We start from the raw sequence: 67,365 nt of genomic DNA on the forward strand, positions 1-67,365 counted from the left end.
CAAGACAGAGGAAGAATGCTGGGGGTCTCAGGGCTGCCCCAGCATGGCCACGGCTCAGACACACCTCCTAAGGTTACTGGGAGGATTAAACAGGACAGGACCAGAAGGGGTCTCAGCATAGCAGCTGGCACACGGGAAGATCTCAGCTGCCATGATGATTATTGTTGCTATTATTAATCCAAACACCTGAAACTGCTCCCCAAACCCCTACCAATGGCCCCACCGAGGTCAGCAGGGGGTGCGCCTGTAATGACCATGAGAATGTCTGTCTCCCAAGGAGCTGGGGGACGTAGGTCCTAATGCTGGAGACACCTCACCACCTGTTTACTCACCAGGCTGGAAGCTTCCCGAGGGCAGGGGCTGGTGTCTCCCCAGTGCCCAGCACAGTAGCTGTGCCTCCTCCATCAGACTGGGGGCTTATTCTCTGTCCCTCCCCATCTAGTCCAGCTGGTGGCCTGGGAGAGACTCTGACCTGTCAGCCCACTCCAGCTGGAAGCCCCCAGTCTTGAGCCTGGAGCTGAGAGTGGGTACATTCTGAGGTCAGCCTGTGGCCTTTTTTCTCAGGCTTCCTGAAGGGTCTCAATCCCTGGTTCCCAGGACCCCTAGGCAGGGCCAGGCCTCCAAGAGGTAGCACCTGGCAACTGAAGACTCCAGGTGGAGCAGGCAGTCCTGCTGGCTGTGGGGTTTCAGTCCCAGCTCTGCTACTAACTGGCCTTGGTTCCCTTGGTCTGTCTCCACACCTGTACAATGGGGGTTAGGACCAGGTGATGTCTGTGCTCAGGAGTGTTGCTGGTCTAGATGGAGACTCTGTGCAAATGTGGGTGGATGCAACCTTGCAGTACAGAGCATGGAAAGCAGATGACCATTTTGCACTAAGGAAAAGGCACCCCATACTAGGGCAGACCCAGCCCATGCCAGAGCCCAGCTTGGTGACCAGAGCACAGGCAGGGTTTCAGTGTCCTCGCCCTCGGCTGGGCACCTTTGTGCAGGGCACATGATGCACAGCCTTGAACCGTGGCTGGGTGTGAGTTGCCAAACATGGTACTTTCTAGGTCAATTGGCCAAGAAAGGAAGGAAAATGAAAGCAGTAAAGAATGATGCTGTCTCAGGCTGCCCCCTGGTGGCCATATGCCACATGACACACATGGCTCAGGGAAAGCATCTCAGGTGAGCCTTACCCAGTGTCTCTGCCCTGGTCCTAGCAGGGGGGCCTCCTCCCTGCCTGCAGAGATCCTGAAGTCCAGGAGTCAGGGTACCAGCCTCTGAACCCTGAGAAAGGGATCCTGTCATGAAGCAGCCACTGTAGACCAGGCCTGGGTCAGGCATTTTAGAGATGAACTCAGTGTACCTGTTCACTCACCAGGCTGGAAGCCTCCCCAGGGCCGGGGCTGGTTTCACCCCAGTGTCACCAGTGCCTATCACAGTGTCTCCTCCAGCAGACTTGGAGGTCCCTGAGGACTCTGTCTCCCCCACCCCATCAGCCTGTGGGTTTACCCTTCTCCCTCTCCCTATCCCACCCAGTCCAGCTTGTTTCCTGGGGGAAGACAGGGGACTCTGACCAGTCACCCCACCCTAGCTAGAAGCCCCCAGGCCCAAGGCTGGAGCTGAGAGTGGACACATTCTGAGGTCAGCCTGTGGCCTTCTCTCTCAGGCTTCCCAGAAAGACCCCAAGCCCTGGTCCTTGGGCCCCTCAGGCCAGGCTGGGCCTCCAGAGAAACAGGGAACTGTATTGGGACCCTCATCTGGGCCTCGACAACCCCCCATCCCAAGAATAACTGGAAGGAAGGTCGGTTTGCAGATGAAGAAACAGAGGATGGGGCTTCCCAGTGCTCTCTGGATAAAGACTAGATCCCAGTGTGAGGCCCTGCAGCAGCCAGCTCCTGCCCACCCCCCTGCCCCCATCTCATCCTCTGTGCTCCAGCCACCCTGGCCCTCTCTCCTTCCTGGGAATCGAACACTTCATCCCTCCTCCACACCACTGCCTGTGGTGTTCTCTCTTCCAAGCCAGGTCCTACTCGTCTTTCAGCTGTGGACTCAATCACTGTCACCTCCCCTGGATGCTCCCTCCACCTGAGAGACCAGATCAAGCCCTTCTCTTCTACCCTCTCAAGAGCTCTCCCCTAGAACTTTCCAGGGCTGTGAGTCTCAATTTGCCTGGGTCATTACTGGGTTAATGCCAACCTCCCCAACCAGTCTGTTCTCCCTCCCCCAGTGAATGGTGACCTGTCTCGATCATGTCGAAATTTCAGCACCACTCAGAGCTGGGCATATAGTAGGTGCTCAATAAGTATTTGCTGCGTGAATGAGAGGTTGAATCAGTCCTGATTGTAACCACTTTCAAGATGTGTGGTCTTGGTCAAGTCTCACTTTCTTGCCTTCAGTTAACAAATATTTATTGAGCATCTACTATGTATTATTCTGGGCACAGGAGTTAAACCTAGATCTGTCTGGTTTCCAATTCTGAGCTCTGCCTGCTTTTCCTGAGAAAACAAATATTGAGGAGATATTTGAGGCTGGGAGGTGGGCAACTCCAGTCTGACGTCTCGTCCTCTCCTCCTGGACCCCTGGATGTTATAGATGCCAGTCCCCCATGGGCTCCTCAGCATCCCTGCCTCCAAGTCTTTGTGTACACGGGGCCCTCTTCCATCTCCTGCCGCCGGCATCCCACTTAACCTTCAAAATTCCACTGCAGGGTCACTGTCGCCTTGAAGCCACCCTCGTGACCCTTAGCAGAAGCAACCCTCCTCTTCCCACACTTGGCTGGCATGGGGGTGCACTGCTGTCCACCCTGACCCGAGTCACTTATGCGCGTGGCTCCCCGTGCACCACACCGTCCCCCCTCCCGGGGCTGCCTGGGCAGGGACTGAGTCTGATTCGTCACTGTGATGGCTCCCGTTGATTAATCTCCCTCCGATCAAACCCTGCAGCATCTGCTCTCCACATTCCAGCACCCAGCCCGGGGCCAGGCACTCAGGACTAATGGATGTCCCCTGTTGAATAGGAGTAAGTGGGGCAGGCCACAGGAGAGGGGGCTCTGGCTGGGTCCCCCAAATCATGATGGGAGAGTAAGATTCACGGTGTGAAGGGCATGGCCTGGGCACTCTCCCCTGGTCCCCTCACCCGCCAGGAGTCCCCCGCTTCCCTCCCCCCGTGGATGGCTGGTGGGAGCGTAGTGGAAGGTCGCTGGGCAGATGGGCTGCGGGCTGAGCTGGGAAAGGACGGCCTGCCCCCACGGGGGAAGGATAACCACACATCTTGCAGCTGGCTGGGAATCGTCCAGTTCAGCAGAATTCCAAGGGCTGGGAAGGTGAATGTGGGCGTGCAAGCCGAGCTGCCCACCTCACATGGCCCAGTCTCAGGCTGGGGCCAGGGCTGGGCTGACAGGCAGGAGGCCTGGGTCCTAGTCTTCTCTCTGCCGCCAGTTTACTGTGTGACCTTGGGCAAGCCCCTGCCCCTCTCTGAGCGCCCATCTGTACAATGAAAGGATTGAGTCAGGGTGGAACTGACCAGCACGGGTGCTAGAGGCTGAGATAGCCAGACCCCCACCCCAGACATGTCCCTGAGTTGGTGAGCAAGGGACCCTGGGAGGGGCCACTGCCCAGACTCACCCACCCATCTGTGTCTTGGGCGGAAGGGGCCACAGTGGGCTCCCCAGGCATTCTCTCCCCTGTGAGCTGCACATCCTCTCTGCCGGGGTCCCCCTCCCCGTCCCCTCCTTCCCCAGAGCCGCCAGGCTGCCAGCTGGGAGCATCTGCAGCTGTGACCGAACGTCCTGCGTCATGGTGAGTCAGAGCCCTCCCTCCAAGCCAGATCCAGTCACTCCACGACAGGAAGAAGAGAAAGGACACCTCTGCCGCCCCAGCCCTGGGCCACATAGCACAGGACCCCAGAGCCTGGCTGCAGGCCGGCCAGCCTTTCCTTCTCCACACAAGGGCAGGCACACAGCTGGCACGGAGCAAGGCATTCGTCCCTTCAGAGCTATCCTCCCCCAAACCAGGCTTGGGGGGTGGGGGAGGCTCGTCTGATGGAGGCAGAGCACGGAGGGCTCTGAGCACCCAGGTCTGAGTACAGCACTGGACTCGAGGATCGGCACATCTGTCTTATTCACACCAGCACATCCACCGAATGGAGTTTCTTCAGGATTCTCGTGGGGGTAGGGACACTTGGTGAAGTAATAGTGTGCCACACCTGTGTTCACCATCACCGTTAATTAGTTTTAGCTCTAAGAACCTACTATGTGTCAGTCGTTTTGCACAATTATCTCATCGATTCTTACAGCAATCCCATGAGGTAAAATTTTTACCCCCAGTTAACAGACAAAGAAAATATCTGAGGCTCAGAGAAGTGAAGCAACTTGCCCAAGGTCACACAGCTTGTGTGAGCTGAAGCCACATTCACACCAGTTCTGCCGACACCCATGTCCAGGGTCACTCCCCATCAGGACTTTACTCTGAAGAGGGCACCAGGCCTGGGGAAAGAGAAAAAAACGGCAGCACCCGCCCCACTGCTCACCCCACCACCACCCAGCAGTCCCACAGGACCCAGATCCTGCACTGCTAGACGCCTCCGCCTCCACACGCACCCCTGCCTCAAACCTTGTTCATCCTTCAGAGTCCTGCTGGGCCATCACCAGGTTTTGGAAGAGAACCAGTGAACTTGGCTTCTTCCCTTGTAAAAGGGAAACAGTGACACCTGCCCTGCCTGGTGCACAGGTAGGTGTAAAGACGGAGTGAGACAGAAGGATGTGAAAGTGAGCGCTCAGATGCTGAAGAGCTGCGTTCTGGGGCGGGGTGGGGGTGGGGTGTCTGTGTGTAAATCTGAGTGTGTGTGGCTGTTAGTGTGTGGATGTGCACGTGCGAGTGCGTACTGCACACGTGTGTGTTCGTGGGTAGGTATGTGAGAGAGCGAGTGTGAGTGATCAGAGGGGCCACTGTGGCCCCATCGGACGGCAGGCGCAGGGCTGAGGCAGCCCTGGCCGGCCCTCTCACCCGCCTGACCCCGTAGAGTGAAGTTTAACTCTCATCCGTCAGTGAGGCCACTGGTACACCATCCCCACACTCTGTATCCCCAGCCTGGGCCGCCGTCCCCCCAGTGAGAAGCTGATGGTCAAAAGTCGCTGTCCCTCACAGCTAAGGGACCTCAGGCGAGGCATCCGACCTCCGTGAGCCTGTTTCTTCCCCTGCAAAATGGGTACAATGGAACTGTTGTTACTGCGCTCAGCCAGGTTGTGCCCCAAATGCCGGAATCTCCCCGCCCCCACCGCCCTCTTCCCTGACCTTCAGCCCCTGTCGCCTAGTGGCGCGGGAGGCGGGAGGGCCAGAAGTTCCCCCTCTGGCTCCCCTTCCCTTCCCCCGCCCCCCCGCCGGGCTCCTGCTTACCCCACCGCCACCCCGCGGCCGGGCTGCTGCAACAGGTCTGCAGGCGGCGGGCGCGCTGGGGGCGGAGCGGCCTCGCGGGCTCCGCGCTCGGGGCTCGGGGCTCGGGGCGAGCGCTCCCCGGGTCCGCCCCGCCCGCCGTGCTGCCCGCGTCTGGCAGGGGCGGGCGCGGCTCGCGAGGCGGCGACGCGAGGCGAGCCTGGCGCTGCGGCGGCGGCGGCGGCGTTGGCGGGGACGACCCGGCGGGAGCGGCGGCTGAGCAGAGCGGAGTCCCGGCCCCTTCTTCGCTCGTCCGCGCTTCCGCTGCGCCAGCGCCGCGCGTGAGCCCCGAGCCCGAGGAGACATGAGCGCCCGGCGGCCCGGCGCACCCAAGGCGCAGCGGCCCGGCCCCGCGGCCCCGTGATGGGCTCCTGCGTGTCGCGAGGTGAGGGGGCCGCGGACCGTAAGGGAAGGAGGTCGGGCGCCCGGGGCCCCGCGCCGGGGGCGCGCGCACGTCCCCTCGGCCGCTCCAAAGAACCTCGGTGGGGGTAGGGGGGACGACCCACCCTTCCCGGCCGGCCGCACCCCACCCCCGCCGAGCACCAGGGGACACGGTGCCCCGAGGGGGACAGGGCGTGGGGTGGGGGAGCAGCGCGGAGAGAGAGCGTGGGGAGGTCACCGCATCCCCAGCCCCGCTTGGAACCACACCCCACCAGGCGGCAGAAGCAGGGTCGCTTCCTTTCCAGCAGCCAGCCACACACCCCCTGCTGTGTGCCTCGGAAGGGACGGAGGCTTCTACTTGCTCCTGGCTTCTCTGGGGGCACTGCGGGGCACCAGGAGAGCAAGCAGACCCTCCTTCCCGCACCCCCCCAGACACAGGCCTTAGTGGTTCAGTGTCCCCACTCTGTCTCCTCACCCCATGCCCCTGTTTTCGGAGACCTCGAACCCCACTGGCAGCGAGGGGTTAATGGAGAGGAACAGGTTATAAAGGAGGTTCCCCTTCCCCCACCCTCATCCCTAACTCCTCAGCCCCACCCCCATCCTCGGTCAGGGGACAGGAAGGGGCAGAGACAGCTGATGTTCCCAGTAACCCCTGGGCCTTTGACTGGGCACTCTCCCCCCTCCTGTGCCTGAGCTCCACGGCTCTCCCCACGGTGGTCCCCAGGGAACTGGAGTGAGCTCCTCTAGGGGGGAGGTTTGGGGGTGGCAGGGACTTCTACACACAGCAGGGGCCATGGGCAGATGGCTCTTTGGAACCCCCCCCCCGCCATCGGTTTTCTGACAGGCTGCTGAGCAGCATTGAGGAAGAGGCTGGCTGGGTCATTCTCCCACCCTGGTAACTTCACCCCACAGTGGGACCAGTTTGGGGGGGTGACTGAGGCCTTGGCTCCAGCTCTGCAGGCTGAAGCCAAAGCCACTGACCCCAACCATGGCCTTGGGGGGCTGCCACCTCACGCATCACCCCCAGTAGCTTACTCAGGTGTGGAGGGATGAACAGGCCTTGGGGAGGGGCTGGGCAGGCTCTGGAGGGGACCTTGTCCTGGGAGATGTTGGGGAAGGAGCGCAACCCCTCCCCCCATCCTCGGGCCTCTATGGGGCTCTGCCCACAAGTCCATGTGGGACATTCAGGTAAGTGGCTCAGGATGTCTCAGGAGTGTGTCAGGGCTGGGATCATGGGTGGGGCTTAGGCTGTGTGAGGTTCATTCACTTATTTGTTCATTAAGCTGGTGTTAGCATGACACCTACTGTGTGCCAGGCACTGTGTACACGCTGGGCACCCGGAGGCGGTGAGCCCAGCACAGCATGTGCTCTGAGGCCTACAGGCTGGCCAGAGGGGAAGGTAGTATTAAGAGTGAAGAGTATTTAGTGTTCTTTAGAACCCACAGGCTCTCAGTGTGTCTCCAGAAACCTCGAAGCCTCTGGGCAGGCTCCAGGTGTTGGGGATCTGGTGTTTCCTTGTTGACTGTGTCCCTCCCCCATCACTTGGCCATCCTGTGCCAGGTGCTGGAGGCCCAGCCCCAGGTGGACTTGCCTGTGACCTGCAGACCAAGGTCAGGCTGCCAGGTGGTGCCAGGATTGGGGCTGGGGCCCAGGTCCTCTGGCTGCTACCCCATACCTGGTGCTGGAACCCTCTGCCCTGCCTGTCTGAGGTCACACTGGCCTGAGATGGGTCTTCTCCACCCTTCCTTCAGTGGCTTGGGCTCCTCGTTGTATATTCTGACCTTGTCCCCGTCCTGAGGGGTCGGCCTACTTCCAGTCTCAACATGCACGCAGGCGAGTTGGATGCTCGTAAAGAAGGTGTGAGACCACTTCAGCAGAGGACAGCCAGCGTCCCAGTACTCTGGGTTCTGGGTGGCCAAACCACTAAGTGGAGGCCACCCACCCCTCTAGTCATCACTAATGCTCCCAGAGTGCTTACGGCTTACCAAGTACTGCATTCAAGGTGCAACTAGCTAATTTGGGGTCTATACTATCACAGTCCCCATTTTTACAAACAGGGAAACTGAGCAGAGCCCGACGCTGCATAGCTAAGAAAGAGCAGGGCTTCCCTGGGGGTCCAGTGGTGTTAAGAATCCACCTTCCAATGCAGGGGATACGGGTTCGATCCCTGGTCGGGGAAGTAAGATCCCACGTGCAGCGGGGCAACTAAGCCCTCGCGCCACAGCTAGAGAGAAGCCCGCGTGCCGCAGTGAAAGATCCCAGATCCCGCGTGCCGCAACTAAGACCCGATGCAGCCAAAAATAAATAAATAAATATTTTGAAAGAACAAAGGAAGGGAGGGAGGGAGGGAGAGAGAGAGAAAGAAAGAAAGACTAGAAGCAGGACTTGAACCCAGTCATGCCGACCCTGGAGCCTGGGCCCTTGTCCTCTGCACCACACAGCCAGCCCTCGGACCCAGGGCCGGGCCGTCCTACTCCTCTCCAGCTGCCAGCTGGAGCCCCCACGAGCCTCTGAGTCTCCACACCTGCACCAGTTGCTAACAACCGCCCTGTTACTCGAAGCACTTCCCTGTGTCAAGTGCTCAACCTGCAGCCAGGCCAGGAATTGCTGACCTCCTGCTGATGCCCATACCAAGTCCAGAGCCCATGTGCAACTGGGGCCACCCCAGCCAAACCCCAGGTGCAAGCCACACCTGGGAGAGCCACCCCATCCCAGCACTGGGCAGCAGTTAGCTTCTGTGAGCCAGGCCTGGGAGGGTAAGGGTGCGGACTCTGGGACTTCCTTGGTGGCGCAGTGGTTAAGAATCCGCCTGCCAATGCAGGGGACACGGGTTCGAGCCCTGGTCCGGGAAGATCCCACAAGCAACGGAGCAACTAAGCCTGTGCACCACAACTGAATCCTGCACGCCTAGAGCCCACGTACCGCAATGAAGAGTAGTCCCCGCTTGCTGCAATTAGAGAAAGCCTGCATGCAGCAACAAAGACCCAACGCAGCCAAAAGTAAATTAATTAATTTTTTTAAAAAAAGAGTGCGGACTCTGGAGCCAGCCAGCCTGGGTTTGCATCCCTGCTCCGCCATTCACTAGCTTTGTGACCTCAGCAAGTTACTTAACCTCATATATGTATCTCAGTGTTCTCGTCTGTAAAATGGGAATAATACTGGTATTGACATCTTAGGGTTACTGGGAGGGGATTAAATGACTTAATTCACGTAAAGCACTCAGACCAGTACCTGGCATGTAGTAAATACTGTAAGTGTTAGCTGTCACTTTAATTTTTATTATTGCCCTTCTGTGTAGACAGCTAATCCAAACCCTCTTGGCCGGGAAAGGGCAAGCTACAGAGGCTTTGAGCGCAGTCCTGCCTCATGGGAAAAGAAACAAGCATTTGAGGTGCTGAGAACATGGGGGAAAGTGATTGGGACCAGATTAAGGCAACAAACGCTGTTTCTAGAGGCTATTTTGTGTTCATTATCTATTTTTAAGCTACCATTTGTTGGGTGCTTATCCTGAGCTTCCTGAGGCATCACTCACCTGGCCTTGTTACTCCTTATTCAACCCTGGGTAGGGGGGGTGGATATAGGGCTCAGAGATGGGAAGGGTCTTACCTGAGGTCACACAGCCAGAACACAGAGAGGCAGGATTTGAATCCAGGACTGTGTGATCCCAGAGCCTGAGCATGGAACACCTGCCCTTTGCTTTCTCATGTCCGCACATGGAGGGAGGTACCGAGCGTGTGGTCAATGCTCAAGAAATTCAGCCCTCTGGAATAACTCCAGCGTTAGCATTCGGTTTGGGCTTTGCTACCACCGATGGTGACAATCTGTACAGAGCAATCTCTGTCTACCCCCCTCTGTCCAGCTCCTGGTCTCTCAGTGCCCATCCCATGCCCCTGGCTCCAGAGCCTCTCTGCCTGCCCCTTTCCGCCCCAGCCCACTTCTCCAGGCCAACCCATCAGCCTCTTGCCCCCCTACCCCCGGGGTCTAGTGCATCAGGCACTGGTGGGTGATGAGAGCAGAAACTGGAGACCAAGGAGTTTCTTCTGGAAGGCCAGGCATCTGATTATGTCTGGGAGAAGGCACAAGCTCTAAAGGAGCCGACCAGAACCACCCCCAGTACTCAGGCCCACTGACTGTGACCCCTCCATTCCCAGCCCCTTAAGGCCCGTCTCGCCTTGGCCCTAGCAGAGCCCGTGAGCAGAGTCCCCCTGGACATGGTGGAGAGACTGAGGAAGGGGTAGATGGGGCCTTGCCCCCCGCTTTAAAAAAAAATTTTTATTGGAGTATAGTCGCTTTACACTGTTGTGTTAGTTTCTGCTGTACAGCAAAGTGAATTAGGTATACGTATACGTATATCCCCTCTTTTTTGGATTTCCTTCCCATTTAGGTCACCACAGAGCATTGAGTAGAGTTCCCTGTCTGTACAGTATGTTCTCATTAGTTATCTATTTTATACAGAGCAACAATAGTGTATATATGTCAATCCCAATCTCCCAATTCATCCCCTGCCCCCACCAGCCTGGCCATTTAGGAGCTCACAGTCTGAGGAGGGAGACACAACCTTGCCCTTGGAGTTGTCTAGTGGGGGAGGCAGGACACACAGGTGGAAAAACAGCCTGAGGAACCTCTCAGGAGATCAGCGCTGGTCAGTGGGTGGAGCACAAGCTTTGGCGTTTCAGACTGGCCTAGGTTTGAACCTCATTTCTGCCACTTACTAGTAGGTGACCTTGCAGAGGTGATTTAACCTCCCTGAGCCTCCGTTTCCCCATATGTAAAATGGGCATAACAGTACCTACTTTGCTGGGTTGTTATTAAGATCGAATCAGAGATAATGGATCGAAAGGCCTAGGATAGTACCTGACACATAGTAGGTGTTCAATAAACAGTGCAAGCAAATCACTGTATGCCACACTTTGCCCATTAGGGCTGCTGGTAAGGTAATAGCCTAATACATCTGAGGGCAATCTAGGCAGGCTGCCTGGTGGAGGTGAGGCTAGATCAGGGTGTTCAAAGAAGTTGGGCCATAGGATGGCAGAGGAAGTAAAAAGGAGCTAGGATGTGTGGAAAGTCCTGAAGAGAACACGGAAAGGGACCCCTTTGGGCAGCTCTGAGTTGTACCAACTCACTTATGGAGCTACTGCCGTGGACCTGGTGACCTGTAAATCAGTGTCCTGGGGGGCGGGGGGCACTTTGTCTCCTAAAGGCCAGGCCACTGCCAAGTTCAGAGGGACAGACTGCGGCCGTGGCAGTGACTCACAAGGACTCACCCTTGGTGGTCTCCCTCTGCAGAGTCCCCCAGGGCAAGCTCCAGCCCTGGGGAAGGACCAGAGGAGTGGTGCCTGAGATCTGTCCCAGGGTCCAGAAAGAGGTTGTGAGGTCTGGGAGGAGAGGGGGACAGAGCCGCTGTCGTTTAGGGAGTGCTTGCCGTGGCAGGTGCTTCATCCTCACAGCCACCCGCCAGTATTCTCATTTCACAGATGAGAACCCTGAGGCTCCCAGGGGCCGCGTCACAGGCCCACAGCCCTGGAGCTGACAGCGAAAAGCCGGGATTTAAACCCAGGGCAGGCACTGTGCAAGGAAGGCCTTGCCCGCTGTGCTCTCTTCGGTGCAAGGCAGGAACCTGGCATGTCACAGCTGAGCAGCACACACCTAGGGCGCGGATGGCTGGAGGACTGCATCGTGCACTCGGCCGCAGGGGTCCCAGGAAGCTTAGGGGGGAGGCCCGTGACTGTCCAGGGAGGGTCATCGCGAGAGGCCATCACAAGGGGCTTCGGCTGCCGCTCCGTTTACTGTGTGCTTTTAAGAGGAAGTCTACCCTTTCTGGGCTGCTGAGAAGGAGCAGGGTTAAGCCTGGAACCACTATGTCCTCCTGGGGTGTGGAGCCCTGGGAGACACTTTGGGGCAGGTGGCAGCCACGGTGACAAATGGGCTGGGACATAGGCACGAAGGAACAGCTCGAGGGGCTGGACGACCGGAAAGGAGGTGAGAAGAATCTGGGTGGTAATGTTGCAGATGCACCCAAGGAACGAGCAGGAGAAAACGTGTGGGAGCGTTGCAGCCAGAGGGGTTTAGGTGAAACATCAGGAGGCGCTGCTTGGGTGGCTGGACTCTAGCAGATTGAGGAGCTGGCACGGGAAGGCAGGAAGCATCCTTGGTACGCAGAGAAGCTCCGGTTGAAGGCAGAGGGATGGAGGGGACATCTAGATGACACCCCTCTCCTTGAAGGATCAGGGTGGCCCCGTCCAGGCTGCCGTGGCAACCAGAGGCAGAGGCTCGTCACTTCTGTGGCCAGGGCAGGTGGGGGAGGGGGGCAGTCTGAGAAGGAGCCTCAGACCTTGAGTTCGGGGGAGTAGGGTGTGGACTGGGAAAGGGGGCTGGGTATCCCCACAGCTCCCTTGGGAGAGGAAGGGGCCCACAGGAGCAGAGGCTAGGGGTCTCCTCAGGCTATCCCCCAGCCCCCGCCCCACATGAAATGCTGTGTTTTTCCAGTTGCCGGTGGTGACGTGGCTCCCGTCCCAGCTGGGCGAAAAGCAGCCTGTGATTTCACCCTGGGCTGGTTCATTACCTGACGTCTCCATAGCAACCAGCCTGTGACATCACGGGGCCAAAGTCCTCAGGGGAGAAGGCAGCTTTGGCAGAGGCGCCTGCACCCCAGCTGAGGTGGGGGGCAGGAAAGCTGGGGAGGGGGCTGGGAGCCAGGAGCCCACGTCCGCCACCACGTCGACAGATAACTTTGTTCAAGTCACGTCCCTCCGGGCTGTCGACATCACCTGCCAGGCTCCCCTTGCTCCCTGGCCTGTGGTTGCAGAGTTTTAAAACAGCTTCGGGCGATGGGCAGGGGCCTGGAGATATTCCCTCACCCTTCAGAGTTCCCAGGAGTGGTCTGTAGCCAGCATCACCGTGTCTGCACCTTGGAGGCCCCAGCTTGTGCATGCTGGCACCTTAAGAGTGCGACTTTCAAACTTTTTTGACTGGACCCATAAGAATAAATTATTTTGCATCGTAATCCAGTACACACACATGTGCACACATATGTGTCTGTGCAATTTAAATAGGGGCTTCGTGCAATAAGACTTAGCCTGTTTCTGCAGTGGGTTCTGATATTTTCTATTCTACTCAATTCTACTTCATTCTTTTAAAATATGACCTAGTAAATTGCTTGCTTGACCCACTAAAGGATGCGCCCCTGGTTTGAACACCACCTTTGAAGGACCTGGAACGTTGCCTTTGTACACATGGAAACTCTGATGCCCAGAGGGGGGCAGGACTCTGTCAGGGTCACACAGCCAGGACTGGGTGTGAAGAGCAAGATGTACTGGACACTATGGGGTGCACGGCTTAGCCCCCATGACCTCACACTGCCCTCGCTGCTCTTAGCACCCGGGCCACTGAGCTGTGGATTCACGGGTGGGGGCTTAAACTGGCTCCACTTCCCTTTTCTCTGGTCCCCACTCCAGACAGTCTCACTTGAACCTCCCTGACCTGCCCGCCCGTAACAGCCTTCGGGCAGATTCCAGAACTCTCTAGCCTCTTCTGGACACTAAGTCCAGTCCACCCAGTTTGGATGACAACTTTCATCTCGCATCCCATCTGACCCTTTCCTTCTCCCCTTCGGCCATGGCTGGCTGCTCTTTACTCTGCAGGCCTCCCTCTCCTCTCTGGGTCCCTTTCTTCTCTGACATGGTGGGGTCTGGCATGAGGAACTTGAGAAAAAATGGCCAAGACATTTGTATTTATCTGGAGCTCTAGTGGTCTCCCTTGGCTACCACTGGCTCAGTGATGAAGCCTCTGTGTTGTAGGCATGCAAATATTCATTCCTTCGTTCTTACAACAAATGTTTAATGAGCACCTACTATGTGCCAGGCCCTAGGCAGGTGCTGGGACTAAAGTAGCAAATAACACCAGGTCCCAGCCCTCACAGAGCTCATGTTCCAGTGAGAAACCATGAACAAGGAGACAGACACACACATTGTGGAGTGATGGGTGTAGAACAGGGTGAGGGGATAGAAAGAGTCGGGTGTCATATTAAATAAGATGGTTGGGGGAGGCCTCACTGAGGTTGTAACATTTGAGCAGAGACCTGAACGGAGGGAGGGAATGAACCTGTAGGTGGCAGGAGAGTCCCAGATAGAGAAAAGGAACGAACAGCCAGTGCAAAGGCCCTGAGGCAGGAGCGTGTTGGAGTGAGGGAGGAGGAGAGGAGGGACATGAGGTGGGAGGGGGACCAGGGTCTCTCGGGTTAGCACGTGTGAATTCTCCGGGGAGCCATGGCGGTGGTGGGGAGGGACTTCCCACTATAGAGCCCATGTCGTGGGAGATCTGACCTGGTCTGACCTCTTACATTCCCTGCCCAATTCCCTTTTCCCCCTAAAGTGATCCACCCTGCAGCCTCTTGGGGCTGGGGTCCTCTTGCCTGCAAGCAGCCCTCTTAGGGGACTGCTCAAGAATGGAGCAAAAATGGAGCCTTGGGTGGAGCAAGGCTCAAACCTGGGCCCCTTCCTCAGTGTTTACTTGAACCTCGACAACACAATGTTCCCCTTTGCAGGCTTCCCAGATTTCTGCAGGTGAGTCTCTGGGAGCCCCTCATTTAGCCCGTGGGGAGAAACAGGTAGAGTCAGAGGGGGTAGACGGCGGGGGTAGCAGAGCTGGTTTCAGTCCCTTTGAAGAAAGCGTCTGCTCCCCCCATCCCGCCTCCACCCCCTGACAGTGGCTTTCTTCAAAAGTGGGGCTCTCAAAGCCTCTTGGTTCTCAATTTGGATCCTGGTAGACAATTCCTGAGGAACAGGAGCAGTCTCCCTCAGCTGCCCATTTTACAGATGTGGAAATAGAGGCTTGGAGAGGCAAAGTCACTTGTTCAAGGTCCCACGGTAATAAAGGGCAGACCCAGGATTTGAACCGGGCAATTTGGCACCAAAGCCTCACCAAGCTGTCTTAGGAGCAGTTCCTCAGGAGCAGACCCTGAAACGGAGATGTGGGTACAGCTGGAATGTGAAGGAAATCTTACAGAGGAAACCAGTACAGGAGTGGAGAGAGTGAGGCAGAGGAGATGCAGCCAGGAAAGGGTGTCTTTCGTCCTGCGGGGGGTGGGTGTTTCTGCCTAATCCCACAGGGAACTCTGGGGTGAAAGTGAAGCTCAGTGTTTTCCCACCCAAAACAGAGGAGCTGGGGTCCTGCCCCTCCAGTCACGGGCTAAGGGCCGCTCGCTCCGGTGGGAACAGCATCACTTCTCAGTTTCAGCCCAGGTGCCCACGGGCAGCCCGCCTAGAAAGAACCTCAGGTGCTGCCTGTTGGAAGCAGAGTACGTGGGGAGGGGACTGTGGGTGCACAAAAACAGGAGAAACAGATCCCCCGGGATCTGGGGGATTGGGTGCAGCAGCCACACCATCCCCCGCCACCCAGTTCTTCCCTCCCTGCTAACCTCCAAAGTCCCCGAGTCTCCAGTTCAGCCCACTCTCCTCCATCCACCAGTGGCGCCCCCAGCCCCGCCTCTGGGGTTGCCTGACGTCTCTCATCTCCAGCCTCAGACCCTCCCTGGCCTCAGCGTCCTCCAGGAAGCCCTGTGGGCTTCCATGCCATCAGCTCCTCCGCCTCTGCCCGCGCTGGCCCAAGTCAGAAAGGGGTGGTGGGAGCCAGCGCCCAGGGCTGGACAGGCTGCAGGCTGGGACCAATGTCCCGCAGAGGGCCCCCCTCCCTGTGGCAGCCCAGACGCTGCTGCTCATTGCAGACTCCTTCCAGACCCCGTGGCTTCGTGCAAGCCCCGCCCACGCCGCTCCGCCCCCCACCGTCTTCCCGCACCACCATCCCCAGGCCCTCGTAGACCGCCTACCTCCTGGCCAGCTCCCTGCCCGCAGCTCTCCTGCGCAGCCCCCAATCCCCACCCCGAACTCATCAAAACTCTTTTTGTGCTTTGGAAGAGAGTGAACCTTTGCGTCAGACCCACAGGATTCAGGTCCTGACTGCCGGCGACTGACTGTGTGCCTGGGGCTAGTGGCTTCCCGATCTGTGCCTCAGTTTCCTCACCTGCCAGGTTGAGCCACAGATTCCTTCCTCTCTAGGTCAAGGTGAGGACTCTGCCATCACCCTGAGAAAGGAGAATGTAGAAAGCAGAGCAGTCCTCTGGTGCTGCTGTTGCCCTGGCTCAGCCTTGTGTCTGAATGAGGGGCTCCGTGGAGGAGGTGTTTCCTGCATCACACTGTGGGCTCCCCGAGGGCTGGGATGGAGTTAATCCTACCTCGTCCCCAGGTGCTTGCAAGTCTAGACGTCCAGGAGATGGATGCTCAGTGGGTGAAGGAATGAATGGCTGCACGGATGGATGGATGGATGGATGAATGGATGAATGAACGAACAAATGATCACCCCCCAGATCTGCACATAACTGGGATTTTCCTGATACTCAGGCCTCAGCTCTGAGAAGCCCTCTCCAGCCCCTCCTACTTACGCTGTCATTTTTTTCTTAATAGCTATTATTGTTTCCTAATGCGTCTCACTCGTTTGTGAGTTTTCGGTTAATAGTCTGTCTCCCTCACTAGAACGTCAGCTCCGTGAGGGCAGAAACCACCTCTGTCTTCTTCACCGTTGTGTCCCCAGTACTGAGAACAGCGCGAGGCGCATAGTAGGTGCTCAGCTAATACTTTTCAGTGAACGGAAGAGTAACTAAATGCGCTAATCAAATGAATGATAAGTGTGTTCTCTGCCATCCTGGGGGTGGGGTGGGGTGGAGGAGTCCTCTTCAATTTGGCCCAAGGATCCGGTCCAGCAATTCCAGTTGCTCAGGTCAAGGTGTTCATTCCCTCAGCAACGACTGTGAACCTACAGTGTGGTAGGCCCTGGGGATGCATCAGGGGCAGGCTGATCCCTGCCCCTCCCCCACATAAATAATTTTTGCCAGACATCCTGTGCTAAATGCTGTAATAAAGGTGGAAGTCATCCCTGCGGATGTTTGCAGAGCACCTACTAAGTGCAGGCGGGGCTTCTACGCTCTGAACGCAGAGCACTGAGCAGGGCCGCCGTGGTCTCCATGCTCATGGTGCTTACAGTTGTTGTGGGGAGAGGGGTTGGACTCTTAAATAAACAGAAATATCAGAGGGTGGTGACTGTGAGGGGAGTGACTGGTGGCCGGCATGGGGACAGGGAGGGCCACATTGAACAGCGTGGCCAGGGAAGGTCTCTCCTGAGCTGAGTCCTGGATGATGAGGTTCAGGAAGATCTGGGGCAAGAGTGTTCCAGGCGCAGGGGAGGGGACAGCAAGGACAAAGAACAAGCTTGGCCTTTTGAGGAGCAGCAAGGAGGCCAGCGTGGCCGAAACCGCGAGCGAGGGGGCAGGCAGAGGACTGAGATCAGGGGTGGGCGAGCTGACGTGTAGGGCCCTGAAGGCCGAGGTGAGGGGCTGGCTCTTCTAAAGTCTGACGCAAGGAAGCCAGGGCAGGTGAAGACGATCTGACCTAGAATGCGATGTCCCCGTGCTGCTGGGTGGAGAGTGGATGGCAGGGCCAGGAGGGGAAGCAGGTGACTGTTGGTGAGAGAAGGTGATGGGTCCCACCAGGGGAACAGTGGTGGGTATGGAGAGGGATAAATCTGGAATGGAGCTCTGAGAGAGAACCAGTGGGCCTTGCTGGTTGATTGGATGGGGTTGGTGGGGAGAGGTGGGGAAAGCAGGACTCCGAGAAAGCTCCTGGATTTTTTGTTGGTACAGCTGGGTGGCCATTGCATCCTTTTCTGAAATTGGGGAAGTAAAGGAAGATGGACTCAGGTTTGCAAGTTCCGTTTTGCCCGGGGTTTGCTTGAGGTGCTTATTGGGCGTAGGGAAATGGAAACTCATTCAGGAGCTCAAGCAAAGAGTCGGGGCTGGAGGTGTAAATGTGGGTGTCAGCCACATATGGGTGAGATCTTCTGGGAGAGAGAGAAGGGAGGCAAGGGGCCCGGGACGGAGCGGTGGGGCAGGCTCAGGGCATGAGCAGTGAAGAGGATGAAGAAGAGCGCCGTGGAGGTGGGAGGGTAGCCAGGAGAAGGGTGTGGCCGGAGAGGGAAGGAGGGATGGGCGACACCCTTGTGCCTCCCGGGTGGCCACCGAAGATGGGGCTGAAGAAGCCACCGCTGAGCTTGGCCCCCCCCCGTGCAGGACTCTGGCCACTTGCCAAGGGCTGTCTCATGAAAGGCTGGTTGGAACAGGCGGAGGAGAAAATGGGAAAAGATGGGAAGTAGCAGCCAGACACAAGTCTGGCCACGAAGGGCGCAGAGGAGTGAGCAAGGAGTAGAGAGAGGCAAGCAGGGGCTGGGAGAAGGTCTTTAAAGGGTGGAAGAGGGGGTGCTGAGGGCTGGCCCAGAGGTGAGGGGACTCTGTGAGGCAGAAGAGAGGAGAGGGCATGCTGGCAAGAGCCCCTGGGCCGAGAGGCCTTGCAGCCCGTGCCACGCTGATGGGCTGACTTGGTGGGGAGGGAACACGGGCAACACAAGAAAGAGCGCAGAAGCCCGCCCTGGATGGAGGGCAGAGACTGAGCCCAGACCCCGGGGTGGAGGGACTGGTCTTGGACCGAGGGGGGACAGTTATCCCTTTGTCACAAGAGGGAAAGCAGACGATGTGGCATATGCGGGCAGGGCAATGATTTGAGGTGGAGAGAGTGGGGTGATGCCTTCTGAAGGCTCCTGGGTTGCATTGAGGGCGGGAGAGAAACCAGCAGCAAGGTCCGGGCAGAGGCAGGGGTGTCAGTGTTGGGAGTTCAAGAAGGAAAGAGGATGAGGTAGTCAACCTCGCGGGACGCAAACTAGCAGGAATCAGAGAAACATAGAAGGATCCTTGGGTAGCGTCCTGTGTGAGGCCGGCGGGCACCGATTTAACGTGACGCCCGTGACTTTCCCGAGTGACGTGCAGCTCGAAGGGTCCAGGCAGAGGGTTAGACTAAACAGGGTTAAGAGAGTCAAGGGTATCTGCAAAGGAGAGCTTGTAGGATACGCCAGGAAGTCTTAGCTGGGCCAGGAGGGAAGTGAGGACACGAGGAGTTAGTGGAAGGTAGAATACATGGATCGGACGTCTCCGTGAGGTCAAAAAATTGCTGGAGTGTGGGTACTAGAATTAGTGCAGATGGAGTAACGAGCATATGGGCAAGTAAACCCCACTGAGGGGATCTGGCTGGACTCCTCACCTGCTGTGAGCTTGAGTCTGTTTTCTACGAAATGATGTAATAATAAAGTAACGCCCGTCTCTCAGGACTGGCTTGAACAAGCTTCTTGAGCAAGAGAGCGCTGGGCTTTTCTGAGTTCCTTCTGTCTTTCTTTTTTCCAGATTTGCTCACAAGTGCCCACAAGGACTGCCCCATGCCCCAGGGCACGGCCCCCCTGAACCCAGACTTGCCCTCCAGCCGCCCACCCACCGTGGCTCCAGACCATGTCACTGGCAAGGTAACTGGTCACGCTTCATTCCCACCTTCACCCCCCACGTAGGCCCTGGCTCCTGGGCTGTGCCCTACAGCTCCCCACAGGGAGCAGAAACCTTTTCCGCCTCCTCTGTCCCTGCTGAACTTGGCTGCTTCCTGTGGGATCAGGACCCCTCAGGCTTGGTATCCAGCTGGATGAAGGTCTGAATTGGGCTGGGCATCCAGGGACTGAACCAGACCTATTTAGAAAAGAGAGTCCCACGCCGAAGGGCTTCCCACCCAAATTAACTCAGCCTTGCAGATTAGATGGTCTGTTACCAGCCCACGGACTCCTTAGCAGCCCGCACTGCCAGCTGGAGAGTAAAGGAATGGAATTCTCAGTCCAGATAGATCAGGACCATCTTGCTAGGGCCTCAAATCCTGTGCCTCATTTCCACCTTTGCCCCAGAGGTTGGGGGCTTGAACCTACCAGTTGATATAATTACCTTTTTTTTTTTTGAACACATACCACATGCTAAGCGGCGTGCTAGGCACTTTGCCTACGTTATGTCATTTACGCTTCGGCACAACCTGTGAGATAAATGGCATTGTTACCATTTTACAGAGGACGAAGCTGATGTTCTGAGATGTTAAGTCACTAGTCCAAGGATACCCAGGTAGAAGCGGCAGAGTCAAAGGCCAACCCAGGTCTGATCTCTCCCCTAACCCAGTGCATCTCCTGGCAGAGCCATCATTGCACCCCCCGCTCCTCTCTCTGCATGCCAGGGGACACCAGGGCATGACCCATGAATAGGCAGACCCCGACCTCAGGGACGACCAGGAGGCTGACCCACACCACCAGCCAGGGCTCCAGGATTCGCACCATCTGCTGGCCCAGTGGGCCAGACCCTGCCTGTTCCTCTTTCTCCTCTTGTTTTAGGACAAACAGATGGATTTCTGTTGGGATCCTTGGCAGGTCAGTGCACTTGCCCCTCCCCCAGTCTAGCCAGACCCAGCTGACGCCAGTGCCCCTCCCTCTGCTGGGCCCAGCCTGGCCTCACAGGGCTGCCAGCCCTGGGGGTGGGGGGCCTGATGGAAACAGGGCTGGGGATGGTCCTGTGGGGGTGTGGCAAGATGGCCAGAGGACGTGGGGAGGGTGCGTAATGGGGATGGGAGGGGTGGGGGGAAATCATCTTGCAGCTCTGCCCCACCCTGCTCACCCCCTCCCCCGTTTCTCCAGAGGTGCTTCCAGACCACCAACGGCTACCTGTCCGACTCCAGATCCTGCTCCAGCAACTACAACGTGGCAGCCCTGGCCACCTCGTCCCTTGTGGGTAAGCTCCAGCTGCCCTCTCCCGTCTGGAAGTTCGCACAGCAACCCCCAGGCACTGGCGGTGGGAAGGTCAAAGCTGAATTGCATCTGGAAGGACTGCGGCCCTGCTGGATTTCAGCATTTTCTAAATGCCAGGTTCCAGGGCTGGGCTCTGCAGGACTTAGGGCTCCTGCCCGCCCCCGACCCCTCCAGGGGTTAAATTGTTGGGTTATCCACAAGGTCTGAGGGGGTGGCCCCAGTTTTCCAGATGTCTGCCAGCTGTGGTCTCCCTGCTTCTCTGCAGCACATGAAACCTGCCCTCGTGCCAGCTTGGGTCAGATTCCCTAGAAACAGAGCCCAAGAGGGGAATCGTCATGCTAGCGATTTCCTGAGAGGTTATTCTCCAAGGAAACCTGTAGGGAGCAAAGGCAGCAGGACAGGGCAGGGGAGGGAGCTCAGCAGAGGTGTAGTTGCAGAAGTCTTGTCTTTCTCAGCCTGATCCCATGGGGAGCACAGGAGCATGACTTGCACCACAGAATTCATGGCACTTTGAGGCGAGGTGGCTGGGTTTTTTTTTTTTTTTTTTTATAAATGTATTTATTTGTTTGTTTGTTTGTTTTGGCTGCGTTGGGTCTTCACTGCTGTGCACGGGCTTTCTCTAGTTGCGTGAGTGGGGGCTACTCTTCTTTGTGGAGCACGGGCTCTAGGGCACGGGCTTCAGTAGTTGCAGCATGTGGGCTCAGTAGTTGTGGCTCGCAGGCTCTAGAGCGCAGGCTCAGTAGTTGTGGCGCACGGGCTTAGTTGCTCCGCGGCATGTGGGATCTTCCTGGACCAGGGCTCGAACCCACGTCCCCTGCGTTGGCAGGCGGATTCTTAACCACTGCGTCACCAGGGAAGTCCCAAAGTGGCTGGTTTTATATTACTCCTCCATCGGTCCATCACTGGCTGCCACCTTCCAAGCACCTCTGGGTGAGGCAGCTCCCATCAGCTAAGGGCAAGGCTCCCAAGAAGGGCACAGGTGTGAGCTGGCAGCGGCAGGGGGTGGGCATGCCGGACCAGCACGGCATCTGCCCCACGTTGACCACAGCCAGCCAGCCTCTGCTCGCAGCTTTGCTCCTTGATCCTCAGGTTCCCATTTCTTTACATCCCTCACAGCTCCCCAGAAGGCCCTTGCTGACCCCGCACATTTGCCCCTGTCGTTTCCTCCACCTGAAACCCCTTCCCTCCACCTCACCTGCCCCTCGGGGGCCACTGAACCACCGCCTCCAGAAACCTCTGGTTGCCAGCGCTCCCCAACCTGTGTCAGAGGTCTCCCTCTTCTTTCCACCTCCATCTTTCCCATTTTCCCGGAGGTTTTTTTTTTTTTTTCCGGTACGAGGGACTCTCACCGCTGTGGCTTCTCCTGTTGCGGAGCACAGGCTCCGGACGCGCAGGCTCAGCAGCCATGGCTCACGGGCCCAGCAGCTCCACGGCACGTGGGATCTTCCCGGACCGGGGCACGAACCCGCGTCCCCCACATCGGCAGGCGGACTCTCAACCACTGCGCCACCAGGGAAGCCCTTCCCAGAGTTTTATGTCTCAGTTTCCTTCGTGGATGCCTTTCTTTCTCAAAGATTACTTCTCCCCACATCATGGCTTCTGGGACCAGTGACTCCCACATCTGTGTTCTCAGCCTGGGTTAAAGGAGATGCCGAATCATTGTTGACAGCCTTCTTTCTATCTATCATCTTCCACATCCGACCGGTCTACTCACAAGAACCCCTCCAGGCCCTCCTCCCCATCTGCCCAGCCCTGTCCTGTCTCTTGCTGGATCCCTTCAATGGCCCATAATGTCCCCCTGTCTCCACCCTTGGCCCCTAATCCTCTAATGAGGATGTTCTTCCTAAACAACAGATCTGGCTTGTCACTCTCTTGCTCATTACCCTGCTGTGGCTCCCCATTGCTCTAAGGAGAACAGTGGCGCCCTCAGTCTGGCTCGCTTAGCCCCCAGTCTGGCCCCTGTTGGGCTTACCACCCTCTCCTGCCTCCCTACTCCTGGTGTGGCCCCATGTCTTGTCCCCAGTAGTCCTGGAACCATGCCAGACTCTTCTATGCCTTCATCCTCTTCCCACCTCTGGAATAGCCTCCAGTCTTGCCTCTGCTTATCCAACTCAAGCTGCCTTCAAAGCTGGACTCCAGTCTACCTCCTCCAGGAAGCCTTCCCTGCCTGCTACAGGTCTCACCCTCAGCAGAGCGGGCAGTGTCCTAGGCACAGGGGCTGCTCTCTCGGAACTTGTTCACTAATGGATACAGGGAGGGCTGGGTGGATCTTGAATGGATCCTTGAGTGAATCTCCTTGAGCAGAAGGGTCTAAACTTGGTCACAAAGGGAATGAAGGGTGTGACAGGTCTGGAGAAGAAGCACCAGGTGGGCAGGAGCATTGATTGGGAGCAGGGCATGGCGGGGGGCATGGGGCCTGCAGGTGGGTGGGGAGCATCTACGTGAGAGGGCCCCAGGCTGTGGGAGGGCGTGGGGCAGGCGGGCAGCGGGCGCGAGGCATTGTCCTGGCGGGAGGAACTGGACAGGTACAGGCACTGTGGGTGGGGGGCTTTGCGGACGCAGGGCGCCGGGAGAGGACGGGGCGCTGAATGGATGTGCGGTACAGGCCGTTGGATTGCCCTGAGGTACTGAGGGGCCTGGGGTATTGGGGGTGGGGCGCTGGGCTGGGCCTTGGGTCAGAGCCATCACTCAGCTGCTCTCAATTGCCCCCAGGAGTGGTGCAGAGCATCAAGGACCACATCACAAAGCCCACGGCCATGGCGCGTGGTCGCGTGGCCCACCTCATCGAGTGGAAGGGCTGGAGTGCCCAGCGCTCAGGCTGGGAGCTGTCCGCAGCCGAGGACGAGCATTACTGCTGCCTCCCAGATGAGCTTCGTGAGGCCCGCTTTGCCGCAGGTCCGAGGCGGGAGGGGGAGCTTGGGGACGGGGACTGGCCGGGGCTGTAGTCCTTAGGGGACCCAGGGTCACCACCTGGGCGTTGTCTGGGCAGGCAAGAATAATGCCATGGGGTGGACGGGGCATTGGTGGGCACGTGCTGATCAGCATGCCCGGGCATGGGTGGGCAGCCCCAAGAGGCAGTGTCTGGTGCCAGCCTGACCTGGCACCGGACGCCCCCCACACCCTCTGCCCGTGCCCTGCTGAGCCGGGTCCGTTCCCCACAGGGGTTGCCGAGCAGTTTGCCATCACGGAGGCCACACTGAGTGCCTGGTCCTCGCTGGACGACGAGGAGCTGCACCCAGAGAACAGCCCCCGGGACGTCATCCAGCTACAGGGTACAGCCCGGCGGGCGCCAGGGCGGGCTGGGTGCGGCAGAGCTGGGGCTGCGTGCCTGCTCGGCCCGGTGACCTCCGACAAGCCCCTCTGTCCCTCAGCCTTAGTTTTTCTTCATCTGAAAAATGGGGCTGGTGATCCTCGCCCCGCGCAATGCCCAAGGAGTGCCGCGAGCACAAAGGAGAGAAAGATAGATGACAGACAGACAGATAGACAACGTGAATTAAGTGCTCACTGTGCTAAGCGCTTTACACGTGTTATTTCACTTTATTCTTACGACAGCTCTAGGAAGTAGGTGCTGTTATCTCCATTTTACAAATGAGGGAAACCCAGGCATCAAGAATCTCACCTCAGATTACACAGCTACAGGCGTCAGAGCCAGGACCTGAGCCTTAACACCAAGCACAATCAACCACCTTTCTAGGACCCCAGGGTACTCCCGAGGGCTTCAGGGAGCCTGGGTCCTGGGTGGCGCCTGCCTACCCACTCTGTCATTTGCTCCTCCCTGTGACAGTGGCGGGGGGTGGGGGAAGGGAGTGGAGGCCTGGGAAGAGCGCTGGCTGTCCCACTTCTCAGAGCACAGAGGGATTTGAGGGCTCTGGCTCCAGAGCCTGCTCTTATCTATTCTGCTCACTGCCACCACCACCCTGTCACCACCCCCCCCAGGGAGAAACTGGGGCTCAGAGAGGTTCAGTGACATGACCAAGGTCACACAGCTTGGCAGTGACAAAGCCAGATTTGGAGGCAGGTCTTCTGCCCCTCTCCCTGCCTCACACTCCCAGGGAGGGTGCGGAGCCGGGTCTTCTGAACTCCATTCCTCACCCCCACACCCCTGCTGCTTTTCCAGACCTGGAGAGCATCTACCTTCAGGACAGTCTTCTGAGCGTCCCCTCGCAGGATGACAGTCTTCTGGCCTTCTCCTCCCCCGATGGATGGCCCTCACCTGACGAGCCCCCCACCATAGCCTCTGGCCCGCAGCCCCCCAGCCCCGAACAGCAGCACTGGCAGCGGCTACTGGGGGCCCCGGGGCCCGAGGGTGGGGCCCACCTGCAGGGCTCCCTCCCATCGGTGGACAGTGGCCCCCTCTCGGAGGAGGAGGATGAGGTGTTCTATAACTGAGGCGGGAGCCGGAGCCTGCTCACACCGTGACCTTGCCTGGTGGGCAGCCCGGGTGTATCAGGACACCAGGGTCTGGCTGGGCATCTCTTGACCCCTCAGGGCAGGCACAGGGTGGGTGCGCCAGGGATGGGGGCCCGCATTCCTTGGGGACCATTCCGTGCCTCTGCGGACCTGCCCCCCGCAGTGGGAGCCGTAATCCCCTTCTCCCTCTTTACTTGGCTCAGGCGGGCACCTTCCCCGCAGTCTCTGCCATCAGCAAGCTCGAGGACTCTCAGCAGACACCAGGCAGGCCGCCCAGAGGGGCCGACAGCCAGGCTCCCAGGCAGACAACCACGGAAGGGCCTGGGAGACCCACCCCGACCCCAGGGCTCGGTTCCTCGCCCCTGCCCTCTGTGCTTCTTCACCCCCCCATCAGAGGCGGGGTAGCCTCTCGGGGTACCTAACATCTGCCCCTTAGTGCTCTTCACGAGGATTCTGTCTCTGGAGGATCTGTCTGTCCCTCACTCTCTGGATCTGCTCCCTGGCGCCCTGCTCCCCCTCCTTGCTCTCTCCTCCCATCTCCCTGAAGGTTCTCTGAAGACATTAAAATGGTGGGTTCACCCTGGAGGAACTTGGCCTGGTCTCTGCTGGGGACGGCGTGTCCTCAGGCCCTGGCGGGGGGAGCTCCAGAAGGACTTTGGAGAGGGCCCCTACCCCCAAAACACACAGACAGCTGGTCAACCTGCTGCCAGCAGCCAGGCGGGTCCCCGTAGAGGATGCTTAAGGCTCTGTGGACTCTCCAAGGAACCACACGTGGGGACCCCGCTTTGTCAACCCTGGCTCAGCCAAGGAGGAGGCTGAGGCTGCTGGAGTGAGGGAAACTGGGCCACAGGCTCGTGCTTACACATGAGGACAAGCATCATAAGACCTGGTGGGAACCTGCTTTCATAACTCCCTGCCAGGAAGGGCGGACAGGAGGCGTGGGAACCCAGGCCCCAGGCCTGCAATGCCCACGTGACCACCAGGGGGCCCCCAAGAGCTCACTCAGGGCCGGCGAACGGGGCCTTGCTAAGGTGGCAAGTTAACGCCCTGGATGCTGAGAGGAGGGACGGACGGCTCTGGCAATCAGCTTTATTTTTTCTCAGGAGCCTCCGGTTGGGAGTCATACAACCCTCAGAGGGCATCTCTGCGTGCCCTTGGCGACAGAATATACCAATGTCCTCTTTCGTGAATTTGATTCTTTCATGGAGCACCCACCGTATGCTGGTTTTCTGCTGTCTTGCATTCTGAGTTCTGTCCCGAGGGGGATTTGTCCTTCAAGGCAGGTAGCACTTGTTTCGTGGAGAATGGGACGTGGGGCCATTCTATGGGGCCTCTTCAGTGCTAATAGCTGAGCTGCCTACTTTGCCGAGGAGGTGAGCTGGGCTGGAGGGGAGGGGTGCATTATGATGGCGGGGCGGGGGAGAGAGGCAGGACCTCTGCCCCACCTCCTTCACCAGGGCAGCTGAGGGGCCCTGTTCCATCTTGCCAGAGGCTGGCTCACTTTGGGGCCGGAGGGTTTGTCAGGTTGGAAATTGCTTTCTTCAACTAGAACAGAGAACAGAGTGGGGAGGATGTAGAGGAGATTGCAAGGGGGGGGGGGGGCGCCAGTATAGTTTGACTCCCCTGAGGGTTGATTCTGGAGTGAATTTTACAGCCAGTGCCTCCCTATTGCATAGATCAGATCATCGAGGCCCAGAAAATGGCAGGGCTGGCCACAAAATAAGGTAGAGGTAGCTGGACCAAGTGGCTAGCTGCTCTGGGCCAGGAATTGAGGCTCATCAGAATCCCATGAGGCGCACCCCCCCCCAATTTTTTTTTTTTTTTTTTGGCCTTGCTGTGCGGCATGTGGGATCTTAGTTCCCCGACCAGGGATCGAACCCACGCCCCCTGCAGTGGAAGAGCAGAATCCTAACCTCGGGACCACCAGGGAAGTCCCAAGGCCCCTCCAAATTTGATGGCAGAATGTTGGTGCCCCCAACCTCCCCAGCCTGTTCGAGCGTGGCTCCTCCCCTTTGCTCCACCCTCGGGACCATGGTACCTCCACCCAAGACACGAAGCCCACAGCTCTGCCCTGAGACGTCACGAAGAGGGACTGAAGGTTCAACAGCTTGAAGAGGTTGTGTGCCTGCAGGGGGGTGGTTAGCAAACACTGGAGGATAGGTGGCACCCACCCCAACCCTCTGGCTTCAGTTTCTTCCTAGCTTGGGAGCTTTGAGCAGAGGTGAAGGCTCGGGCCAGGCTCTGTCCCAGTGGTGCCCACCCCACCTTGTTTCTGAGCCTGGGAGGGCTGGACAGCTGTGATGGTGGGTGGGAGACCAAGACCTGGGCCTGCAATGTCCAGTGTGACCACCAGGGGTCCCCAGAGTCCACACAAGGGACTAGTGGAAAGGACCCGTTTTTCAGCATCATCTGGCGTCATCCACTGGCACAGAGGGGTTTGGGCCACCCTTAGGTCCCCAACCTGCTTCTGTCCCTCCATGACCCATGTGCCAGGCTCTGTGCTTGCAGGGGGGAGGGGATCAGCATTCAGAGTGATTAAGTACTTTGCCCAAGATCACACAGGCAGAATGTGGTGGACCTGAAATTGAAACCCATGTGTGCCTTGATGAAAAGACATATTTTTAACCACTGTTTCTCTCCATCCAGAATCTTCTGTTTCCCAAGCTCTCCCTCTTCCCTAGTCTCTACATCATCCCAACAGCCCTGGAACTGAGAGGGCGGGAACTGCATGCCCATTCCACAGGTGAGGAAGCAGGCACAGGAGCAACAGAGAGACTCATAGCATGTCCAGGAAGCTGGAGCCAAGTTTCCCTCTCAGGCTCTTCCCCTGTATTCCAGGGCCCCTGTCTGCCCACGGCCCAAATTTTCCCCATTACCTGGTGCAGGGAAGTCTCTGGGGACAGCTTCAGGGTCACTGGCTCCACGGGGCAGCCCCCAGCCAAGATGTCCTGCAGACACTGCTGGGGATGGGGGAAGGGTTATGGGGGCCTGGGACAGCTCGCCCTTCCCCAGGCAGCCCCTCTCAAACCACAGGCTATCAGCTGGCCTCTCCCCTCACAACCCTGCTGACTCCCCATCCTCTACTGACACCTCATATGAGCACTCACCTGGTGTCCTGGAACCCAAGAGGATGGCTCAGCCTGGAGGGCCTGCACCAGGTGTGCCCTTTGCACGGTGCCCACCAGTATCTGAGACTCTGGACAAGGGGAGAGGGAGAGGAAAAAAGCCACGTTATGAAAAAGGAACTTACGTTTACTGGACAGCTACGATGTGCCAAGAACTGTGCTGGGTGTTCTCATGACTCTCGGGAACGTACAGCATCTATGGGTCAGGAACTATTATCACCCATTTTACGGAAGAGGAAACCGAGGCTCAGAGGCACAGAGAGGTTAGTTGTCTTGCCCAACGTCACTCAGCTTCTGACGTGGAGGAGTGGTAGCTGAGGGTGGCCAGGTAAGGCTGCCAGGGGGCCGGGAGGTAAAACCTGCCCACCCCAAGATGCCCCACCTGGCAGGGCCTCAAGGCAGGAGCAGGTCTGGGACATCTGCATGAAAATGTCTGTGCATCAGGGCTGGGCTTTGTCCCTCATTTCCCATAGGAAGTTTCACTGGCTCAGCCCAGTGAAGGCATGAACCCGGAAGGCCACCATGTTCTGAGGTCCTCCTGTGTGCTGGAGGCTTGGCAAGCCTCACTCCAGGGTATCACTGGAGTCTGCAGGTATTTAGTTTTGAGGGACAGGCTGACATTTTTGCTTTTTGTCCAGTAAAATAGAAACTTTACAAGTGGACATGCAAATGCTCCCTGTTTAAAAACAAAAACAATCAAAGCTATTTCTTGGTTGAGCAGCAGGGTCCCACAGGCTTGGCCTGTGTTGGTTGGGAACTCTTTGCTTCCTGTGGCTCTAAGGGTAGAAGTGGAGTTTGTCTTGTTCTAGCAGAGGTGGTGAAGTTTCTTGAGGGTTCATCCACGTGCAGATATTTTCAAATGTGATGTTTGGCGTGTTCAATGGGATAATGTTATAGGTGTCCCAGTTTGGGTGGGGAGAAGGGCCTGGCGTTTGGGATGAGAACCTCTGACAACTCTGTCCTCCCTATTTTCCAGATGTGGCAACTGCAGTTCATAGAGCTTAAGGGATTTATCTACAGTTCTGCTGCTCATAAATAGCTTTATGCCTCTTGGGGTAGGTATGGGGATGACCCATACGGTTGTGCGGGTTGCTCACTGCACAAGATACCTGCCCAAAGGACAAGTGGGGATCAAAATCCAGCTGTGCTATGCTTGCCAAGTGTGCATTTTGTTTCATTTGCACAAAGGGGACATATGGGCTGACAGTGGCCCTGAGTGGGGCATGGCTGTCCCCTCCCTACGCCCCAGCTTATCTTTCCCACTCATACTGTTCTTGTCCTAGAGAGAAATGATGCTCTCTAGCTAGATCCTCTCCCAAGATTCAGCTTATGTGTGTCTTTTAACAAGGGCCCCCACTCATTTTTCTCTAAAAGGATGCCTTTCTCATGGCAACAGGGTTGAGGGAGATGACTCAGTTGGGGAATGCCTGGAGGGGAGACTGAGGGAAGGAGCCTTCTGGGAGGCCCTAGTAGTGCTCCCATCATCCTACCCCGGCTCCCCGAGTAGGATGGCTATTACCTCCATTTTACCAATGAGGAAACTGAGGCTCAGAGAGGTGAAGTGACTTGCCCAAGGTCACACAGTTGCAGAGCCTGGTTTTGGATCCAGGTGCCTGATAAGTACAATGCCCTGCTTTACCCATTCCCGGGCCTGACCCTCCCAGGTCCAAGAGGAAGGTAGAGAGAATGCGCCCCTCCCCATCTGTGCTCCCCCTTCCTGTTGGGCACCTGTGCTCTCCACCAGGGGGTACTCGGCAGTGTCTGTGGAGGTCACGACCTTGACCACCTCCTCCTGCGGTGTGTCCTTGGCCAGCGTGGTGACGGTACAGTTCATGAAGTGCTCCACAGTTACATGGCGAGAGCTGGGGCAGAGGGGTGCTCCCATCAGGTCCTGGGGTGGCGGGTTATCCAGACCCCTGGACAAGCTGGGGGGACCCAGGAGGAGCTTTGCTGCTTCTCCAGCGTGGGCAGGGTCTAAGAGAGTCCTGGGATGAACAGCTCCTAGCACCCCAAGGTGGGGAGGGAGGAACCTGGGGACCAGCTGGCCTGTGGCCTGGCTCTGGATTCCCAGCCCTCTGGACCCCTGTCTCCCCTCTAGACCAGCTCTACTTTGCTCTGTTTTATTCAGAAGCCATCCCTGGAGAATTTCATTTGAAGAAAAGTTTCATGGCATAAAGGGAAAAAAGAGCTTTAAAGTTTGAAAATCACGGGAGTAACCACCCCCATTTAACAGATGGGGAAACTGAGTCTGGAGAAGGGGGCAACTTGCACATGTTTGGAGCTGGGCCTTGGACCCAGGACTCTCAGAGTCTCTTAGTCCTCCTTCTCTGGGGACAGAGGCTGCTCGGCCCTGTCTGGTTGAGTAAGGACCTCGAAGCTCATTTCCATTGCAGTATTCCAGTCCCACCTCCAGCTCCCAACGCCCCAGTGAGGACAGCAGAGCAGGAGCAGGGGGAGGGGTGGGACCTCCCAGACCTGGTGCTGACTCTCTGTGTGACCTGGAGCAAGACATGGCACCTCTCTGAGCCCCACTTTCTGACAAATGGGCGATATCTGTCCTCTTGTTGTGGAGACCGACTGATGACCAGTAAGACGCTGAGGCCCAGGACTCCCCCCGAGGTCACACGGGGAGCTGGAGAGAATGGAGACTAGGGAGCAGCCATGTGTCGGCCCCTCTCACACTCACCCAAGTCCAAGGTCAGCCCACCCAGACACCATCACCTCAGTCAGCCAGCCCGAGCAGACACCGCTCACCTGATATTTCGGCACCGGATCCACGGAAGGTATGGCAGCTTCTTGACGATGATGGTGCCGTCATAGAAGGAGGGCTGGCAGCTCTGGGCGACGGCGTTGGCTGCCAGCACTGCCATCAGCACAGGTAGCGCGTGCACGATCTGGCCGGTCAGCTCGAAGGCCAGCAATGCTGTGGAGATGGTGTGGGTCACAGCCCCTGAGAAAGCCGCAGCCCCTGCAGGGGGCAGAGCCAGGGAGCGGGGCTCAGGCCAGGCAACAGCTTCATGCAGAGGGCAAGGCTGCTGTGACTATGGCCATGGGCTGGGGTGGGAAGTGTCCAGAGGCCACACATTGGCCACTGTTGGAAGTGCCCTATGCCTGGGCTTGGTGAGGGAAAGATCAGTAGGGAAGAGGGGGCATCAGGGACAAGACAGGAGCTAGAAGAGTAATGGAGGCTAAGGGGAGGGGCTCAGGGAAGGGTGGGGCTCATTGGGAGGCTAATGACCTCCCCACGCCCCGCAGAACTGCTGGCTGATTCTCCGGGTCCAGCCCAGACCCACGATGTTTGCCCATCCGGTGGGAACCCGGTTGACTCACCTGCCAGGGCATACCCCCCGGGCATGATGGGGTTGGTGACACCTCCAGCCACGATGCCCTCTGGGAAGGCAACAGAGAGGGCCTCCCCTATGAGGCGCCCGATGGCAGCTCCTGGTCACAGATTTAGGGTGAGGACAGGGAGCCAGGCTGATCCGGTCCCCACAGCCCTCCATCCCTGGGGATCAACCTCAGTACCATCCTGGGGAGGTGGGTGGACCAGGAGCCATGTCCCCATAACCCTGCGTCTCTCAGACCCTCAACACCCCAGACTCACCGTAGATGAATATGGGCATGAAGTACCCAGCAGGCATGGGGATTGTGGTGGCCAGAATCATCATCCAGAACTGTGGGTGGTGGGAGCCGAGGGGGCAGAGGTTAGAGGCAGCTGGACAAGAGTAGCCAAGGGAGGGACAAGACAGGGGACAGGGGGCTTTCCCAGGGAGAAGGAGGACGCCCAGGAACACGCCCATCGCCAGGATCTGGGGTGAGGGAAGGTGTGCCCAGGGGAAGGATCCCCACCCTGGCAAAGTGCCTACTGTGTGCCTGGCCCTGTGCCAGGGACTCTCCTTTCTTCCCTCTCAACCTTCCTTGATGTAGGCACAGTAACTCGCCCATTTTAAAGATGAGGAAACCGAGGCTCAGAGAGCTGAAGCAACTTGCCCAGGGCCACACAGCGGGCAGAGGTCAGGTCAGGGAGTCTGCGTGAAGGCCTAGGCCCTGCGCTACGTACATGCTATGGGAGGTACCCCATCCCGCCCAAGGCTGGCCTCAGCTCTGCGCACATCCCTGGCGACCCCGGGAGCCCACCTTCATAACCAGGAAGAAGGCGAGGGTCCCAAAGATGGTGAACTGCGGGTGGTACCATTCGAACCATAGGTTCTGTGGGTCGGGCTCCGAGGGCCAGGGTGGGGACGAGTTCCGGGTCATCAGCGCCCAGGAGATATTGTCGAACAGTGAGTCCAGATGCTCCCTCATGGACAGCTGGAGAAGGGGGCAGCTCGGAGCTCTGCGTGAGGGCCGGGCGGCAGTCCCTGCCACCCCCCCCACTGCCTGACCCTGCCTCAGATCCTCCTCGCCACTTCCTGTTGCGGGGAGACCTTGGGAAGGGCTCTGGCCCTCCTGGAGCTGCACAGCCATCCCCTTATAGGTGTTGTGGGGATTAAGGGAGATGACGGGCACGAGTTGGACAACGACTGGGCGTTCCCCCCTCTGGCCACCCCAGCTCAGCACCCCTTACCTGAGAAGCCATGAAGCGGCCCACGCCAGGGGGATAGGTGATGGAGGCGAGAACCAAGGCGGCCAGAGCCGAATACAGAGGCTTGCTGTGGGGTGGGGGTGGAGGGCCAGCTCCAGTGCCAGCCGTCCTCTGCCCCTCCCCCCACCCCGTGGAGCAGCCCCGCCCCCCTGGGGGCTGACGCCGAGGCAGGAACGGGAGGAAGAGGCACAGGAGCAGGGGACTTGTGGGGGTCAGCCCCACACCGCTCGGGTAAGCAGGGCTCGGGGCTGATAGGAGAGCTTGGGACAAGGCAGGCTGCCCGCCAGGCAGGTGGGACCAGGGCAGGACCGGCCAAGGTGGGGGAGGGCTGATTCTGAAATGCCAACGCCAGGGGCAGACAAGGTTGGAAAGGAGAGGGGGCTCAGTAAGGGGCCGGGGGCTCCACGGGGAAGGAGGGGTTCAGTGAGGGGGAGGGAGGTTAGTGACGGAGGGAGGGTTCAAATATTGGGGTTGGGAGCCTAGTAAGTGGGGCAGCAGTTACTATGGGGACCTGGACAGGGGTGTTGGTGAGGGGGTGGGGATCTCTATACAAGGCTCAGGAGAGTCTAGGGGCATCACCCTGAGGGGTCCCTGGCCCCCATTCAGAGCCCACCTGGTGGCCAGCAGTTTGGAGAGGACCCAGTTGGTCTTGACAAAGGCGAGGAACGTCCGCTGACAGAAGAGGTAAGCACAGCTCAGGATGCCACAGATGGCCCTGCAGGGAGGGGAGGGGAGTCCAGAGCCCCTCGCCGGAACCGAGGACAGCAGTTCAGGCTGGGGGAGGCCCCCAGTTGGGCTCTTGAGGAGCCAGAGGCATCCACTCACCCCAGCGCCACAAAAAAGAAGATCTCTGGCAGGTCAAAGGGGACATCTACCCGGAAATTGGTCTTGTAGAGGGAGGTGATGGTCTCTGGGAAAGGAGGGGAGTGGAGATCAGGGACCACAATCCTACCGCAGCCAAACCGAAGGCTCAGAATTAACAGGCAGGAATGGAGGTGCTGCCACGTCCTGCCCCCAAATACCCTTTCCCTGGCCCTGCCTCCCCGGCCAGACTCATCCTCTTCTACCCTCGGAGCATCCATCCTTCATGCTCAATACAGGTCAGTTCGTTTCCACACTTCCAGAAGGAGGGGAGTGGAGAGGAGGAAGAGAAGACAGAGGAGAAAAGGGAGGAGGGAGAGGAGGGGGAGGAGGAGGGAAAAGGGAAGAGAGAGGCGAGAAGGGAGGGGAGGAGGGAGGAGGGAGGGAAGGCGGGGCAGGGGGCAGGGTCTAGGGCGGGGCTCACCCTGCTCGCTGTTGAAGACAGCCAGGAGGCGGAACATGAAGGCCCCACAGGTGGCAGCGAAGAAGCCCCTCCAGTAATCCCAGACCGAGAAGTGGGAGGACATGACCTCGATGCTGAACAGGACGCCTGGGGGCAACACTGAGCTTCGACAGACACCACCACGCCCATCCCAGCGCCCCGACCGCTCCCGTCCTGCGCTCCCACAGCCCGAACAGACAGGGCCACCCCTTCTCTTTGGTCCTGAGCTGAGGGGAGGGGAGGGCAGGGCGGGAGCCCCCTGCCCAGGGGACAGGCTTGTAGGCGCTCCTCTCGGCCATCTCAAACCTTACAACAGCCTTTGGGGTGGGGACGATTACAATCCCCATTTTACAGATGAGGAAATGAGGCTGAGAACTGAACTCACCGGCCCAGGGTCACACAAGGCGAGCTGAGTTGCAAACCCAAGTCTGTCTAAGGTGACCGTGAAGCATCTCGACGCCCACCCCCACCTCCACCCTGCGGCGGCTCTGCCCTCCCGGTAAGACTGAAGTAACAACCAAGACCGGATTAGCCGCCATCCTCCCTGCAGGTTCCTCCGCTGGGCGGAGGAGCGAGCTGGTCAGTCCGCCAGGGGAGGGACGGGGGGGTCGGGGGTGGGAGCCCGGGGTGCAGGGGGAGGGCCTCACCGCTGAAGGGCGCTGCGAACACTGTGGCCACGCCCACCGCCGCTGCCGCCACCAGCATTTCGTTTTGCTTGCTCTTGTTCTGCGGGGATCCGGAGTCCCGCGCTGAGAGGCAGCTCCCGCCCTCCCCCCACCGTCTCACTCCTCCAAGGAGGGGGGGCCCATGAGCCCCTTACCTCAGACTCCCCAATGGCCTTGGTGCGCATGCGGCCCAGGTAGGCAGCGATCATCACAGACAGGTGCACGAAGGGGCCCTGCCAGAGGAGGTGTGCGCACAGGGCACAGGGTCCGCCCCTTGGGGGGAGCCGGGGCCCTTGCTCCTCCCCTTCCTCTCCCTCAGGACCCAGGGTTGGGGGGGGGGTAGAGGGAGCCTCATCCAGAGACAGCCCGGCTGCCCCACCCATTCCCTATGCCTCCATCTCCCCAGTTTCCTTTGTCACACTCTGGGGACCTGGCCTGTCTCCTCCCCGAGACTGAGCCCCGCGAAGGCAGGCCCTGGCCTGAGTTCCCCCTGACCTAGCTTCGGTGGGGATGGAGAAAAGGCAGAGGGCGCAGGAGGGCAGGGTGGGGCGGGGTGGGGTGCTCTCATGCCGTCCATACCACTTTGCCCAGAAAGATGGTGCTGCCCGTGGCCAGGGTGCAGGTGAGGCCCACCACCTTGGCCCCGAAGTTCTTGATATCCAGGTAGTCCTCCAAGACCACGCCCGACAGAATGGTCTTCAGCTCCGGAATTCCAGAACCTTGGCAGGGGATGGATGGACGGGGTGGGGGTGGGGAGCAAGAGGAGGGACAATCTCTAGATAAACCCTTATCACTTTACCCTGCACAGGGTTTCACATCATGATCTTGTCAGGTCTCCTAAACCCTGTGAGTTAGAATTCCTACACTCATTTTGCAGATGAGGAAGCTGAGGGTCAGAGAGGGGATGTGAATTGCCTACTACGTTCTTCTAGCTGGTCCTGCCAGTCAGCTATTGCAGGATGCGGGGGAACCTAGGAGAGAATCTCAGGCCACCCAGATGCGTCCCTGCAGCTCCCCTGTGCTGCTGGCCTGGAGCTGAAAGCAGAGCTGAGAGGCCTGGAAGAGATGCTCCCTTCCGTGAGCCCCTCCCTGGGGAACCATGGTGCCGGCCCAGAGGAGGCCTCAGAAAGGGAGCAGAGCCGACAGTGACCCGAATCAAGCAAGATCTGTCCTTCTGGGGCTTCCCTGGTGGCGCAGTGGTTAAGAATCCGCCTGCCAATGCAAGGGACACGGGTTCGAGCCCTGGCCCAGGAAGATCCCACATGCTGCGGAGCAACTGAGCCCGTGGGCCACAACTATTGAGCCTGCGCTCTAGAGCCCGCGAGCCACGACTACTGAGCCCACGCGCCACAACTACTGAAGCCCGCGCGCCTAGAGCCCGTGCTCCGCAACAAGAGAAGCCACCGCAATGAGAAGCCCAAGCACCGCAACAAAGAGTAGCCCCCGCTCGCCGCAACTAGAGAAAGCCCGCGCACAGCAACGAAGACCCAACACAGCCCAAAATAAATAAATTTACATATATAAAAAAAAGATCTGTCCTTCTCACTGTGTGACTTCAGGCAACTTAAACAACTCTTCTGAGCCTGGCTTCTCTGGCTGTGAAATGGGGTTACTGTTTCCTGCCTCCCCCCATCAGGAGCCCCGAGGGACAGTGGGCACTGAGAGGCAAGGCAAACAGGCGAATGGCGTGGCAATGGGCTTACCTCCCGAGAAGGGCGTGATGCTCTGGGAAAAGCCTGAGGAGAAGGAGACCAGGGCCACAGGGTACACGGTCCAGGAGAGATACCGGAGTAGGTGGCTGTCCCCAATCTCCCGGTACAGCCACTTGTGTGCTGGGGACAGCTGGGAGTCAGGGAGCCATCCACAGGCTCTGCAGCCCTCAGGCACCCACTTGCTGGCCAGGAAATGGAGGCTCAGAGAGGGGTGGCCCAGGACCACCCAGTAAGTGGCAGAGGAGGCAAGAGTAGGACCCTGGATCATATCCTAGTGTTGGCACTCCCTAGCTGAGTGACTCTTTGCAAGCCATTCAACATCTCTGAGCCTCTGTTTCCCCATCTGTCAAATGGGCTCTCAGATGAGGTCTGGTGCATGGCAGGTCCTCGTAATGCCACCTGAGCAAGTCTCCCAGAGAAGGTGTGTTAGACACTTCCTGCCCCATGCTCCCTCTTCCAGGGAGACCTCAGGGTGGAGAGAGGCTGCCGAAGCTTGGGGAGAGAATGTTCTATGCCTGGTGGTCTAGACAAGTGTTCTCCCCCACAGTCACTGAGCTGAGAGCAAGGAGGGAGGAGAAGGAGCAGGGGCGGCAGGAAGCGGTGGGCATAGAGCTCAGAGGACGAAGGAATATTTGGTCTTTCACTCATTGTGCAGATGAGGAGACTGAGGCCCAGAGAGGGGCAGGAGCCTGCCCAGGGTCACACAGCAAGTCAAGAGCAAAGCCAGGACCAGACCCAGGCCTCCTCCCCCACCCCCGCTGCACCTGGCGGCCCATCTGGCATCCCAAAAGCGTGCTCGAAAGCCCCGGGTCCAGAGCAGGCGTGCATGCCGGGGAGGGGTTACCTCGGACCACACGCCCGACAGTGAAGCTCATGGTGTAGCTGATCAGGGCCATGAGAACCCCGAGGGTCATCAGGAAGTACCAGTCCTCACCCATGCGGAACAGCTTCTGCTTCAACCACTCGAGGCCACCTGGGGCAAGGGCATCGGGTCGGAGCCCGGGGCCCAGTGAGGGCACGGGGCGGGGGGGGGGGCAGGGGCTGTGTGGGGCTGGAGCCAGGTGGTCCAATCCAGGGAGGCTGGGAGGGGGCTCTGCCCCACGTGAGAGTCAGCAGGATTTGTGCAAGTGAAGGTGGCAGCGCGGTGGGCGCCAGACCAGGAGGGGACCTTTGACCCACCCGCCCCCCCCACCCCTGCCCCTTCCTGAGGTACTTATGGAAGAACGACGACGGAGGGGGCAGGGTGTGGAGGGAGGGCTGGGAGCTACACTTTCTGCAGCATCAATGCAGGGGCCATAGCTTAGAGGACACGAGAGTCTAGAGAGACTGCTCTGTTGTCCCAGGACCAGTGGGGCCGTCCTGGTGTCAGGCCAGAGAGCACCCACTGGGCCCCTAGCAAGGTCCCCGGCACAGTGATCAGGCCCGGGGGGCTGCGTTCCCAAAGGGCAGAGAGCAGACATCTAACACGTCTGTCCCGCAGACTGGCAGACAGATCCCCTCCCTCCCCGCCGCCCGGGGGGGGCGGCAGCTCTTGGGCTCCAAGGTGGGTGGGGAGGCGGACCTGGGGAGGGTGATGTCCCGAGGGGTTTTCGACAGGGAGCCGGAGGGAACCTAGCTGTCACCTCGGATGCCTCGGCGGATGCGGGGACACGGGCCCCATAGCTCCTGAAGTGTCACAGGGTTCCCCGAGGAGCCCTCACGAAGCCCTACCAGCTCCTCCATCAGGCCCCTGAGGGAGTGGACAGGCAAACGGATCCTTGGTGAGCTGCCCCAACGCCCTTACCCAGCCACTGGGCCCTTCCAATGTCTACTTCCCAGACAGAAGGGAAAGGTGGCATTTCCAGGAGGGGACGTGAGTCTGGTGTGCCTTCATTCCTGAGGGGGTGGCCCCGAGGGCGCGAGTGTGTGTGTTAATGTTTGGGGTGAGGGCGGCGGTTCCCAGCTGTCCCCTCCATGTCCAGCGGCAGGTCAATCAAGGCAGGACCCCAGGCTCAGAGCCCCCTTCCCCATCCTGTGGCCACCGCTCCCACCCTCCCTGGACGTTTGTCTGCTTCCACCGCTGAGAGCAGTGTCCTTGCTCAGGGGAGTCACTGTCTCACTGTGGGGTCCCCATGGACCACTCTGACTCCCCAAGCCCCTCTCTGCTCCTCCTCCCACCCCCGGCTCAGGCCAGAGTCAGGAAAACCCCAGGCCCAGAAGGAGAAGCCGTGAGGGCGCAAAGGAGGTGCTGGCTCCCTGCCCCCCAGCCTCCTGCTCCTGCCCTGCCTTGCCCTGGTCCTGGCAGCTTCCATCCAAGTCCCTGCCCCAGCTCTGCACCCGGCGGCCCCTCACCTCTGTCAGTCCGCTCTGCTGTGGCCCCAGCCGGACCTCCTCTGACAGAGACGCCTTTGCTTTCAGCTCAGGTGCACCTGGACAGGTGTGTGTTCCACCAATCAACATCCTGGCCCCCCCTCCTCCCCGCCCCACCCCGCCGGGGTTTACCCTGGCCATTAAGAATGTCCTTGACAAACCAACTGGAACTGCCCCGGCCAGCTGAGTGGTGCAGGCCAGAGCAGCCAGGAGGGACGAGGGGCAGGGGCTCCCCAACCTACCAGAGCCGCACAGAGGTGGGTGGCACCCAACCCGGCTACCGGCTGGGGTACACAGGGCCTGGGAGGGGGAAGCTCATGACACAGCAGGATGGTGAGGGGTCAGCTGCAGGGGCTGAAGGTCAGGGCTCTGGGTTCTCAGAGCTGGGCATGGGAGGGGTTTGAAAGAGCAGAGAAGGAAGAGAAGGACCCATAGGGAAGGGGTGCTGTTATTACTGCATCTCTGCTATATACCAGGCACTGTGCTCAACCCTCCTCCAAATCAGTGAGTGCTCAGAGAAACCCAGCGGGGTGGGCAGTATTAGGCCATTTTAAAGAAATGGAGTTTCAGAACTTCCCTGCTGGTCCAGTGGGTAACGCTCCACACTCTCAGTGCAGGGGGCCAGGGTTCGATCCCTGGTCACGGAACTAGATCCCGCGTGCATGCGACAACTAAGAAGTCCGCATGTTGCAACTAAAGATCCCGCATGCCACAACAAAGATTCTGAGTGCCACAACTAAGACACGGTGCAGCCAAAATAGATGAATAAGTAATAAATAAATAGATATTTAAATAAAGAAACGGAGTTTCGGAGAATTGAGGCTGCTTGCTTGCCCGGGGTCACAGAGGCTGAGGGACAAAGTCAAAAGTTCCACCCAGGTTTGCCTGATTCCAAAGGCTTCACACCTCTCCGAGGTCCTGCCTTGAAGACCTGCCTTGCTCAGAGCTGAGGAGGGGGCCGACAAGCTGGAGCGGGGGAAGGGAATTGGGCAGAGGGGAGGAACTTGGGCTAGATCCTCATGTCCAGACCCTCCAGCCTGAGAAGACTGCCTCAAACCACAGCACCCAAGGGGCAGTGGCTCTGCTTGGGGCGTCTACGTAAATGCCACAGACCCTGTCCCACCCCAGCGGAATGTAGGAACATGCACATTAGGTCTGGAACCCAGTTCAGCCTTCCAGCACCCTTGTGGGTCAGGGACAGCGTCACCATTTTGCAGATAATAAATGGAGGATCAGAGAGGTGCAGTCACTCATCTAAGGTCACAAAGCAGAGGCTGAACCCAGACTTAGATTCTGTGGCTCTCCCTCTTCCCAGAGCTCCTCCAGCTCCTCTGGCTTAAGGCTTCAGGGCAAGGGTTTGGGCACAAAGCAGAGGATTTGTGCCTGATATCACTTTTAGAAGATTTGGGCAAGAGATCTGGGACAACTGCCCCCCCCGCTTCCAGACAAAGCCCCCTTTCTGAAAATCACGATGGCCCTTCAATGACTTGTTAAAATCCTGAGGCCCTGAGCCACCCTCTGCCCCTAGATGTCAGCCAAGGTCATCCCAAATAGGAGCATGTGTGTGTTGTGAGGGGTGGGATGGAGGCTTGCTGCTCTGCATGGACCTGGGCCCACCGTTGCCTCGGCTGCCGCAACCTGTGTACAGTAACAGGATCATTGGCCGCCCTGTTGACATCCCAAACCCATCTCTGGTCTCGGGCAGCTGCTGGCTCCAACTCATAGCCGGCATCGGCCAGCCAGCCAGCACCGCGTGTCCACACCGTCACCTCCGGCCCTGTGAGCATCAGGAAGCTGGGAGGAGTGAAGCAAAGGGACATGGTGCTGGTGGCAAGTCCCTCCCAAAGCCATTCCCCCCTCATGCCAGCCCCCAACTTCTCCCTCTCCTGCATCAAGCAGTGAAGGGTGAGAGCTTGATGCCAGAGCAGCTCTCCCATCCCTAATGGGTCCTTCACCGCTCGGAGCCTCAGTTTCCTCTTCTGTCCAATGAGGGGAGCCTGAGAGCCATGGCGGCATGGCTCGTTCTCTGCCTCGTTCATCACGAGTCCCCCAGAGCCTCAACGGCGCCCGGCACATAGCAGGTGTTCAGTAGATACCTGCTTAGTGATGAGTGGTTTCCGAACGCTGGCCTGTGGGCTGGCCGAGTGGGGACTTGATGGGAGCCGACTCCTGGTCCCTTCCCAAGACCCCAGATCAGAATCTTGGGGTACATGAGAAGAGTCTGTGTTTGTTGAAAGGCCCTCCAAGTGATTGGGGGTGCCCTCGCAGGTATGGGATTCAAGGCATTGGATCATCTCTGAAGCTCCTTCTGTCCCCGGGATCTGAAAGGAGAGACATGCACAGAGACAGGGGAAAGGCCTTGATGACCTTTCAGGGTCCCTCCTGGCCATTGAAGTCAGTAGATCCAGTGCATGTGTGGGGGATGCCTCAGGGATGGGGGGAAGCGGGGGAGAGGGATGGTGGGCGGGGGTGGGTAATGAGATCTGACGTCCAGGAGCAGTGACTCAGGCCCTCAGCGCCATGACCTTGTGTCTGCATTTAGCCACTGGCTCCTGTTTCCCTGGCGGGTGACAGGCTTCTGGGTCCCCCACCCCCACCCCCGCCATCTTTCCATCTCACCTCAGTGCTGGTAACTTCCTGGCAGCCCTACTGGAACCCCGTCGGCCAGGATGGGTGACACAATCCAGGTAGGAATCTCCACCAGACAGACAGATCCCTTTGGCTCCAGCCACCACCCTGACCCCACTTCACGGACTACCAGCACCAGAGGTCACTCGCATTGATGGGTCCCCCCGCCAACCGCCGCAGGGAGGAAATGTTGTGGGAGCCAGAGAAAAGAGAAACAGTCCCTACCTTCAGGAGCCCCCAATCTAACGGGGAGACAGGCAAACCCCCAACCCAGGGAACTGCCAGTGTGATAGGGGAGAGAGGACCCAGGAAGACCACGTCACACTCAGGTGCTGGGGTGGGCAAAGCCAGTTGGTACAGCGGGCACCTGGGCAGGCCCCCCCCCCCCCGGTGTGGGCTGCAGCAATCAGAGAGGGCTCCATGGAGGAGGAGGAACCGGAGCTGATCTGGGAAGGAAGGGCAGGATTTGGAGCGGGGAGCAGACGCCCCACACTGCAACCTGGGCAGCAGAGGACCCCCGGCCTCCCAGAACAGCCTTCCCTGCTTCACCCCCTGCTCCCGCATGATCTGTGCATGGGCAGAGGGGCTTCTCAGGGGGTTCGGGACCAGACTGTCTCCATACACGAATGTTCAGGTCACCCCGGCCTCCTGGGGGGTTTGGATCAGATAAGACAGGGTTCAAATACCAGCTTTGCCATTTGCTCTTGTGCAAGCCCCAGGCTCCCTGTGAGGCTCTGTTTCTCTATCTATAAAATGGGAATACCATCTCCTTCCTGAGCAGGGTGGGGATCAAATGAGGCCATGCTGGAGGGCTCACAGCCAGGAGCCGGTGCCCAGCAGGCACCTCAGAAGTCAGAGCTAGAATGATCGTCTTGCGGAGCTCTCCTTTTCCTCTGACGGAGACCCTGCCCGCTGCCACCCCCGGCAACTCCTCTGAGCTGGAGATGTCTGAAGCAGACGTTTCCTGGGAACATAACCTTCTGTATTGTTAAGGACCATTACTAAATTATCTGCTCTCTTCCCCTGAGTCCAGGCCCAAGCCCTAGCCCGGCCTCTGCTTTTTCCTCTTGGGTCCCGAAATGTTCCAGAGTTGGGAGGTCGGTGAGGTGGGGGGAGGGAGATAAGCATGAAATCTGGGTCCCCGTTGGAGCTGGCAGGGGAACAGCTGCACATTCTATACCACCCCCCCCCCCGAGGGCTGTCTCAGTCCTTCCTAAGTGATGGCTGTGAACGTTATCTGCCCTGAGGGAGGGAACCCCTCGCCTCATACAGGGGTCCAGCGGGTGGGGGTCCTCCACGCACCCCTGACCTCCTGACCTTGCATCTCCCACTCTCCGCAGAGCCAGAGGCTTGGGCCTTTCTGCCCTGATCACCCACACCTAGATCCCTCTCCCCAAGGGCTGGAACTTTGGGGGAGAGGGGACGGAGAGAGACAAAACCCTGTCCTCAAGGAGCTTGCAACCTGGTGGGGGGAGACACAGAAACACCGAACACACACAAGGTCCTGAGGCGGGCCCAGGGGTCTGAGTGGCGAGGGGACAGCATGGGTCCCCACCTCGTTGCCGTGGGAGGCTCCGGGGCTGGAGTTATCGGCCTGGAATGCGGGGGCAGTGAGCTCAGCCTCATGGGCCTGCTTGTGTTGGACTGTCAGCAGTGCCGTCTCACTGGAGAAGATTTCCAGCCCCTCTGGGCCACCGAGAGGACTAAATTTAGCTGGTAGACAAGGGGCTGGCCCCGCGCCCAGGGACGGTCGGGCCTTATAAAGCGGCGGTAGTCGGGGCCCGGCACGCTCCCTCCGAGCCTGCTGTCCACGCGCCCTCCTGTCCACCCTGCCCTCTGGCCAGGGCCCGGCCGCCCGCCCGTGGATGAGCCACAGGACCTCCTCCACCTTCAGAGCGGAGAGAAGCTTCCATTCTTCCTCCTCCTCCTCGGCCTCCCACACCCTTCCCGCCCAGGAGCCACCCATGGAGAAAGCGTTGAGTGTGTTCTCCGAGGATTTCGGCAGCTTCATGCGGCCCCACTCGGAGCCCCTGGCCTTCCCAGGCAAGTCCCCAGTGGGGAGGGGAGGCGCCAGGGAGGGGACACCTGCTCCAGGGCACCATCCGATGCGGCTGCAGCTGCCGAGCTGCCGGGAACAGGTGCTGTACAGCTGCAGCCGCGTGTGACCACCAGGACAGATGTAGCCACAGAGACAGACGTGGCCATGAGAACAGGCAGGCCTTCAAGAAACAGCTCTGGCCTGGGGCTCAGCTACGTGCACCCTCCTCCAGGCCTGGGGTGGGTCACTACAGACATATACACACACCCACCCCACCTGTGCTGGGTAAGGCCCCATCACACCCCCCAGCGCTGCAAGAGGGAGGGTGGGTGGCAGCTACTGGCTGGCTGAGGGGGAGCTCAGGCCCTGGGGCCAGCCCCTTCCCTCCAGGAAGGGAGCCGGAGACCTGGGTTCTGAGTGCCAGCCCGTCCTCTGCTCTGCTCACGGCAGCCCTCCCCACAGCGCGTCCCGGGGGGCAGGGCAACATCAAGACCCTGGGAGATGCCTATGAGTTTGCCGTGGACGTGAGCGACTTCTCCCCTGAAGACATCATCGTCACCACGTCCAACAACAACATCGAGGTGCGAGCTGAGAAGGTGAGCTCGCTCCCCGCCCCCAGACCCTGGGCCCCACGCCTGTACCCTCTGCCCCGTGTCCCCACTCATCCCGGGACCCCGCACCCTGCCCAGTACCCCCCAACCCCCAGGACAAACTAGAGGCCTCGCTCCTGTAGCCGGTGGGCCCCGGGACCCCGTCCCCGCCTCTCTCTGCCCCAGGCTCCCAGATCCTTTCTTCCGGAGTCCAGAGCAGCTGAGGAAGCCACAGGGGATGGGGGAGCGGGGGAGGGATGTTGCGGGGAGGTGAGAAGGGACATGAGAGGGGGGAGATGCAGGCTGAGTCAGGACAGCCCTTCCTGTGGGCATCTGGAGAGGTGGGGGGCTCACTGGTCCCTCACCTCCGGACCCCTGAATTAGGCCCAGGTTGCGCAGAGGCCCTGCAGTGCAGGGTCACACACCCCCCAAACCCCACTCTCCTTCCACCCACAGGTCTCAGGGTCACTTGGTCAGTAGGGTCTCCGAGTCCCAGTGCCCAGGAGGCCTGCACCCTGGAGGAGGGTGTGGCCCTCGCTGAACAGGGATGCTGCCCCCAGAGGGCCAGAGCCCCTGATGCTCCTTAGGGAAGAGGGTCGGCCCAAGGCTGCCCCTGGATCCCCCTTGGCCTGGCTTTCTCCCCTGAGCACAGGAGGCTGGATGCCCGAAGGGCGCCTCTCAGGGAAGCCAAGGGCTGTGGGCACCAGGACCAGTGGGCAGCACGTGCCAGCCCTGCCACCCTCGCCAGTGACTCAGCCGCCCCAGGCTCCTCTGGACACTATGTGCTGGCTGAGTCACACAGGAGGGGCCGCTGGCCGAGCCCTGACGGTGGACACCGTGTATCCGAGTATCCAAGAGGGCTCAGCTCTGCTCTGTGCCATCTCCTTGCTGCTCAGGAGTTCCAGATTCTGCCCCTGAGTCTCTTCCCCATCTGAGCTCCCCCGACCAAGCCCTTGCCTCTGTCCCGGGACCACTGGAGCTCCTCTAAGCACCTCGGCACCTGTCCCTGCTCAGCCCTAGCCAGCCCCTAGGCCGGGCCTCTGCACCTGAGAGCAGAACCCCTCAGCACGTGGGGGCCCAGCTGGGGTTAGACTGGGGAGCAGGGGCTGTGGCTTGACGTGAGCAGGACAAGGTGGGGGGCAGCCTGCCCTGACCCATTACCCCTTCCCCAGCTGGCAGCTGACGGCACGGTCATGAACACCTTTGCTCACAAGTGCCAACTGCCGGAGGACGTAGACCCCACATCGGTGACCTCAGCCCTGAGGGAGGACGGCAGCCTCACCATCCGGGCTCGGCGCCAACCACACACGGAGCACGTCCAGCAGATCTTCCGGACCGAGATAAAAATCTGAGGGCCTCCCCCTCCCTTCCCCCAACTCCCCCATCTTCTCCCCCACTGGCCGGCCAGAATTACTCTCCTGACCCCCTCATGACAGCTTCCGGGACGCTCAGCCCAGGTTCAGGCCCTGACACCTCCACCCCAGGCCCCAGGTGGGTCACATCCTCTCCAATGTGGCCTTTTGCTCTACCCAGGCCAGGCCAGGGACCCCCTTGCGTCTCCCGTGGCCCCCAGATTCCAGATGTGGCCTCGTTCCCTTAATCCAGAATAAAGGGATTGGGATGGGGAACAGGAGGTCCAGAAGAACCCAGTTTGGGGAAGGGGCATTGGGACAGGCAGGATCTCCGGGCAAATAATCTGCAGGGCAGACAGACAAATTCTGATCTATGGAGTCTCTGCAGGACAGGAGCAGGGGGACTGGGGACCTGGGACCTGGGACCCCCTTGGCCAAGGGGAGGGGAAGAGGCAGAGGTGCCCAGCTCAACTGAACTGCCCGGGCACAGGGAGGCCAGGGGAGACAGCCACGGTGGTCCGTTTCCCCTCTGCGGCTCTCCAAGCCCTGAACCAGTTGCCAGGCTGTCTGCCCACAAGGTGCCCCAGCCGGCCAGCTGTGCCAGCGCAAGGCCCCATTGTGTCTGTATATAGATGGGGCTTTTCCAGTACAGCTGGTTCCTGATAAACCGTGTGAACCGTCTGTTACCTGCTCGTGCCCCCAGGTAAGCCTGGGCCAAGGGGTGGGGCTGAGCCTTCTCCCTCCCACCCAGACACCTGGGCTCCCGGGGCTGCCTCCACCGCACACAGGTTACCCAACAGAGGAAGCGTGTCTGGGCCTTTGGGTCCTCAAGGTAGGACCCCAGCTTCCTGCCCACCTTCTCTTGTGGCCATTCACCTCCCCCATCCTGCCCTCTATAATCCATGAAGCTATAGGCTTGGTGTGTGTATACCACACACACACACACAAACAGGCGTACACACATGCACGTGCACAGTTACCTCTGTTCTTTAAATAGTAAACATTACCGCTGGTTAAAGCCAAATTCGGAACGTTCTAAAACCAGATTTACAATCTCCATTCTTCTCAATGGGGACAGAGACTGAACAGTTGAGCACCCAACTTCACCACCGACGGTTGGATTTGAACCCACGATGTCAGAAGCTGCTCTCAAAGGGCCCTCCCAGCCCTCCGTGCAGTGGGGGGTAGCTCTCTCCTTCTGCCTCTCAGCCTGAGCACCCTGCGCCCACAGTTTCCTGCTGGAGAATGTCCTAATCACAGGAAGAGTCCCACCCCAGTTCCCTCCTAGTCCCCAGTCCAGGGCAAGGACCTCCCGTCTGCCTTCATTCTGGGGATCCCCAACTGCCCCCGGTGACCCTGGCTCAGTCTCCCACATACAGAAGCAGGGGTGATGGGTAAGGGTGGTTCCCAGTTAGTCGGGGCCCCTGGAGCAAGTGGCAAGGCCAGCCTCGGCCCTCTGTACCTCTTTGGTCAGTGGTCTGTAAGGTGCCCTCTCACCCCTGCCATTCTGGGGCCCTTAGGAAATGACTGGGTGGGTGGTGCAGAGGAGGGTCCTGGCATTGTACCCTGCACACACAATAAACAACAGAATCATGGACTTCTGGAGATCACCCGCCTGAAGTTTTCAAACTTGGGATGGGGCTGGAGGCAGCAGAGTGCGAAGGCCGAGGATGAACAGACACACCTTTCTTGGGATTTGGGGGCAGGGGTGGTAGCTCAAGCAAAGTTCAAGACCTCACAGAAGTGTGGGTGTCCTTCGGCCTCCTCCTTTGGCTCCCAGCCCCACCAGGGCAATAATCTGGGAATTATTTCTCTGAAAAACCTTGCATCGCCTTCTCTTCCAACTGCCAGCCCCTGCTACTACCTGCCAGGCACTGTCCCAGGCACAGGGACACCAAAGTTGGGCCAGCTGCACTGGGTTGCTCTTGAAGCCTATCTCGTACCAGATGGGTTCAGAGGACCAGAGACGCCAAGTGACTAGCCTAGGGTCACACAGCCCCAGGGGCCTAGCCCGGCTGAAACCTGGCTGAGAAGCTGACTGCGCTACTGAAATCGGAGTTCCAGGCGCTCCTCCGCGCAGCTCGGTGCAGAGGGAAGAAGGGGAGGGAAGCGGGGCGAGCGGTATTTCCAGCCTCTGTGACTCACTGATTCCACTGGGCTATTTGCAGCCCTGACACTCATCGGCGAGGAGTTGGGGGGAGGAGCCGGACCAGCTTTCCCCCTCCCTCGACTCCCACTTGGGGTCAGTCTCACCTTGGCGTCCCGACCCCAGCGGCGTCCCTCCCTGGGCCGGGCTGGCAGGAAGCTGGGCTGGGAAGGGGGCATTTCCTTAAGTCACCAGTGGGGCCGAATACTCCCCACCCCGCAGGCCCCAGCAGCCTCCTCCCCACATGCCGGTTTTAGAGGATGAGGGCTGCGCCGTGGACAGAGCGGCCGCTGGGGACTGGGCACGTCTAGAGTGAAGGTGCCCTCCTGCCAAGGTGACCCTGCGGAAGAGGAGGGCGGGGACGTGGGGACTGCAGGCTTTCTTTCGCTGGCTCCGCCCCCTGGCGCCTGGGCTGGCCGCCACGCTTTGTCTCCACTGGTTCCCCACACTTTCTGGGCTAAATATAGGCCTGGCTGCGGGCCCTGGGCCCCGCCCCCACCCCGTGAATAATAATTATATCAGCCCCACCCATTGAGCACCTAGTGTGTGCCAAACACAAGCTCATCCCCACAACAATCGCAAACGCAAGGTAGGTACCAAGGAGGACAGGAGGTTCAGAGAGGTCAAGCAACTGGCCCAAGGTCACCCAGCTTGGAAGTGGTATGGCTGGAATTTGAATCATTGTCTGTGACTCTAGCAGGTCCTCTGCTGGGTCGCCCCAGATCAGTCCTCCACCACCAAAGGGCCGAGGCAGCTTCCCTGCTCCCTTCCTGTACAGGAAAGGGGAACTCCTACATCTTAGAGCTTTTGGAGTGGGGGTGGGCAGGAGGCCGAGGCGGTTGAAAAGATGCAGCCTTCTAGGGCTAGAGACCTGCAAGAAGGTCCAGGTCAGGTGGTGCCAGAGGTGTGTGGAGGACTTAGGTTCCATCACTTTCAAAGTCCTAGCCCAGGCCAAAAGCCTCCTCCTCTAGAAAGCCCTACAGAGCTACCAGCTCGGAGTCACAGACAGAGCCCAAGGAACGCTAGGTTCAAAACTTGTCTTTAAAAGAAGCTCAAGGGGCTTCCCTGGTGGCGCAGTGGTTGAGAGTCCGCCTGCCGATGCAGGGGACACGGGTTCGTGCCCTGGTCCGGGAAGATCCCACATGCCGCGGAGCAACTAAGCCCGTGAGCCATGGCTGCTGGGCCTGCGCGTCCAGAGCCTGTGCTCTGCAACGGGAGAGGCCACAGCAGTGAGAGGCCCGCATACCGCAAAAAAAAAAAAAAAAAAAAAAGAAGCTCAAATTCAGATGAAAGGAGCACATGCCTGGGGGTGAGGGCAGACCCTGAGGCTTGGTTGGCCAGCCCTGTGTCCTCTGGGAGTCACTCCAAACTCCTCATGGTTTGATGGTGGGACCTAGGCCCAGGGAGGGGTAGGATCTGGCCCAGGGTCACACAGCAAGTCAGTGGCAGAGATGAGGTGAAGATCCAGGACTCCAGAACTTCAGACCAGAGCTTCTCTATTAGACCAACCCCCCATCCCCACGCCACCCTTCCCTGACCCACCTCCAACATTGTACCCCTCCATCTCCCCCCGGCCCCCATCCTCTTCTCAGTCTGCCTTGGATCCCAGTTCTGCCATGGCAGAATTTGCCTTATTCTGCTCTCTTGCTCCCAAGCCTGGCATGGGAAAGGAGCTAAGTAAATGTTTGCAGAATTTTTTAAAAAGCTAAGAAGCCCCAGTAAAGCGTGGAAGGTCAATTGTGGACTCTGGAATCACATCGCTTGTCTTCAAATCTTGGCTCTGCTGCTCCCGAGCTTTGTGATCTTGAGTTAGTAACTTAACCTCTCTGTGCCTCCGTTGCACCATAAAATGGTGCTTAATAGGAACTACCTGCTGTGGTCGTTCTGTAATTCACTTAAGGGGCTTGGCACATGGTGGTTGACTCTAGCCCACATATGCCATGCATTGAAAATGCCCAGAAGGGCTCATTTAGAGCCCTGTTATTTCATTTAGATTTGGATCCTGACACCCCCAGTTCACCCACACTGTCTCTGGCTCCATCAAGACCAAGACTTGGGGGACTTCCCTGGCGGCACAGTGGTTAAGACTCTGCGCTCCCACTGCAGGGGGCCCAGGTTCAATCCCTGGTCAGGGAACTGGATCCCACATGCATGCCGCAACTAAGAGTTCTCGTGCTGCAACTAAGTAGCCCACGAGCCGCAACTAAGGAGCCCTGCTACTGCAACTAAGGAAGACCTCCTGCCGCAACTAAGGAGTCTGCCTGCTGCAACTAAGACCTGGTGCAACCAAATGAAAAAAAAAAAAAAAAAGACCAAGACTTGGGCTGGTAGGGCAGAGGAGCTGCCCTGTACCTGGGGTCTTCTTTCCAGGAAAAGCAGGTGAGGCGGAGCTAAAAGGTAGGTTCCCCAGGGTCCTCTCAGAAGACCTGTCTGGTCCCTGGGGGTCGAGGTGGGGGAGAAAAGCACCTGGAAGCGTTAATTTCTCATCATAAACAAAGATCAGGTAACCCCCTCCCAGGGCTACTGTGAGCAACCGAGAGACATGGTGTTTTAGTATAAGCTTGATAAATGCTAAGCTCCTGTTAAAATCTCCGTGCTTAAATATATATATATATATATATATATATATATATATATATATATATATATATATCTGTGCTTGTTTTCTGAACAGGGAAAACCAAGCTTCCACCCTCTGGCTCTCCCCTCAAACAAGAGAGGGTCCTGAGGGACATGGTGACTTGAGTCTGCTCGGTTGGTGCCTGAAGCAGGAGCCTCTGGGCAGGGGACGAGGTGTTTACAGTCAGCACAGCTAGCCTGGGGCTCACCCTGGGCAGCCAGCCAGGCCAGTCCTGAGCTCTGAGGCCCTCCAGGGCCTGGACACAGGGTCAACCTTCCATGGGAGCCTGAGGGCTGCTAGACTGGGTGGGGGCCCTCTGAAGTGCCTCCCTGAAGGGCACAAAGCGAGGCTGCTGGCCCCAGGGAGCCAGAGAGGAGACAGCAGGACAGCAAATCTGGCCCTTCATCCCCCTCTTCCTTCCTTCTTTCCTTCCTTCTTTCCTTCCTTCCTTCCTTCCTTCCTTCCTTCCTTCCTTCCTTCCTTCCTTCCTTCCTTCCTTCCTTCCTTCCTTCCTTCCTTCTTTCCTTCCTTCCTTCCTTCCTTCCTTCCTTCCTTCCTTCCTTCCTTCCTTCCTTCCTTACTCCCTCCCTCCCTCCCTCCCTCCCTTCCTTCCTTCTTTCCTTCCCACACAATTCTTGACCACCTATTATGTACCAGGCACTTTTAGGGCACTGGGGACACAGTCCTGTTTAGGCATAACTGCCAACCTGGAAGCACATTCACTGATTCACACATTCCACTCACTGGTTCAGTAAAGTCTTTCATCTCTTTGTTGATTCATTCTCTCAACAGCTTTTCAGTAAGTTCCTGCAGTATTGTGGGTAGGTAAAGCTCGGAGGGCGAACTACCTCCATTTCAACCCTGGCTCTGTCACTTACTATCTGTGACCTTGGGCCAGTTGCTTAACCTATCGGAGCCTCAGTTTCCACATCTGTAAAATGGGACAGCACCTCACAGGACTGTGGTGAAGAGACTGAGCTGCTCTCCTGCACCTGTGTGCCCCCAGCTCAGTGAGGGCCTCACTCACGTGTTCGACCCCCAGACACTCCCTACACACTGCCAGGCCCTAGGCTGGGTCCTTGGAGAATGTTCATTCTTCCTTCCTTCACTCATTCAACACACGTGAACAGAGCACCTACAGCACAGTACAGGGTTATGATGCTATGACTACATAGTCACACTGCGTGGGACTGGGATTTGAGCTCTGCCTCTTTCTAGTTGGTGACCTTGGACAAATCATTTCATCTCTCTGTGCCTCAGTTTCTTCACCTGTAAAATGGCAACAAAAATTATACCCACCTCATGGACCTAGTGTGAGAACTGAGGTGGCATGTGGTGCATATAAAAATATCAGTAGTTATTTTTCTAGACGAGAGGGATGCTGGTTAGAATGAAAGTCTGGCTTCTGAAAACTTGACCCCACCAGGTGGCTGGCCCCGTGGCGCCGGCCCCCCGGCGCGCAGGTTCCCACCCTCCCAACCCAGACCAGCGGGTGGTGCCTCCGTTCTGATGATAGGGCGACACCTTCTGGCGCAAAGCTAGACCTGCAACCCCACACTTTTCTTTGTGGGTCTCAAACTCCCTTTGCAGCGACGTCTTTGGGCTCGTCTAGTCCAGTGATTCTCAGCAGGGGGAGGAAAGAGGAGGGGGCATATATGGTCCAGACTATTCTCTCACCACCTCCCTAATCCAGACTATCACCCCCTTTGCCTGGATTAAGGTGCAGCCTCCTCAGCTTCCTCCCCTGCCTTCCTATCCCAGTGCAAGAGCTAAGGAATTATTTTTTAAGGTAGGTCATGTTGCTGTCTGAACACAATTTCCAACGATCCCCATCTCAGAATAAAATAAAAAGACCTCGAGAATTCCTGGCAGTCCAGTGGTTAGGACTCCGTGCTCTCACTGCAGGGGGCCCAGGTTCTGTCCCTGATCAGGGAACTAAGATCCCACAAGCCAAGCCAAGCCATGCAGCGCTGCCCAAAAAACAACAAGCTAACAAACAAACAAAAAACAAAGACCCCATCGTGGCCTGCAAGGCATCACATGATATGGTCCCTGTCACTTCTCCGGCCTCTCTGTTTCGAGTGTGTACATGCATTGTCTCCCCCAGGTGGAGGATAAGCTCCTTCATGGCAGGGGCTTGTCTGTCTATCACTGCTCCATCCCAGGGTCTAGCCCAGAGATTAGCACACAGTGGGTACCCAAAAAATACTTGGTGAGTGAATGAATACTCCAGCCAAACTGAATAACGTTGGTCCTTCTCCCTGGAACACTGCCCACCCCGGCCCCCTTGCCTTTGTATAACTCACTCACTTGTCAGATTTTAGTTTAGATGCCACTTCCTGCAGGAAGCCCTCCTTGATCTCCTCTCACTAATGGACTGGGCATCCTCCTCCAGCCCCAACATCACTCTCCGTGTGCTTACTGTTGCACTTACCAGAAGCTATTGCAATAGTCACCTTCTTCTTGCCTCCCCCACCAGGCTGTGAGCTCGTTGAGGACAGGGTCTGCTCGCTCTAGATCCCCTCTGTTTAGAAGAGACCCTGCCATCTGCTCTACGGTTAAGGGCAAGAAATTGAGCACCAGGCTGGCTTGGGTTTGAATCCCAACTGCACAAGTCTATGGGACCTTGAGTGCATTCCTCAACCTCTCTGTGCCTCGATTCTCTAATCTGTGAAATGGGTACAAAACAGTGCTTCCTGGTACTTACACTTGGAGAATGTCACTTCCCTGGCACAGACCAAATGGTCAGTACATGTTAGCTACTAGTGTTTGTAGGAACCTAGTAAAACCGTCACTGAATAAATGAACATTCAGCAATTTTAATCCAAGAGCCTTGAGACACTCTTCCTCAGATGAATCTCACACAGCTCTGTGCATCTCTTAGACCTACACCTCCCCTCACAGCAACTCCCACTTCCTGCTGAGGACAGGACTGCCCTGCGGGGTAGGGACAAAGCCCCCAGCCCCCTTTTCTGTATCCCTAGAGGGCAGTATAAGCCTGGTATGCAGCTCAATAAATAATATCTCTTATTTTCATTCATTCAAACATGATACTCCGTTCCCTTTCTGAGCACTTCTGCCCCCTCTTGAGAAGCCAGTTCCCCTTACTTCCCATCCCACCTGGGCCCTTGATTCTCCCATCCTGAGTCCTGTGCCCTCCGGGTCATCCCTAGCGACCTACACGTGAGCTGACAGCAGGCAATGTGCTAACCCTGCCCATTGTGCTGGGAGGTTCTGACTCCTGCTCTGGGATGAGGTGCCAACCAGGTGACCCTAGGGAGGATGGTTTGCAGTGCTGGCTCCCTCTCATCTTTTAGATCATACTTTGTTACCCACTCAGAGAGGCCTTTCCCAATCACTGTATCAAAAAAGCTCTTTGCCCCATCATTTTCCATCCCAGCACCCTGTTTCAGTTTCTGCACAGCACTCATTACACTGTTCAAAATCCTCTTTATTAGGTTGTTTAACCTTTCTTCCCCACCCCGAAGAGTACAAGCTCCAAGAAAGCTGTAGTATCTTCTTTAGCACTTTGCAGGGCCTGGCACGTGGGAGATGCTCCTCCAGAATTTGCTGTGTTAGTGAATTAGTCTCTTTCTATGTGGCGTCGCGTTATCCCGCTTCCGCTGAAAGGCGAACAAAGATGGAGAGGATGGAGAAGTAGGATACCCGTGGCTGTTTCAGATGTCCTTTAGGGATCTAATGCTTCTTCCCTGGCTCAGGCACAAAAGACTTCTGCTTGGCTGGGGAAGAGGGGGTGAACCCTGGGAGCTGCATCCGCTGAACTCGGGAGCTTGGGTTGCCAGCCCTGTCCTCCCTTGGTCAGGCTCTCCCAGTTAATCAGCCTGCGCACAGACACAGGAGGAGAGGGCTTTGAGCGAGACTATGACCGTTCCCCAAGCTGAAGACCTCGAGGACACAGCCTTCACAGGGGGCCCCTTGGCTTCAGGAGCCCCCTGGAGGTAGAGTGGGCTGGCTGGGGAGGAATCTGGGGCCGTAGTCTCTCTGCGGGGTGGCAGGGGGCCCCTGGTCTGGGCAAGCCCTCCCCCACCTAGGGGAGCCTCCTGAATTACATGGGGGGACAGGTTTTCCCCACATAACAAGATGTAAGTCTTCATTGGAGGGATGACAGGTCCTAGGTTGGGACTAGGGACGCGGGGTGGCCCTGGGGGTGCTGCCAGGGAGATCTGTTTCCCACGAGTACAGTCGATAATGAAAGTTAGGTGAGCTTTGGGGATGGCCTTCTGATGGCGGGCAGGCTTTCCACCTAGAAGGAAGGAAAAGACCAAAGATTTGTGTTAGCGCTGAAAGGGATATGGTTCATGCGTTGTTCATTCATTCAACGGGGATTTTTTTAAATTTAATTTTTATTTTATATTGGAGTGTAGTTGATTTACCATGCTGTGCTAGTTTCAGGTGTACAGCAAAAGTGATTCAGTTATACATATCCATCCATCCATCCTTTTTCGGATTCTTTTCCCATATAGGTTATTACAGAATACTGAGTTCCCTCAACAGGGATTTAACTGCGTGTTAGCTGACGCACGGAGATGGGAAGACAGTGGGGCCTAAGAGCGTGGATTTCAGCACTGGGGAGACCGGAGCTTAAACCTGGCTTCCCCCCATATCAGCTCTCTGCCTTCCAGGAACATGGAGGCCACTGCATCCGAGCCTCTCGACCCCACTGTGCCCACGAGCTGCCTGAGCATCTTGTTAACATGCAGATTCTGGTACAGCGAGCGGGGCTGGGGTGGAGCCTGTGGGTCTGCGTTTCTAACAAGCTCCCAGGGAATGCTGGCGTTGCTGGTCCGCGGACCACACTGGAGTGAGCAGTGAGAGGAAAGCCCCGGCCACCTTCTACAGGTGAGGAAACTGAGGCTCAGCTTGTACAGAGGTTGGTGGTCCTCAGGGAACATATGCCGCCCTTCTTCCTTCCCCACCCATAATCTTGTCTATCGGTACCCTCTGCCCTGGGGATCCCTGGTCTGTCCACCCCGCCAAACGGGGAGAAGCCAAGAACCAATCAATCGATTTATCAGTGAAGCGAGTGCCAGAGCAGGGCTCTCGGAATCCAAAGGCTGTGCTCTTAGAAAAGTAACGTTTCAAGTTACCCAAATAATAAACAAATCCATCCTCTTAACTACGTGCTTTTCACTACGACGCAGGCTTCAGAAGGAAGCTTCTGTGCTGGTAGGTTAGTTAGCACAGGAAATACAGTCGATTCTTCAGCAACATGGGTTTGAACTGCGGGTCCACTTATATGCGGATTTTTTTCAATAAATACCAATTACTACACAATCCATAGTAGGCTGAATCTGTGGATGTGGAACCTCAGATACAAAGGGCGGATTTTCTACTGCAAGGGGGGTCAGGGCCCTGAACCCCCAAGTTGTTCAAGGTTCAGCTGTAAATGAAGCCCACCCATGGCTTGAGAATCCTGGAGGCCCCGGAGGGGAGGGTGTCTGCCCTCTGCTGCCCGCCCCCCACAGCCTGCCCAGCCCCCCTCGGCTGCAGGGCTGAGGCACCCTCGGGCCACTTCTTACCTGAGCTAGTCTCCAGGTCCGTCTCCAGGCCCCTGACTTCGGGGCAGGCTCTCAGGTCTCTGGGGTCTTCTGTTGGGACTGTTCCCGATTCCATAGCGCCTGGCTTAGCACTGGCAGAGGGAGCAGTTTTCAGCAGCCTTTTCCAGGATGCAGCTCCCACCCGAGGACCAGACGTTTTATATTTACCAGCTCCGGAGCCGCTGAGTGAATTCCACCACGAGCCACAGGAACTGGCTTGGAGCAGCTGGGGGATTGCTTTGATCAACGGGGTTATGTCAACAGGATTGCTGTCGGGTCACTGGGAGGTAGGCCTTTTACCAAACAGATGCTGTTTCCTCCAACTCCAGCTGCTTCCTCACTTGAGACAAGCCTTGGAACCTTCTCATCCAGGCCTCAGTTTCCCAAACCTCAGTCATTCTCTGGCTGCATGCCCAGTTTTTAGTTGTTTTTAGTTTTGTTTCTTTCCTGCCTAAGAACTATATGGACTGCTACTGACAATATGTCCACGTCTTAGTCAGTTCGAGCAGGAATAGATTAGGGGCGTTAAACCACAAACGTTGGTTTCTCACGATTCTGGATGCTGGGAAGTCTGAGATCAAGGCCCCTATAGATTTTAGTGTTTGGTGAGGACCTGCCTACTGGTTCATAGATGGCTGTCTTTCCACTGTGTCTTCACCTCACAGAAAGTGCAAGAAAGCTCTCTGGGGTCCCTTTTACAAGGGCACTAACCCCATCATGTGGGCGCCACCTTACCTAGGGCCAGTATCCTGTTTTTCTCCATCCTGAATCCCTTCAGGTTGCACCGTTGGGGTGGTGGCTACATTGGTTGGTGGCTTGATGGCTGCAGCATCCTTTGTTTACTATTATGGCAGGTGACATTCTTTGTCCACAAGAGGACACTTGGTATGGCTTCATTAAACAGAAACAGTAGTACTACTATAAATAAGTAACTATGTATGGTAGACGATGGTACCCCAAAGATGTCCATGACTTAACCCCCAGAACCTGTGAAAAATGTTACCTTACACAGCAAAAGCGTCTTTGCAGGTGTGATTAAGGGTATTCCAATTCTGACACCAGTTCTGATGTGTTTTGTTTTGTTCCCCATTACCAACCAATTAATTCACTTCTGACGTTACCTACCTGGAGATAGCTTTATAATCTCACAGGCTAAGAGTTCAGTCCTACAAGACTGCCCCTGTCACACACATCAATCACAAGTCCTGGTTGTCACCTGTGCTTCTGACCTACAGAGGGGAGGGTCCCACAATGCGCTCCTTGGATTCGATTAGTTTGCTAGAGCAGATCACAGAACTCAGAGGAACATTTTACTTACTTACTAGATTACTAGTTTGTTATAAAAGAATATAACTCAGAAAAAAAAAAAAAAAAAAGAATATAACTCAGGAACAGCCAGATGCACAGGCGAGGGATGTTGGGGGGGCTCGGAGCTTCCACACTGTCTGAGAGCGCCACTTTTCCCCAATCTCCATGTGTTCACCAACCCAGAAGCTCTCCAAACCCTGTTCTTTGGGGTTTTAATGGAGGTTCGCTACATAGGCACGACTGATTAAATCACTGGCCTTTGGTGGCCATCAATCTCCAGCCCCGCTCACATCACAGAGGTCAGTGGGTCGGTGGGACTGACGGTTCCAACCCTCTAATCACGTGGTTGGTTCTCCTGTCCACATTCTTAGGTGACACAGGGGCTTTCCAAAAGTCACCTCATTTACATAACAAAAGACCCCCTTTTCACTCTTCTGACTTGGGAAGTTTCAAGGCTGTTAGGAGCTCTGTGCCAGGAGCCAGAAGACCAAATATATATTTATTTAAATATATGTATTTATCAGAGGTGTGGACTTTGAGATAGGGATATTGTCCTGGATTATCTGAGTGAGTTCAATCTAATCACACGAGTCCTTATAATTGGAGACCTTCTCCTGGCTGGGTTAGAAAGAGATGTGACAAGGACTTCCCTGGTGGTGCAGTGGTTAAGAATCCGCCTGCCAATGCAGGGGACACGGGTTCGAGCCCTGGTCTGGGAAGATCCCACATGCCGCAGAGCAACTAAGCCCGTGCGCCACAGCTACTGAGCCTGCACACCACAACTGCTGAAGCCTGCGCGCCTAGAACCCATGCTCTGCAATAAGAGAAGCCACCGCAATGAGAAGCCCGCCCGCACACTGCAATGAAGAGTAGCCCCCGCTCGCCACAACTAGAGAAAGCCCACGCGTAGCAACGAAGACCCAACACTGCCAAAATTCATTCATTCATTCATTTTTAAAAAGAAAAAGATATGACAAGGGAACGAGGCCAGAGACCTATGAAGTGAGAGAGACTCAATCTGTCATTGCTGGTGTTAAAAGACAAACTGGTGGTCCAGTGGTTAAGAATCTGCCCAATGCAGGGGACGTGGGTTCAATCCCTAGTCTAGGAATTAAGATCCCCCATGCCATGGGGCAACTAAGCCCACGCGCCGCAACTACTGAGCCTGAGCTCTCCGGAGCCCGTGCACCACAGCTAGAGAGAGGCCAATGCAGCCAAATAAATAATTTAATTAATTAAAAGAAAAAGACAAACTGGGACATAGTAAACATTTTAAGAGTTTATATGAATAAAAATGCACTTGAATCAGGTGGCATCCAATCTAGAAGATAGAAAGGAAGTCTGAGGAGCTGTACAAAATGAAAGACCTATGGGCAGAAAGGAGCAGGAATAGGAAGTTACACTAGGCAAAAAAGCGGGTTGGTTATCACAAGGTTACTTTCCTTTTGGGAGGGCAGGGGTCTACCAGGCACCTAGCTAGTGCCAATCAGGTGTTTCCTGATTGAATGGTTTAAGATTCCATTTCTGGCAGAGCCAAAACTGTAATTAAGTTAAATCTTCGTTTGGTGATGTGAGGCTTAGCATAAGCACTCCATTTTAGGCTTGTTTTCTTGCTTTTGTTTTGTTTTGTTTTGTTTTTATTGAAGTATAGTTGATTTACAATGTTGTGTTAGTTTCAGGTGTATAGCAAAGTGATTCAGTTATACACACATAATATATATATATTTCCTGATTCTTTTCCATTATAGGTTATTATATGATATTGAATATAGTTCCCCGTGCTATACAGTAAATCCTTGATGTTTATATATGTATATATATATAGTTTATATATAATGGTGTGTGTCTGTTAATCTCATACTCCTAATTTATCCCTTCCTCTCTCTCTTTCCCCTTTGGTAACCATGTTTGTTTTCTATGTCTGTGAGTCTGTTTCTGTTTTGTAAATAAGTTCATTTGTATCATTTAATTTTATTATTTATAAACCAATTTTTTATTGAAGTATAGTTAATTTACAATGTTGTCGTTTTATGGCCGTTGTTGTCTTGTTTTTAACACTGGCTTTGAAGAAGTGGAGGGAGGCCAAGAGCCAAGGAATGTAGGCAGCTTCTTTAACCTGGCAAAGGCAAGGAAAGGGATTTTCCCCTAAAACCTCTGTAAAGGTACCATCCTGCCAACATCTTGATTTTAGCCCACGTTGGACTTCTGATCAACTGATGATAAATTTGTGTTGCCTTAAGCCACAAGACTGGTAATTTGTTACAGCAGCAGTAGAAAAACAATATGCTATATAAATATCAAAGCACATTTAAAATTACATGCACCCCAATGTTCATAGCAGCATTATTTACAATAACCAAGACATTGAAGCAACCTAAATGTCCATCAAGAGATGAATGGATAAAGAAGATGTAGTATATATATACAATGGAATACTACTCAGCCATAAAAAAGAATGAAATAATGCCATTTGCAGCAACATCGATGGACCTAGAGATTATCATACTAGGTGAAGTAAGTCAGAAAGAGAAAAAAAAAAGAAATAAAGAGATATCACTTATATGTGGAATCTAAAATATGATACAAATGAGCTTATTTACAAAACAGAAACAGACTCACAGACATAGAAAACAAACTTATGGTTACCAAAGGGGAAAAGAAGTGGGGGAGGGATATATTACGTGTTTGGGATTAGCAGATACAAACTACTAGATATAAAATAGATAAATGACAAGGTCCTACTGGCTAGCACAGTGAACTGTATTCAATACCCTGTAATAAACCATCATGGAAAAGAATATGAATATATCTATATCTATATAACTGAATCACTTTGCTGGACACCAGAAACTAACACAACATTGTAAATCAACTATATCTCAATAAAAAAATTTTTAAAACAAAGAAAATCAAACAAAATTAAATTCTAGCTAGATATTGTTGCCTGTGTTGGATGACTTAAAAAGTGACTGGGCAGTGTACAGTTTACCACAATTTAAACCAAAGTGACTGGGTACGTGTGAAGAGTATGCCCTCCTGATATCGTGTGATGAGAAGGGCACTTCTCTTCACTGTTCTCCTTCCTCAAAACCCATAACCCTGGTCTAATCATGAGAAAAACACTGGAAATATCCAAACTGAAGGGCATTCTGAAAAATACCTACCCAGTACTCTTCACAGTGTCAAGATCATGAAAAACAAGGAAAGACTTCAGTGTCACAGACCAGAGGAAGCTAAGGAGACCTGATTACTACATGCCATCTGGGATCCTGGACTGGATCCTGGAACAGAAAAAGAACATTCACGGAAAAACTGGTGAAATCCAAATAAAGTCTGGAATTTAGTTAATAGTCATGTACCAATGTTGTTTCCTTACTTTTGACCAATGTTTCGTGGTCAGGTAAGATGTTAACAAGGGGAAACCGGGTGTGGAGTGCACAGGAACTCTCTGTACTATCTTTGCAACTTTTCAATAAATCTAAAATTATTTTAAAGTTTAAAAAGTATTTTTAAAAAGTGAGTGGGTCAATGTTCATTGCAGCTCTATTTACAGTAGCCAGGACATGGAAGCAATGTAAGTGTCCATCGACAGAGGAATGGATAAAGAAGATGTGGCGCATATATACAATGGAATATTACTCAGCCATGAAAAGAAACGAAATTGAGTCATTTGTAGTGAGGCGGATGGACCTAGAGTCTGTCATACAGAGTGAAGTAAGTCAGAATGAGAAAAACAAATACCGTATACTAACACATATATGTGGAATCTAAGGAAAAAAAAGGCTCTGAAGAACCTAGGGGCAGGCCAGGAATAAAGACACAGATGTAGAGAACGGACTTGAGGACACGGAGAGGGAGAAGGGTAAGCTGGAACGAAGTGAGAGAGTGGCATGGACATATATACAGTACCAAATGTAAAATAGCTAGCTAGTGGGAAGCAGCCGCATAGCACAGGGAGATCAGCTCGGTGCTTTGTGACCACCTAGAGGGGTGGGATAGGGAGGGTGGGAGGGAGACGCAACAGGGAGGAGATATGGGGATATGTGTATATGTATAGCTGATTCACTTTCTTATAAAGCAGAAACTAACACACCATTGTAAAGCAATTATACTCCAATAAAGGTGTTAAAAAAAAGTGAGTGGCTACACACTGCTATATTCAAAATGGATAACCAACAGGGACCTACTGTATAAGCACAGGGAACCCTGCTCAGTATGATGCAACAACCTAAATGGGAAAAGAATTTGAAAAAGAAGAGATACATGTATATGTATAAGTGAATCACTTTGCTGTACACCTGAAACTACCACAACATTGTTAATCAACTACACTCCAATATAAAATAAAAAGTTTAAAAAAAAGTGAGTGGGGAGGACTCTCATTTGATGTTAGTGGACACCTTCTCTTTTCTCTGAAAATTGAAAATTTAAAGGAAATGAACATCAGGAAGACAGACAATCACAAGAATTAGTGAGGATCTGGAGAAACTGGAACCTCTTAGGTTACTAGTGGGATTGTTACATGTTGCAGTCACTTTGAATGGGGGGGGATAAGTTAGGAATTTGGGATTAACAGATCCACACTACTAAATGTAAAATATACAGACAAAGACCTACTATACAGCACAGAGAACTATATTCAATATCTTGTAACACCTATAATGGAAAATAATCTGAAAAATTATATATATATATGTATAACTGAATCAGTTTGCTGTACACTTGAAACACTGTAAATCGACTGTACTTCAATTTTAAAAAAAGGTGCAGTCACCTTGGAAAACCATTTGGCAGTTCCTCAAAATGTTAAAGATAGAGTTATCCTAAGACCTAGCAATTTCATTCTTACGTATACACCCAAGAGTGAAAACATATGTCCACCCAAAACTTGTACACAAATGTTCATAGCATCGTCATTCACAATAGCAAAAGTGAAAATGATGCAAATGTCCATCAACTGATGAATGGACAAAAACCAAATGTGGTATATTTATACACTGGAGTATTATTTGACCATAAAAAAAGAGTGAAGTACTGATACATGTTACAATGTAGATGAAGCTTAAAATCTAAGTGAAAGAAGCTAGTCGTTAAAGACCACATGTTGTATGATTCCATTTTTTAAAATGTCCAGGGCTTCCCTGGTGGCGCAGTGGTTGAGGGTCCGCCTGCTGATGCAGGGGACGTGGGTTCGTGCCCCGGTCCGGGAAGATCCCACGTGCCGCGGAGCGGCTGGGCCCGTGAGCCATGGCCGCTGAGCCTGCGCGTCCGGAGCCTGTGCTCCGCAACGCGAGAGGCCATAGCAGTGAGAGGCCCGTGTACCGCAAAAAAAAAGAAAAAAAAAATGTCCAGAATAGGCAAAGCTGTAAAAACCAAAAGTATATTAGTGGTTGTCAGGCATTGGGGAGGAATGGGGAGTGACTGCAAGTAAATATGGGGTTCCTTTGGGGAATGATGAAAACATTCTGAAATTAGATAGCAGTGTTGGTTGCACAACTGTGAATATACTAATAACCACTGAATTGTATACTTTAAAAGAGGGAATTGTATGGTATGTGAATTATTTCTCAAGAAAGCTGTTATTTTTTAAAAATGAGCTCTATTCAGCCTTCCCTGAATGAACTATTTTTTTCTAGGTAACCATATGGCCCTAGTTGATGAGGGAAAGTTCTTGTTTATAGAAGAATTCCAGCTAATAAATGCGGAAAGAATGCTAGGATCAGAAATGCATCATTTTACAACCTCTAATGAAATTATTGACTCAGACAAGCATCTTCAAAGGAAGAAATTCTTACATGGAAGGTTGATGAGGAAATTTCTGAAGCGGGAATCAGGCAGCTCCCACCCAAACCCACCAGCCATCTTAGCAATTTTTTTAAAAAGAAAGGAAGGAGGGCTTCCCTGGTGGTGCAGTGGTTAAGAATCCGCCTGCCAATGCAGGGGACACGGGTTCGGGCCCTGGTCCAGGAAGATCCCACATGCCGCGGAGCAACTAAGCTCATGGGCCACAACTACGGAGCCTGCGCTCTAGAGCCCGCGAGCCACAACTACTGAGCCCACGTGCCACAACTACTGAAGCCCGCACGCCTAGAGCCCGTGCGCCACAACAAGAGAAGCCACCGCAATGAGAAGCCCGCGCACTGCAACGAAGAGTAGTTCCCACTCTCCGCAACTAGAGAAAGCCAGCGCGCAGCAACAAAGACCCAACGCAGCCAAAAACAAATAAATTTAATAAATTTAAAAAAAAAAAAGAAAGGAAGGACGGATAGGGGCTTCCTTGGCAGTCCAGTGGTTAAGACTCCGTACTCCCATCGCAGGGTGCACGGGTTCCATCCCTGGTCAGTGGGGAGAACTAAGAAACGCATGCCCCACAGTGCAGCCAAAAAAAAAAAAAAAAAAAAAGGAAAGAAAGGAAGGATATCCTAAGTACATTTAGCATAGGGGTATAGAAAATATTTCATTATTTTCACTACTCTTGTGTACTTTACAAAGTTTTCAAAATGAAAAGGAATTTAAAAGTGTATGTCGAGGGCTTCCCTGGTGGTGCAGTGGTTGAGAATCCGCCTGCCGATGCAGGAGACACGGGTTCGTGCCCTGGTCCGGGAAGATCCCACATGCCGCGGAGCAACTAAGCCCGTGAGCCATGGCCTCTAAGCCTGTACGTCCGGAGCCTGTGCTCCACAACGGGAGAGGCCACAACAGTGAGAGGCCCGCATACCGCAAAAAAAAAAAAAAAAAAAAAAAAAAAAAAAAGTGTATGTCGAGGATGTGTGTCAAGGAGGTCTGTGAAGAGTACAGGAAACCATTATATGAAAAGCGAGAAGAGAAAAAAAAAGGTAGCATTTGTAAATTAATACACTGTTATATAATTCATGATTTTTAAGTTGTTTATAATCAAATTGATAAACTAAGTTGTATAAATAGATATTTGTCAGTTTATCTACAGCGCTGCAAGTTTATATCCACAAGCTGGCCAACCAGTTAAAAAAATCTCTTATTGGGAAAATGCGAGGTAGCGCATGTGTAAATAGTGACTGAGCTTTGGGAAGACTTTAGGTAGGGGGTGGATGAGGTTTAGGCCGGAGACTTTGGAGTTGGTGACGGGCCCTGTGTCTCACTCTGAGGGCTAAGGGGACGAGGGGGTTAGAGGGGGAGGAGCTCGGGGTGAGAGAACCAGTTAGTAATACACTGCAGGCCCCTAGTGCGAAACCAGGAAAGTCAGTCCTTCCCTCATTCAATCAACACATGTACACTTACTCCTGCCCTGTCCCAACCGCCCTGCCCTAATTTTTGCATTTCTTCCGCTCTATTACTCTAAAGAGTTTCCGTCATCTCACCGTCATTTAATGAAGACCACTATGGGGTCCAGATTTTATTCAACCAACTGTGCTGTCAGAACCATTCTCATCTGGAACATTAAAACACCCAGATCTCTGTAATGTGCATTTGTATTGAGACATTCTGCCAAGTCTAGTGTAATCGCCCTTCCTCCTGGACCTAGCTAGCACCTTTAGAATCCAGTTACACCTACATTCTCCAGGTTTCAGCTCATTTATTAGTTAAGGTGCTCTCTCTCTCTTTCTCTTCCTCCTTCCCTCCCTCCTGCCTTTCCTTCCACCCCCCTTCCCTTCCCTTCCTTCTTCCTTTCTTGTGTGTAAGCCATCTCCATAGTCAGACTCTGTGCTTGTTCCCTGGGGCATTTTGGAATTAGACTCTCTTTATAGATCTGGAGACAAATGAAGGATGGTGGAGTGGTCTCTGAAAGGAACCAGCATCTCCTTGCAAAATAACTTCCTACTATGAGGTTATTACATGCTCTCCAGGGAAAGCAGGATCAGCCCATTCGATGGGAGGAGGGGCTGCTTCTGTGGCACGGGAGTTTCATTGAATTCTGGATTTGGGGAGTCAGGGAACTCAGTCATCTGCATCCACCCAAACATCCCCATTTCGATTCCTAAGTGTCCCTTGTTCCCAGTCAATGCATCTGGCCTGTTGCAGTTATACTGCAATTATATCACAACTTACATTGCAATTATATTGCAGTTTAGCAAACCACAGGATCAGCTCCGTCCAATTTTTGACTGCATAAGCCCTGTGGCTACGAGAGATGAGAAAACATATTTAGAGAAGTCAGGAGTGGGCCCTGGTTCTCTGGCTCTGTCTTGAGCTGAGAATTTAAACCCTAAATATTTCTTTTTTGAAAGTCTTCAGTGTAATTATAAACAGCCAGTTCACCCCACAGTCCTTAGCGTCTTCACTCTCACCATCATGGTCAGTTGCAGCAACTGCTCCATCTACAGCCTTACCTTCATTAGGCACTTTCCTCTAGGCAACAATACTTATTGTGATGAATGATAACTATGTACCTATTTTTTGCCTGCATGAAATAGACTAGATCTGCATCACCTTCAAACTTAATGCCCTGATTTCCATCTTTGAGGGTCAGTTTCCTGCAGAAATAGAAGCCTCGCTGGACTTTCTCTTTAATTAAACTTTTTATTTTGAAATAATTGTAGGTTCACATGCAATTGTAAGGAACAATACAGAGCAATTCCATCCCCCTCCCCATCCTTTACCCAGTTTCCCCCAATGGTAACACCTTGCAAAACTGTAGTACAATATCACAACCAGGATATTTATATTGACATAGTCAAGGTACAGAACATTTCTATCACTGCAAAGACCCCTTACGTTGTTTCTAAGCTTATTTTAACTAGAAATGGATTTAATACAGAGAATTAAATATTTATAAACTTACTGGAGGGGCTGAAAGAATGGTCTCTAGACTGGGCTTTTATTAATGGCTCCCAGAATACCATAGAACTCGCCAATTAGGAGCTATTACTTCTGCCACAATCAGGAAGATGGGGAATTGAGAGGCCACCACTGAGATTATTGCACTCAAGAACATATCACCACAGCAAGGGACCATGGATCTAAATTTGGGACTAGAAGCTGGTTCCCAGGCACTAGAATGCTGAGTTTGGCTGGCAACATCTCACAGATGCTTCTGAACATTCATGAAGCTGGAGACTGGCCACAATGCACTGCTGCAACCCCCCACATTTGCATGACCTTTCTTGTCAGCGAAAATCAGCTAACATCAGCAGGCCAATGGCTACTCCCTGTCTTCCACCCTCCAAATCTTACCTACTGGCAGAACCATCTGTATCTGGGATTCTAACTGCTACTGAGTCTGGGAAATAAATTTTTCACTTTTTAAATTCTGGAAAGAATGGATGCCGAGTCTCAATTGACTACATCCAACACAGATGACTCAGAAGTAGATTTGCATGCTCAGTATTGGGAAAACAGGAGAGCTCCTATCAGATTTGCTATCATTTTCCTGTAAGTGAAAGGGTGAAGTCAACTGCTGCTGAGTTTTTTAGTTTCTCTAGTTATTGTGAAGAGAGGAGCAGCCAATTGGCCAGACTGACATTTGTTGAAGTCCCTCTTAAGGCTGGCAGTCATGGATTTGTAGGGAACACTGTTGCACTGTGTACTTTCTCCAATTGTGTTTGGCTGTTTAGGTGTCGGCAAAGGGAAAAGGAGCAGTTGGATTCACCCAGGGTTGAAATTTTTACCGAATCCATGTGACAAAAAGACAAAGAGTAAAGGAGTTTTGGATTGTGGCAAGAGTGTTTTTAAAATTATGGATCATGAAAAATAAACAAGGTCAGAAGTGAAGAAAGGAGATAGACGAGGAACTGTTTGGAAGTAGAAAAGTCAATGGCCTGAAGGTGCCGAAAAGTTGGAAAGAGGCCACAGAGTGGCTGGTCACGTCTGCAGGCAGACTTTTGTTTCCAGGCACCCTCATTCACATCCAGGCTAATCCTGGATCTCCTCTAAACAGGGAAGCGGGTAGTGGTTGGCTCGGAAAGTAGAAAAACATAATCGTGGTTCTGCAGCTTTGATGCCACAACTAGGTTCACATCTCTGCTTCATCACTTGTAAGATGCGTGACAGCTGGCAATTCATTTACCCTGAGACTCTGTTTTCCCTTCTTCAAAAGGGAGACAAAAACATCGTATGTTGGTGAGAGGACTTGAGATAATGCACGTAAAGTGCTTAACACAGTGCCTGGCACACAGTAAGCGCTGAACACGTAGGAGCCGTTATTGTTATATTCGGAATAGAAAACCAAGAAAGGGTTACAATGCGAACAATTCTAAGTGCAGAAGTACTGTTACAGTAGACGCATGCGCCTGTCCACGAGCTACGGCTAGGGCGAACGCTGCGCATGCGCCGGAAGTTGCAGACGGGAAGCCAGCGAGGTCGGTTCCGCCCGACTCCAACATGGCGGCGCCCTTTGTCTGCTCTGAAGTGCTGTCCCCGGCCTCCTCGCGGCCGTGATGCACCTCCCTCTGCGGTGGGGTCCAGGACATGGCAGGTGAGGGTCAGCAAGCACCCGGGGCCGGAGGAGTCCCAGGAGTTGGGCGGAGGCGGCGCAGGATGGGGCGCGGCGGGACGCCGGGGACGGTTGT

At 55.5% G+C, this 67,365-nt stretch overlaps 5 protein-coding genes and 1 long non-coding RNA gene across 20 annotated transcripts in view; 4 read left to right on the forward strand and 2 right to left on the reverse strand.

Annotated features, from left to right (window-relative positions):
• The first annotated feature begins 3,863 nt into the window (after nucleotides 1–3,863).
• FAM131C (family with sequence similarity 131 member C) lies at nucleotides 3,864–25,487 on the forward strand. Of its 3 annotated transcripts, none has more exons than XM_067016702.1 (7): nucleotides 3,864–4,712; nucleotides 19,072–19,187; nucleotides 20,082–20,117; nucleotides 20,382–20,475; nucleotides 23,205–23,387; nucleotides 23,654–23,764; nucleotides 24,610–25,487. In XM_067016702.1, exons 2-7 carry the CDS (start codon nucleotides 19,104–19,106, stop codon nucleotides 24,879–24,881), a joined length of 780 nt encoding a protein of 259 aa, XP_066872803.1. In that variant the 5' UTR covers nucleotides 3,864–4,712; nucleotides 19,072–19,103; the 3' UTR covers nucleotides 24,882–25,487. The 3 variants fall into 3 exon arrangements, with proteins under 3 accessions (XP_066872803.1, XP_066872807.1, XP_058922716.1); XM_067016706.1 differs by lacking the exon at nucleotides 3,864–4,712 and adding an exon at nucleotides 5,594–5,799 and having other exon boundaries at nucleotides 19,928–20,117; XM_059066733.2 differs by lacking the exon at nucleotides 3,864–4,712 and adding an exon at nucleotides 5,594–5,799.
• A 446-nt stretch (nucleotides 25,488–25,933) lies between these two features.
• Nucleotides 25,934–47,724, reverse strand: LOC131758559 (chloride channel protein ClC-Ka). Of its 11 annotated transcripts, none has more exons than XM_067016643.1 (23): nucleotides 47,503–47,724; nucleotides 40,738–40,962; nucleotides 40,259–40,435; nucleotides 38,624–38,700; nucleotides 37,915–38,021; nucleotides 37,137–37,265; nucleotides 36,284–36,412; nucleotides 35,160–35,299; nucleotides 34,736–34,813; nucleotides 34,563–34,641; nucleotides 33,898–34,023; nucleotides 33,438–33,522; nucleotides 33,226–33,327; nucleotides 32,595–32,679; nucleotides 32,165–32,338; nucleotides 31,632–31,701; nucleotides 31,358–31,468; nucleotides 30,782–30,995; nucleotides 29,756–29,889; nucleotides 28,010–28,098; nucleotides 27,779–27,862; nucleotides 26,941–27,027; nucleotides 25,934–26,447 (listed from the first exon to the last, which is right to left on the reverse strand). In XM_067016643.1, exons 5-23 carry the CDS (start codon nucleotides 38,012–38,014, stop codon nucleotides 26,400–26,402), a joined length of 2,064 nt encoding a protein of 687 aa, XP_066872744.1. In that variant the 5' UTR covers nucleotides 38,015–38,021; nucleotides 38,624–38,700; nucleotides 40,259–40,435; nucleotides 40,738–40,962; nucleotides 47,503–47,724; the 3' UTR covers nucleotides 25,934–26,399. The 11 variants fall into 11 exon arrangements, with proteins under 11 accessions (XP_066872744.1, XP_066872751.1, XP_066872757.1 ...); XM_067016650.1 differs by lacking the exon at nucleotides 47,503–47,724 and adding an exon at nucleotides 42,825–42,978; XM_067016656.1 differs by lacking the exon at nucleotides 40,259–40,435.
• On the forward strand, nucleotides 32,762–36,110 carry LOC136792809 (uncharacterized). Its single transcript, XR_010837267.1, has 4 exons — nucleotides 32,762–32,843; nucleotides 33,219–33,296; nucleotides 34,270–34,414; nucleotides 35,458–36,110. It is a non-coding gene; the product is annotated as an uncharacterized lncRNA (long non-coding RNA).
• HSPB7 (heat shock protein family B (small) member 7) lies at nucleotides 42,927–46,846 on the forward strand. 2 transcript variants are annotated; one of them, XM_059066761.2, is made up of 3 exons: nucleotides 42,927–43,312; nucleotides 43,770–43,903; nucleotides 45,070–46,846. In XM_059066761.2, exons 1-3 carry the CDS (start codon nucleotides 43,135–43,137, stop codon nucleotides 45,247–45,249), a joined length of 492 nt encoding a protein of 163 aa, XP_058922744.1. In that variant the 5' UTR covers nucleotides 42,927–43,134; the 3' UTR covers nucleotides 45,250–46,846. The 2 variants fall into 2 exon arrangements, with proteins under 2 accessions (XP_058922744.1, XP_058922734.1); XM_059066751.2 differs by having other exon boundaries at nucleotides 43,006–43,312; nucleotides 43,758–43,903.
• Nucleotides 47,725–53,445: 5,721 nt separating the features above from the next.
• On the reverse strand, nucleotides 53,446–55,779 carry SRARP (steroid receptor associated and regulated protein). Its single transcript, XM_059066785.2, has 2 exons — nucleotides 55,556–55,779; nucleotides 53,446–54,279 (listed from the first exon to the last, which is right to left on the reverse strand). The coding sequence occupies exons 1-2, from the start codon at nucleotides 55,647–55,649 to the stop codon at nucleotides 53,849–53,851; spliced, it is 525 nt and encodes a 174-aa protein (XP_058922768.1). The 5' UTR covers nucleotides 55,650–55,779; the 3' UTR covers nucleotides 53,446–53,848.
• Nucleotides 55,780–67,130: 11,351 nt separating this feature from the next.
• The window catches only part of ZBTB17 (zinc finger and BTB domain containing 17), a 29,477-nt gene continuing 29,242 nt past the window's right edge, over nucleotides 67,131–67,365 (forward strand). The window contains exon 1 of one of the 2 annotated variants that reach the window (XM_067016759.1): nucleotides 67,131–67,271. The gene's annotated coding sequence lies outside the window, so the exon portion shown is untranslated. The remainder of the gene's footprint in view (nucleotides 67,272–67,365) is intronic. The other variant, XM_059066512.2, reaches the window with a different exon arrangement.

Source organism: Kogia breviceps, chromosome 1 (genome assembly GCF_026419965.1).
Source record: "Kogia breviceps isolate mKogBre1 chromosome 1, mKogBre1 haplotype 1, whole genome shotgun sequence".
Lineage (NCBI taxonomy): Eukaryota > Metazoa > Chordata > Mammalia > Artiodactyla > Physeteridae > Kogia > Kogia breviceps.

Coding starts and splice junctions, on each gene's coding strand:
- HSPB7 (XM_059066751.2), top strand. CDS start 43,135: ATGAGCCACAGGACCTCCTCCACCTTCAGAGCGGAGAGAAGCTTCCAT. Junction 43,313..43,757: donor GGAGCCCCTGGCCTTCCCAG/GCAAGTCCCCAG, acceptor TGCTCACGGCAG/CCCTCCCCACAGCGCGTCCC. Junction 43,904..45,069: donor TCGAGGTGCGAGCTGAGAAG/GTGAGCTCGCTC, acceptor CCCCTTCCCCAG/CTGGCAGCTGACGGCACGGT.
- LOC131758559 (XM_059066793.2), bottom strand. CDS start 41,031: ATGGCCAGGAGGGACCCTGAAAG. Junction 34,642..34,735: donor AGGCCATTGGGGAGTCTGAG/GTAAGGGGCTCA, acceptor GGATCCCCGCAG/AACAAGAGCAAGCAAAACGA. Junction 33,328..33,437: donor TTCTTTTTTGTGGCGCTGGG/GTGAGTGGATGC, acceptor CCCTCCCTGCAG/GGCCATCTGTGGCATCCTGA.
- SRARP (XM_059066785.2), bottom strand. CDS start 55,649: ATGGAATCGGGAACAGTCCCAACAGAAGACCCCAGAGACCTGAGAGCC. Junction 54,280..55,555: donor GGACCTGGAGACTAGCTCAG/GTAAGAAGTGGC, acceptor CCTTCCTTCTAG/GTGGAAAGCCTGCCCGCCAT.
- FAM131C (XM_059066733.2), top strand. CDS start 5,778: ATGGGCTCCTGCGTGTCGCGAG. Junction 5,800..19,071: donor GGGCTCCTGCGTGTCGCGAG/GTGAGGGGGCCG, acceptor TCTTTTTTCCAG/ATTTGCTCACAAGTGCCCAC. Junction 19,188..20,081: donor CAGACCATGTCACTGGCAAG/GTAACTGGTCAC, acceptor CTCTTGTTTTAG/GACAAACAGATGGATTTCTG.